Source organism: Dermacentor variabilis, chromosome 9 (genome assembly GCF_050947875.1).
Source record: "Dermacentor variabilis isolate Ectoservices chromosome 9, ASM5094787v1, whole genome shotgun sequence".
In the NCBI taxonomy this organism is placed as follows: Eukaryota; Metazoa; Arthropoda; class Arachnida; order Ixodida; family Ixodidae; genus Dermacentor; species Dermacentor variabilis.
Window position 1 is genome coordinate 60,831,650 of NC_134576.1, and position 72,089 is coordinate 60,903,738.

Sequence of the window (72,089 nt, forward strand, 5' to 3'; positions counted from 1 at the left end):
CTGGAGCATATATTATGGGAATGCAGAGGGATAAATAACAATAAAGAAAACGAGGCCTCTAGCAGCAGCCTTCGCACGCACTGGGAAGCCGCGCTGCTCAGCCCTGCCCTCGAAGATCAACTATGGGCCGTCCAGCGGGCCGAGGATGCCGCCAGGACTCAAGAACTCCTGGCCGTCACCTAGGCGGGGCCTTTGGCCCTCCCCACCAACTCGCAGGGCACACCATAAAGTTATTTCCTCCTCCTCCATAGAAATGTATGGCTTCTTCGCCGCAGTACATTTTAGTCACGCGGTGAAGCATACTAAAAGTGGGAGGGGGCCGCTATCAGCCAGCATAGTATGTCCACTTAGGCGACCTGAGAGGCGGCGAGTGTGCGAGTGTATAATTAAAGAACTCTTTTTACGTCCAGCGACAGTGGCCCCTTTTCACTTTTAGTATGCTTCACCGCAGTACATTGCTTAGGCTTCACCGCGAAATATTAGTGTATTGCGAGAAAGCTAATCGTAAAAAGCCTAATTATGCAACGTTTCTTTTGTAGCTTGCTACACCGCAATACAGGAGTGTAAATAAGCATCGTGCAGTAAAGCATACTAAGAGTGGAAAGGGCGCATAGGTTTACACTGTGCTCATTACTTTCAATTGTGACATAATTTGCAAGTGCATCTGTGCTCGTAGTAAGCTTCATTGACAATTCTTTGTATATTACAAATTCATATTGCAGGGAAACTTACTAAAGCACATTCGCCATTATGGTACGTGAGATTCACCTTCAGTGCAGGAGCACAATGTGGATTCTTGCCCCTGCTTTTGGTTGGAATGCACATGCTCTTTGAGAATTGATTCATTGTTCATAAGTGCACTGGTACTTCACTCTAAACTGGAGGGCTCAAGTTGATATGGAAGCACAATTTTTATTAAGGGGACAAGATGTTGCCGAGATGGTCGCAGCAGTTTTTTTTTTTCTTCCAGGCACCTTTTCTACTTGAAGCTTCCATTGCAGTGTTTCGAGCCTCTTTGAACCAGCACATAGTGTATAAAAAAATTGGACACTGATTGGGAATATCACCTAAGTTCATGCCTATCTATAGTAAAAAGATGTAGCACGACCAGACTAAATAAAGGAAGGGGTGGGCTGCAGCAATATTAAATGTTAAATGGTGCTTTATCCTTTCCCTTGAGTTTTCTGTTTTTGTGCTTTTTATGGATCCTCCGCAATAACCACGCGAGTGCCGAACTTGAGCTTGTTGGTTTCAAGTCTCATGGTTGTTACTAACAGAACAGTGTGATAAACGAACAAGGGCTTGGAGGCATCCGTTCACCTTGCTTGCCTCATGGTGCTGCTTCATAAGCACCGTGAGCATGCAGGCCCACTAGGAAGGGAGGTTTGTTGCAATCGCTTTTGAACTGTATTGTCACCAAACCAACAGTGCTCTCAATGACAGCTTTCGGACAGTAGAATGCTTGCACCCAGCAAAGTCGTAAGAAGGGAGCATTCAGGATGTGCAAAGTGGGCTTTTGAACCTGGCAGCATTACTGAAGGGGCTTTGCCCATCTGCCCTCTTTATGGATACACAAAGATGATTTCCTCTTTAAGAGGGATTGTTTCAGAGGTTGTTACAAGGCAATAGTGTTGGGTGTTTAGTAGCTTGTCTTTGCCCACTGTTAATAATCTGTTCCTTCTCCGGTGCCCCTGTGAAGTGCCTACTTTTCGGACACAATGTGCTCTCCATGCATGCATGAATGTTTAGCTTGTAAAGCCATCTATTACCCCTTGCCTCAAGCTGGTCTTTGCTGATGTCACCCAAGAAGGCATTGGGGAGTATAGCAATGTGCACTTACAGAACACTGTTGATACCAGTGAAACCAAATTATTGGAGCTGCTGTTCTTTTTTTGTCCACTCCATCCTTGTTAGTTACAATGAGCAATGTCCGAACAGAAGGCATATGTAGTTGGTCGTGCATAGCCTGCGCACTAAGACTTGTTGGCATGTTATGACCTTAGCACAGTGTTTATATGTAAAAACCTTCTGATGTGTTGACGACTTCCTTCTCTTTATCATACTTTGCCTGATGGAGCCAGCAAGTGGGCCAACCAGATGTTCAACAGGCTTCCCACTAGTTTTCCCAGAGTCTCCTTTACCAGGGTGCTGCTCATAGACACGTATCTGTTTTCTTGACCTTGCACTGCACTTCAACCATGGCCACACCTGCTAAACCTATAGCATGTGATCAAAAAAGTGCTATACATCATGTTGCTCAAAACTCGTGACGTGCTACAAGGCCTTGAGGAACGCCCTCATTTATTTACGCCCTCATCATACTGTATGAAGCTTCGCATGACTAGTGCGACAATTAATATCTGCTGGTTTTTCAGTGCTATTCCTGTCGAGCTTCCTGAAAGTTATCCCGAGTGTTTCAAAAGCAAATGACCGCTGCTGGACAAGAAGTGCTTAAAACAGGGGTCGCTATAACCACATATGTCACACGAAATGAAGAAGGCCACCGAGTATACAGGCGGTTTACTTCATATCCAGCAAGCTTGGTTTTCCCTTTGCTAGTGAGTAAACTCAACTTGCCTCAAATACATGGCCTGTGACTATGTGCCAGATGTTGTGTCCCCTGCAAAGCTGAAGATGTGTATGAGATCCTGACACCCTGCAGCGGCTTCTACACTGGGCCAACAGGCTACTATAAAAACGACTGCCTTTACTAATATGCTAATAACATGAAAACGGGCAGAAATTTGGCTATTCATTGGACCCAACTACAGGTGCAAGCCACTCTTCCACCAGATGTGTGTTGTTCACAGAAACTGGAGCTATACAAATGCGCATAAAAACAATGATGTTTGAAAGTAGTAGAGTTGAACTATATTCTGCACAAGCAGTGCTACCTGCAGCGGTGGTACCTTATAGCCACAATTCATGGCTGCATCACCATGCAAAGGCACCATTCATGAATTATTAACTTCTATTATATTTATGGTGGCCATATATTGCAATTACATATGATCCACATTGTGTGCAATATGGTTAAATGTCAATTATGATGGCCATTCCTAGTCTGAAATGCAACAAAAGAGCAAATATAGGCAACAAATTGCAATTCAAAGAGAGAACCAGTGCACAGGATATGTGATACACTTCCTTTTATTGAAAAAGAAAGGTCACGTGGTGTCATGCCACCAGCAGTGGGTAGCAATATTTCAAGCTTGGGTGACAGAGGCAAAACTTAGCAAAATGCTACAATCGCGCTGTAAAACGGCCTTGGACAAAAAAAAAAATGACATCATATTGTACAGAATGAAAGGGCAAGACTCCACCTAAGAACAGTCTATGGCACCACATACTTAACATGGTGTAAAAAATGTTAACATGCCCTACCCATAAAGAAAAAGCAAAAAACACAGAAAACACGCCTTAAATGCAATGTACAGAGTCTGAAACCAAGAATAAGCAACACCAAAAAAGGCTTCGCTAAGGCTTTCAATGATTAAGATTGTCAAACTTTCTCATCACTTCTTAATGAACCTGCACAGCTGAAAAGGAAGGAAGGAAAGCCCATTAACAGGGCTGCAGAAAATGTCATAGAATATACTTTGCTTGCCAACGATAATTATGGTTTAGTTGTGGTCTGTGTATAAACTAATTGTGTATAAACTTTTCTTGTTTAGAATGGTTTAGCGGATGGGGAAAAAATGATCATAAGAGCACCAGGTGTATGCATAGTCTATGCACGGACCCGCCATAGTTGCTCAATGGCTATGGTGTTGGGCTGCTGAGCACGAGGTCGCGGGATCGAATCCCGGCCACGGCGGCCGCATTTCGATGGGGGCGAAATGCGAAAAACACCCGTGTGCTTAGATTTAGGTGCACGTTAAAGAACCCCAGGTGGTCAAAATTTCCGGAGTCCTCCACTACGGCGTGCTTCATAATCAGAAAGTGGTTTTGGCACGTAAAACCCCAAATATTATTATTATTATAGTCTATGCATGAAAAGCCACTGCTTTCTTACTTTTATTTTTTTATCTCTACTACTATTCATGAGTATGTAAGTGCCTTAATAGCAAAGCTAACATCCTACTGCAAAACACAAAATTGGGCAAGTTGTGGCATAAAGAAAATTGCAGTTTCACTCAATGTGAAACAATGATGCAGTAGCTGGTGAAATATGTGCAGGAAGCTTACTTCATGCAGTGTTTGTTGAACACTTGCCAATGCAAGTCGGTAATCTCCTAAAAAAGTTAAATAAGTAAGATTCGTATTTATTTGTGGGAATTGTGCCTCCCAGTGTTGAAGTGGAGTGAGTGAGTTAGAACTTTATTTCAATCAATCTGGCGGTGTCCACCCAGGTCGAGGCCAGTAGACAGAGTCCTTCGGCGACGGCCCGGGCCCTCTGGACAGCCTTGAGCTGAGCGATGAGCTCTGTGCTTCTGAGCGCTGAGTCCCAGGAAGACTGGTCGGGAAAGTCCGTGCTCGCGTTGGTATGGCACAGCCAGAGCATGTGTTCGATGTTGTTGTATTCGTGGCCGCAGTGTGGGCATTCAGTAGGAAGGTCAGGATTGATCCTGCTTAGTGTTGTTGGTGTATGTCCTAGTCTGCAACTGTCTGTAAGTGATGGCCTGTGCTTTTTTGAGCTTTGGGTGAGGAGGAGGAAAAATTCTTCGTGATAACCTATGATTTGAAGTGATTTCGTGGTATGATACGAGTGGGTCTTTGTTGTCTAGGTCCCTCCAGGCTGGGTTGAAGCGAGAGGGCGGACCGCAGACGCGGAATGTGAGCTCTCGCACAGTTGGTGTGCCCGCTTGTTCGGATTACAGTCAGGAGGTCCGGAAATGTTGCCCATGTGGGCCGGGAACCATGTGACGTGTGGGGACGTGAGGTTGTCTCCTCCCGTTTCTTGGAAGAAGATAGTGTTGATAACCATAGCTGCTTTCCTAGAGACGAGGGCCGACGAGATGGTTCTAATAGCTGCTCTTGAGTCCGAGTAAATGACTGACGCTCCTTTGCAGCTTCGAAGGGCCACCGCGATGGCCATTTCTTCTGCTTCATGAATGAAGTTGGTAACTACCGTGGAAAGACTCGGCTTTTCTTCCTCCTCATTCATATCCGGACTTGGCCACTGGTCTACACCGAAACAACCCTTTAGCTTCTTACTGCTGAAATCGTTTTGGTTTCCTCAAATATATATTTGGGCTACCCATTGCTAGGTCTCGCGCTTAATCAAAGAATGAATCAATGAAATGAATCATTTCTCAAAGAGCATGTGCAGTCCAGCTAAAAGCAGGGGCAAGAATCCGTATTGTGCTCCTGCACTGAAGGTGAATCTCATGTACCATAATGGCGAATGTGCTTTAGTAAGCTTTCCTGCAATATTACTTTTTAATGTACAAAGAATTGTCAATGGAGCTTACCATGAGCACAGATGCACTTGCAAATTATGTCACAATTGAAAATAATGAGCACAGTGTAAACCTATGTACCCTTTCCACTCTTAGTATGCTTTACTGCACGATGCTTATTTACTCCCCTGTATTGCGGTGTAGCAAGCTACGAAAGGAACGTTGCATAATTAGGATTTTTACGATTATTTTTCTTGCAACACACTAATATTTCGCGGTGAAGCCTAAGCAATGTACTGCGGTGAAGCATACTAAAAGTGAATAGGGGCCACTGTCACTGGACATAATTCTTTAATTATACACTTGCGCACCCGCCGCCTCTCAGGTCGCCTAAGTGGACATACTATGCTGGCTGATAGCGGCTCCCTCCCACTTTTAGTATGCTTCACCGCGTAACTAAAATGTACTGCGGCGAAGAAGCCGTACATTTGTATTGAGTGAGTGAAGAAACTTTGTTGTGAACGCCTGCACAACGGTTAGCCTTCCCCTGTTAGGGAGGCGTTACCGTGACGCGGCCATGACGTCTTCGCGGCGTGTGGCGCTTCTACTTCGGCCGCGGCCGCACTATTCCCTTTGGTCGACCGCGCTTGCTCCTCTTTTCGAGTGGCAGCCTCCCTCCGGTTTCGGTCGTTGCCTTTCGAGGGCCGCCGAGATCTGCTGGACGGCCTGGGTTTGGACATTTTGGTCATAGCATCTCGTTGCGGCCTCGAGCCGCGGCAGGATCGTTGTTATTGTTGCAGCTTCATGCGGATTCTTAGCACAGTCCCAAAGGATGTGAGCTGCAGTGGCTCTCCCATCGGCACACACAACACAGATCACTTTCATAAACACTTGGACACACGTGCCTCATCAGCACCGGGGTGAATAACGACCCCATTTGAAGTTGTAGATATAAAACCGCCTCCTTACGGGTCAAGCCCGGATGAGGTGGCGGCATAGTCCTTCGCTCTAGTCGGTACTATTTCACAATTTCGTTGTAGGAAGTCATTTTGTCCTTGGTTTCCCACCACCACGACGGGTCGACTGTAGTAGCAGCGGCACGGTTGGTTAGTCCTCGCGTCGCCACGTTCGCCGTCTCGTGGTTAGCGTTGTCGCAATCCGACACATCACTGCCCATGTGGGCCGGAAACCACTTTATCACCACACACAGACTTTCACTCGCGAGATCGACCACACGCAACACACGCGCGGCTTCACCACACACCCTTGCTCTGGCGTAATTTTTCACTGCCGTCCTAGAATCACAGAGCACAGTCGTGCACTCGGGGTCGGCGATGGCCAAAGCAATGGCCACCTCCTCGGCTTGATGCGCCCCTCGAGTCCGCACACTCGCCACTGTTCTCGTTGCACCGGTCGATGCCCCGACGACTGCAGCAGCGAATGCCTTTCTGTCATGTGGATACTCTGCCGCGTCCACAAACACGGCACCCCCTGTCTTTGGCATGGAGATCGATGAGCACCTTGGCCCTCACCGCCCGCCGCTCTTTGTGGAACTCAGGGTTCATATTTCTTGGCACCGGACATACCCGTAGCCGTCTACTAATTGCGTCCGGTACAGGCACCTCTGTATTTTCGGGTCCCATTTCCTTTGGTCCCAGGCGTAGGTCATGCAGCACTTGTCTGCCCGTTCTTGTTTCTGACAGCCACGCGAGCTGGGCGGTCCTCTGCGCCTCGGCGATTTCCTCCAGGGTGTTATGCACTCCCAAGGCCAGGAACTTGTCGGTGCTTGTGCAGTCGAGAAGTCTGAGTGCAGCCTTGTACGCTTTACGTATGAGCGCATTGATCTTATTTCGTTCGCACTGCCTCCAGTTGTGGAAAGCAGCAACGTATGTAATGTGGCTTATAGCGAAGGATTCCACTAGCCGGGTGAGGCTTTCTTCCTTCATGCCTGCGGTTCTGTGCGACACCCTCTTAATGAGGCGGATGGCCGTGGTGACTTTGGCCGCCAGACGGTTGACCGTCTCGCCGTTGACTCGTTTGCGCTCAATCAGCATCCCCAGCACTCGGATCTTCTCGACAACCGGGATCATGTGACCACCGCTCGTCTTGATCTTTATTGTGTCTTGCTCTCTCGCAGGTTCGTTGCCTTTCGTCTTCCTAGCTGTCCTTTTCGGAGGAATCACCAACAGCTCAGACTTGCTTGGGGAGCAGACGAGCCCAGACCCGTCCAGCTGCTTCTCGATAGCGTCAACCGCCTCTTGCAATGTATTCTCAATGTGTCCGTCGCTTCCTCCTGGGACCCAGAGCGTTATGTTGTCGGCATAGATGGTGTGTCGGACCCGCGCGACTCGTGAGAGGCGCTCGGCCACCCCTATCATTACAAGGTTGAAAAGCAATGGCGAGATGACTGAGCCCTGGGGGGTCCCAACACTGTCGAGCTTCTTCTTTTGGAGCCGCAGGTCACCGGCGATGATTTCGGTAGTCCGCTCCGTCAAAAAATGCTTGATGTACGCATAAGTTCTCTTGCCCATGTTTAGCCGTGACACCTGGGCCAGAATCGCAGAGTGTCTCACTTTGTCAAAAGCGCTCTGCAGGTCCAAACCCAAGATGGCTCACTTGTCTTTCGTGTTGGTAGTGTCATCGAGGATTTCATTTTTCAGTTGTATCATGGCGTCCTGAGTTCCGAGCTTGTTTCGGAACCCGATGACGGTGTTTGGGTAGAGCCCCGAATCTTCCAGGTACCTCTGCCATCTGTTCACGAGTACATGCTCCAACGCTTTGCCCACACAGAACGTAAGCGAGATCTGCCGGAGGTTCCCAATGTTGGGTGGCTTGCCCGGCTTGGGAATCAAGATGGTCTTGTATTGAGTGAATAAACAAATGGTTTTTACAACAGTACAGCAATAAACGCGCACCATGCATCAGTCTACCACACGGAAGAGCGTCGCAACATACGGTAGCTGATTCACACAGGCCGTGTAGCCCACTTATCAGTAGTAAATGATATTATGGGTAATTCAAAATTTCAGACACACATATGTGTTTATGTTTAAGTTCGCACTCCTTGCGTAGTAAGACTCCCAGAACTTTCACAATAGAAAGTACAACACACAAACGCGAACGCGGACATAAGTCTCGTTTTCAACTCGACCGTCATGCAAATCACATATAGCGCGGAAAAACGTGAACATGCTGTGTGTTAGCGTCGTAAACTTCATACTAGGCAAGGAGCTAGCACACCACAATCCCGCGACAGGCGCTAATGAGACGAAGACGGGAGCACATGTCTGTGAACACGCAAACGGAGCCCCTCAGCCACTCTGCTCCTCCGCCACCCCATCTGCACGGCTGCACCACTCGTTTCAAGCACAGCACACAAAACACACATTCAGCGCTGAACAGTGGGTGGTCGACGCAGTTGCATTTACATGACTTGTAGCGAGCAGCACATCCCTCGATGTCCGTTAAGCAAAGTCGGACACGGCGACGCCACATCGCGGTTCGCTGCCTTCGCTGGCAAAGCGCTAGGCCACTTCATTATTTTAATTGTCACCACTGCCGGGTTCTCAAGAAAGCACGGGTCACACAACGCAGATTCTGTACTGCCAGAGCTCACCGAGGCCAAAGCCGCATTGCCACACCGCCACTACTCACGGCTTTCCGCCATGTAACACAGAACCTACAACCAACACACAAGCAACGCACGCATATTCACATGAGCAATGTTGAACAACGCGCGGTTCAGAGAACGATCACGCCGAAGACGAACACGCCACAGCGTCGCTCGGCGCCAGCATCGCGCCTTCTCTAAAATCCCTGAACGATGCTGTCCCTAGGCACCTAGTACAGGTCATGTGAGGGATTTTTGTACGACAAATAGACGCACGCACTTTCTTCATGCCTTTAGAGGCTGCTCTTGACCAATCATAAAAGGGAAGCTTGTCACATGACAAGAACGGACCAATGTTTACCAACAAAACTGTGTCTCCTTGCAGCGGTGACATAGGGAAATAGAAGTGCTCGGAAGAATCGTCGAGAACATTTGAACCGCTGCAAGTCACGCAAGCTCGAGCATATAAATACGATGGATAACCATCGGCCGCAGTATTGGAATATGTCTTCGACGTCGTCGCAACCTCAGGTAAGCTATGCTCGAAAGACTTCCTTTAAGCACCGCCTCAGCTGTATCATTTTACGGCCTCCGTCTAGTCCTCGGACAATACCTCGGCAATCATCTCCCCTAGTGCTTCGCTGCCATGTCTGTTGTGTTGGGCAGGCGACAGATCGTTCGGGTCGTATCTTTCCGTATCGCCCATTCACCAATGTAATAGCCATTAAATGTTCTTTGAACATCCACTGCAAGGGCATTTAAGCAGTGGTGTCCTGGCAACAAATTTCTGTCACACCAGTCGGAACTCTGCCGTCCGACCATTTGTCCGCGCTTTGCTTATCAGCAGCTGCAGGTCTGTCTCCTGGCTGTTTCGGCTTGTTGGTTCCGCGTCATGACAAATCGTAGCACGGAAACACACAGATGGACAGTAAAAAGAGACGACTTTTCCGGTCTACCTGTTTGTTCGTGCGCTACGATTTGTCAACGTATCGCATATTTGAACGTGTTGTCACTTGCCATCTTTTCAGCGTAAACGCAGCAGGAGGAGTCGCTCTTCTACCAACAGTTGTGTCACGGCCTCATTGCGTTTCCCAACGGCCCAAACGACGTGGTCTCTGGTATTGAGTGCCGCCAGAATACCGCGCCTTGCACAGCTAACCACACGGAGGCTTGACTAGCGTTTCCTGGAGAACTGAATCGAAAACACTTTGGTTACATTTTAACCGTGTATGCAGCCCACGGTAACAGCAATCGTTTTCGTATTTCGTCTCGGGATACAGCGGCCGATCGAGGAATCGGCACCGGGCAGCGCGATACGCTTGGCCGTGTGCTCCTTTGTTTATCAGTTGAAGCTCGCGCTTGGCAAGTGCTGCCGACAGTAGTGCCATATCGCCACACATGTCGGAGTGGGGACTTGGATGCCATAGCACTCGTAAAAAAATTTACACCCTTTGGGGCTTGTCCCACAACAATAATCGTCATCTGTCTTACCCGCGTTTCCCCTCATTAACGCTGCGAGCCCGGTACTTCCCAGTCACGAACGGCATGCGCGTTATCAGTGTGACGCAGCGTTCTCGACAGGAAAGTAGCGAGCGCCGAGTTTTCAAGAAAGGAAACGCAAGCGAGGCAGATGACGATTATTGTTGTGGGACAAATATACATCCCAAAGGGTGCAACCGTTTTAAGAGTATACGGCGCAGGCATGGACTAGGTATACCGCATGCAAGCAAGAGGCAGCAGTGCTCGTGCAGTCCAAGATCCGACATCTCAGTGAGCATGGCAGAGCTTAAGACAGCTGATAGACAGGCACCACAGAAGTTCTGGAGGTGAATCAAGGCTGGGAGCAGGCAGCCACTGCAGCGGTCGCTCAGAGCGGCCGCTGAGGCAGATGCACTTGCTAGGAAAGACTGTGCACCTCTTTTGGACCAGTGGTTACGGGCTCGGCAAGGCCCTCCGTAGCCCAATGAACCTCAAGGAGCCATCAGGTTATATAAACCACCGGAGATTGAAGCCATCAGGATCCCATAGGAAGGTGCGTACCAATTCATACTTAGTGCTGGAGAGCAAGACATTGAGGCGGACCTTCGGAGAGCACCAACAGCCCGGGAATGGGAATGGGCGGCATCACGGGCGAGCGCTACAATGGCATAGAAAATGACCAGAGTGATGCCACTGTACAAAGGGGTGGAAGTCGGAACAGACTTGATTAATTATAGACCAATGGCAGTCACACAGGTCTTTTATAGGATGTGTGCCCAAGTAGTACAACAGACTACAGAGCTGGGCTGAGCGGAAACGGGTCCTGGGAGAGCTCCAGATGGGTTTTTGCACTGGGCGGCGTATAGAAGACAATCTGTTTGTAATAACCTAGCGCACAGAAATCGCTGAGCTGACCCGAAGCCCGTTGTATGTGGCGTTTCTGGACCTCAAAAAGGCATATGATAGCGTGTACACGCCCATCCTGTGGAGGATACTGCGGGAAATGGGCCTCAGCGTAGCAGATACACAGCTGCTTGAAGCCGTGTATACTGGTTTGACGGCAAAGATGGAATGGGGCAGTACGCAACGAATCTCCGTCAGACGTGGACTTCACCAGGGATGTCCACTGTCCCGACTCCTGTTTAGGGTTTACCTGGTGGGTGTTGCCCAAAGGCTCGAGGCATTGCAGTGTGGTTTCACATTGCAGCGCAGGGTACAGTGACAGCAGGTAGTTCAGCAGATACCTGTGTTTGATGTACGCTGATGACATGGCTTTTCTAGCGGGCAGTGCCGAAGACCTGCAGAGATTACTGGATATGTGCGACGACGCGGTGAGTGATCTTGCCTAAAATTTAGCCAGGCAAAGTGTGGAGGGATGGCATGGTGTCTGGAGCAACCCGTCATGCAATGTGGTTTCTGCAAAGCAGCAGTGTGCCTCTGACGGATACAGCGAAATACCTGGGCTTCTACCTTACTGCAGGCCCAAATTACCTCCTCCAGCACGAGAAGCAGATAAAGGTGAAGTCAGTGCGTTGCAGAAGGGTCTTGGGTAAACAGGCTCTTCGGTCATTCAATGGGTACGAAGGAGTGAGGGGCCTTTGGAAGATGGTGGCTGTGCTGGGACTCATGGCAACACGATGCTGTGCTTGTTCTCCGGAACGAGGGAGTTCCTCGAGAGGCGCCAATGTGATGCTGGCAGGCTTGCCCTCGATGTGCAGAAGCACGTAGCAGTGGAGGCCATCCAGGGTGAACTGGTATGGTCCACTTTCGTAGCAAGAGAGGCTGTGGCCAAATGTATATTTGACTGTGGCCAAATGTATATTTGAACTGAGGCTCTCTCGGTTACTGGAGGCCCACCTTGCCCGCCAGGTGTGCACGCATGCCATCTATGCCAGCTGCTCCAACCGCTGGAAGAAAAGAACATGGAGCCTGGGTGATATGGCCTCCTGACTGTTAACCCGACAGCACAGGGATCGCACAGTGGACACTCGGCTCTTAAGGTTTGTGAGATGGTCCAATTCGCCGAGACAGCGGAGTGGATGCCGGCGGCCAAGAAAAAGACGACGCTTGGAGCTATATAGTGCGAAGAAACAGTCCATCGAAGAAGATAATTAAGAAGCAGGCTACTGGCAGCAGTGCGTTGTGGTGGACTCTGGACTCAACTGTGGTGCGCAAGATTCACGGACAATTTACAAATGGTGTGTTCGCAATGTGGGACGGTAGAGGAGACGATGCAGCATGTGGGATGTACCGGTCTCCTACCTGACACCATCATGGACTCCCTATCGGATGCGCTCGGCATCGAACGGAATTGTGACAGGCGGAAGTCTCGTGATTGTGATTGTAGTGGCCCTCCCCTTTGTAACGGGTGGTCACACTCGCTGTGTCCTGGCCGAAAAGTTTGGACATAGAAATAGATAGGGATCCATAGAGAACGAGGTGGGAAGAGGGCAACTGTCACTGGCTGACCAATTTCCACCACATCTGAAGCTGAGCCTTGGTGACAGAAGTAACCCCATCTCCGCGCCCTGCTTCAACTGGCACAAATCCGAGAGCCTATGGGAGCCTCTCTTGGGCGAGGTAGCAACTTCGGGCACTCCAGCACAAGGTGCTCCGTATTTTCCTCTGCATCGGGCAGATTGAGTAGCTGGAGAGCTGTCGAAGCAATGGTGATACACAAGCATGTGCAGCGCTCCCGCCCGCGCTGATGTCTGCCCGCGCCTCAAACATAGTGCACTGCCCAGACTACTTTCAATCGAGACGACGAAACACCGCCTAGAACACTGGTGGCGTTGCGCCGGCGGTGATCATTTAGATCGATATTGGTTGCAGTGGACGAAGTTCTTTTTTTCTGCCTTCTTTTCCTTCTTTATTTGGCTTGGCCACGCATGCACTTCACAACTTGCCCATTTCGAAGGGTGTAGTCGTAATCACCATCACTGTGCGTCGCTTGCTCAAACGGCACGATTTCGGGCATAGCCGTTTCGGGGATCAAGCGGCTGTACTATCATGTATCAGCGGGAACACGTGAACGCGTAGCAAATAGCCTGGAAACCGAGATACGCGGACGGCGCTGTCAAAAACAGAGGGTAAAGGAGGCCGCTTATTCACTAACTGTTGACACTCCCAATGCGCCTGCGTTAGTCGAAAACAGCTTACATAATGGCAATAAGCTTACGGCAGTTCACTGGCCACCTATAGCCAATAAGACCGTTACATTATGAATTCTAGCTACCATAGTTACATGCACAGTAACTTACTGTGAGTCATTTTTCTTTTTCAGTCATGCTTTTTTTTTTCTTTTTTGACATTGCAGCTTGAGGCATAGTTTCTCACTATAACACCTAGAGGGAAGTCTGGTGCCACTATCTATGGGAGTTTTCTAATGGGTGCTGTGCTGTCGAGGGGGAAGAGAGGGGGAAGAAAAGTAGGGAAATGACAAAAGTACTGACACGTACAAAAACAAAGTTGACAATAAAGGGTCAGAAAATCTGGTTATGGGAATTCATGCATTTTTTTTTCCTTTTTTCTTCTTTTTTACATAGTTAGGACATTAGGCAGTATGTATAATATCAAGAGCTTGGTGGCGCAACCAACCCTTATGTTCCAAAAGGGATGCTCATAACATCCATCCATCCACCCATTGTGTTGGCTGGTGTTGTAAGAGGCTTTGTCTAAAACGTGGATATGGCTACACAAATAAAGCTTTCGTGGAGTAAAAACTTCATAAAAGATTTTCACGCACTCATAATATGTCTTCCAATGATGCTTACTCATCTACAACACATAACCATACGAATACAAGCAAGAATAGATGACAAACTGTTCCAAAGCATGTGCAAATCTTGTTGTGTGTCATCCAACTTTAGCGGCCCGCTGATGCTTTTTACATTTCATTATGGTGTACTGGAATGGGGCAGTGTGTCGTTCATACAGCAAAACAATGGGAGAACCGGGGACGCTTCTGCGATGACGACGCCAGCGCAGCGCTGCGATCGACCAGTGTGCCTTGTGCTTGAAATTTAAAGGGACACTAAAGAGAAAAATGATTTCTTCTGCATCATTAAATTACCCTTCTATAACACCAAAAACTTCAATCTTACCACAATAAGACACTTAGTAAGCAAGAAAAAGCGCAAAAGTGAAATACATGTGGCGACGCCTCTTTGAAGTTCCCACGCTAGGTCGCTGTGACGTTATGGATTTTGATAGCGTCTTCTAGGACCCACTTACTTATTCAGTGGTACAGATTGACTGCATTTTGTTCTAAAGAAAACAAATGTTAAACATGGCAAGTTTGGGGCAACTTTACTGAGCCAATGTGGCCCAAATATGAAAATGTACCTTGGAAACCCTGATGTCACACTTGACGTAACGGTGTCCTAGTTTCGGCGTGAAATTCAAATACTGATACTTTCACCTTCATTTTTCTCATGTAATATTCAAACTATTATTTTGAAATGACTGCCTGCAGAGTTCTCAAACAATGCTTTATCAGTTTAAACTGATTTATGGTTTTGCTTTAGTGTCCCTTTAAACATGTGCAAAAATTTCTGCATTCATAAACTAAAATGCTCTGAAAACAATAAAAATAAACACCACAAACTGTTAGGATACATCAATAACGGCGTCTAAGCTTGCACTTTTCCAACCACAGATCATGCAGTGTTCCTGATCATCTGCTCAGCCTTTTGGTTGCATAAAACACACACTCTTCTATTCGTTCCGTTCAGTAAGCACGCATATGTCTTTAGTATTTCGAAACACACAATGCTAAGAAGCCCAGAGAAGCACCAGCACTGTGCCTGGTGGGTTGCATGGTATTCCTTTCATGTTGCATCAGCCAGAAAGGCGGTCGCCAGGTGCACTGGAGGAAACAAACATGCACGACTATTGACGGAGGTCTAATTGTGGGTTCTGTATTCATTGATCTGACGAAGGCATTTGACACGATAAACCATTGCATACTACTTGGTAAACTCGAATCATTTGGTATATCTGGTCCTCCACTAATCTTAGAGACTACTTGTGTCATCATCATCATCATCAGCCTAGTTACGCCCACTGCTGGGCAAAGGCCTCTCCCATACTTCTCCAACTACCCCGGTCATGTACTAATTGTGGCCATGTTGTCCCTGCAAACGTCTTAATTTCATCCGCCCACCTAACTTTCTGCCGCCCCCTGCTACGCTTCCCTTCCCTTGGAATCCAGTCCGTAACCCTTAATGACCATCGGTTATCTTCCCTCCTCATTACATGTCCTGCCCATGCCCATTTCTTTTTCTTGATTTCAACTAAGATGTCGTTTACCCGCGTTTGTTGCCTCACCCAATCTGCTCTTTTCTTATCCCTTAACGTTACACCCATCATTCTTCTTTCCATAGCTCGTTGCGTCGTCCTCAATTTCAGCAGAACCCTTTTCGTAAGCCTCCAGGTTTCTGCCCCGTAGGTGAGTACTGGTAAGACACAGCTATTATATACTTTTCTCTTGAGGGATAATGGCAACCTGCTGTTCATGATTTGGGAATGCCTGCCAAACGCACCCCAGCCCATTCTTATTCTTCTGATTATTTCAGTCTCATGATCCGAATCCGCCGTCACTACCTGCCCTAAGTAGATGTATTCCCTTACCACTTCCAGTGCTTCGCTACCTATCGTAAACTGCTGTTCTCTTCCGAGACTGTTAAACAATACTTTAGTTTCCTGCAAATTAATTTTCAGACCCACCCTTCTGCTTTGCCTCTCCAGGTCAGTGAGCATGCATTGCAATTGGTCTCCTGAGTTACTAAGCAAGGCAATATCATCAGCGAATCGCAAGTTGCTAAGGTATTCTCCATCAACTTTTATCCCGAATTCTTCCCACTCCAGGCCTCTGAATACCTCCTGTAAACATGCTGTGAATAGCATTGGAGATATCGTATCTCCCTGTCTGACGCCTTTCTTTATAGGGATTTTGTTACTTTCTTTGTGGAGGACTACGGTGGCTGTGGAGCCGCTATAGATATCTTCCAGTATTTTTAAATATGGCTCATCTACACCCTGATTCCGTAATGCCTCCATGACTGCTGTGGTTTCGACTGAATCAAACGCTTTCTCGTAATCAATGAAAGCTATATATAAGGGTTGGTTATATTCTGCACATTTCTCTATCAATTGATTGACAGTGTGAATATGGTCTATTGTTGAGTAGCCTTTACGGAATCCTGCCTGGTCCTTTGGTTGACAGAAGTCTAAGGTGTTCCTGATTCTATTTGCGATTACCTCAGTAAATACTTTGTAGGCAACGGACAGTAAGCTGATTGGTCTATAATTTTTCAAGTCTTTGGCGTACCCTTTCTTATGGATTAGGATTATGTTAGCGTTCTTCCAAGATTCCGGTACGCTCGAGGTTATGAGGTATTGCGTATACAGGGTGGCCAGTTTCTCTAGAACAATCTGACCACCATCCTTCAACAAATCTGCTGTTACCTGATCCTCCCCAGCTGCCTTCCCCCTTTGCATAGCTCCTAAGGCTTTCTTTACTTCTTCTGGCGTTACCTGTGGGATATCGAATTCCTCTAGGCTATTCTCTCTTCCACTATCGTCGTGGGTACCACTGGTACTGTATAAATCTCTATAGAACTCCTCAGCCACTTGAACTACCTCATCCATATTAGTAACGATATTGCCGGCTTTGTCTCTTAACGCACACATCTGATTCTTGCCTATTCCTAGTTTCTTCTTCACTGTTTTTAGGCTTCCTCCGTTCCTGAGAGCCTGTTCAATTCTATCCATATTATAGTTTCTGATGTCCGCTGTCTTACGCTTGTTGATTAACTTAGAAAGTTCTTCCAGTTCTATTCTAGCTGCAGGGTTAGAGGCTTTCATACATTGGCGTTTCTTGATCAGATCTTTCGTCTCCTGCGATAGCTTACTGGTTTCCTGTCTAACGGAGTTACCACCGACTTCTATTGCGCACTCCTTAATGATGCCCATGAGATTGTCGTTCATTGCTGCAACACTAAGGTCCTCTTCCTGAGTTAAAGCCGAGTACCTGTTCTGTAGCTTGATCCGGAATTCCTCTAGTTTCCGTCTTACCGCTAACTCATTAATTGGCTTCTTGTGTACCAGTTTCTTCCGTTCCCTCCTCAAGTCTAGGCTAATTCGAGTTCTTACCATTCTATGGTCACTGCAGCGTACCTTGCCGAGCACGTCTACATCTTGTATGATGCCAGGGTTCGCGCAGAGTATAAAGTCTATTTCATTTCTAGTCTCGCCGTTCGGGCGCCTCCACGTCCACTTTCGACTAACGCGCTTGCGGAAAAAGGTCTTCATTATCCGCATATTATTCTGTTCTGCAAACTCTACTAATAATTCTCCTCTGCTATTCCTAGAGCCTATGCCATATTCCCCCACTGACTTGTCTCCAGCCTGCTTCTTGCCTACCCTGGCATTGAAGTCGCCCATCAGTATAGTGTATTTTGTTTTGACTTTACCCATCGCCGATTCCATGTCTTCATAAAAGCTTTCGACTTCCTGGTCATCATAACTGCATGTAGGGGCATAGACTTGTACCACCTTCAATGTGTACCTCTTATTAAGCTTCACAACAAGACCTGCCACCCTCTCGTTAATGCTATAGAATTCCTGTATGTTACCAGCTATTTCCTTATTAATCAGGAATCCGACTACTAGTTCTCGTCTCTCTGCTAAGCCCTGGTAACACAGTACATGCCCGCTTTTTAGCACTGTATATGCTTCTTTTGTCCTCCTAACCTCACTGAGCCCTATTATATCCCATTTACTACCCTCTAATTCCTCCAATAACACTGCTAGACTCGCCTCACTAGATAGCGTTCTAACGTTAAACGTTGCCAGGTTCAGATTCCAATGGCGGCCTGTCCGGAGCCAGGTATTCTTAGCACCCTCTGCAGCATCACAGATCTGACCGCCGCCGTGGTCAGTTGCTTCGCGGCTGCTGGGGACTGAGGGCCGGGGTTTGATTGTTGTATTCATATAGGAGGTTGTGGCCAAGTACTGCACCAGGGTGGCCAATCCTGCTCTGGTGAGAGAGTGCGTTACCGGTTCTGGTCACCGGGATCAGGCCGCACTCCAGGCCTGTTTGTGCAATTTTCTCAACACACGTTTTTTTTTTTGTATTTTCCGGTGGAGAATTGCGCGGCACCGGGATTTGAATCGCGGTCCTTTTGCACTGGAGACGGATACTCTACCGTCCCCGCAGGAGTTAAATTAAAAATTGGATTATGGGGTTTTGCGTGACAAAACCACTTTCTGATTATGCACGCCGTAGTGGAGGACTCCGAAAATTTCGACCACCTGGGGTTCTTTAACGTGCACCAAATTCTAAGTACACGGGTGTGTTCACATTTCGCCCCCATCGAAATGCGGCCGCCGTGGCCGGGGACCGATCCCGCGACCTCGTGCTCAGCAGTCTAACACCATAACCACTGAGCAAACACGGCGGGTCCCGCAGGTGTTGTACGCCTCGTTTAACCTACAGTGGTGCCCAATTTGATCAGTCAAGGTGGGCCAATCTGAGCTCGGTTATACCGCATGGATGGCACTCGGCTAGAGAACCTGGTATTTATGACCTGCACATGTGTGGCCACACATAATTGAGGATATATAATTTTCTTTTTTTAGGAGGGTTTCCGTACAGTGATAAAATGAAGGAAAAGACATTAAAAAGAAAGAAAAAAAAAGAAAAAAAAGGGGGGGGCGGAAAAAAGGAACATAACTTGCGATTTGAACTCGTGATCCTTAAAGGTTGCCCGGAAAGGTAGCTCAGTCGGTTGTCAAGCCAGCGGTTACTTTCAAGCGCCATAGCTCCTGCTCCGAGCCTCATACTTATGTGGAAAGGGGCTGGTGTTGTCCGCGACAGTCGATTTTTGCTGATTCTGAGTGGTTGGAAGGCATAATTTCTTGGAAAAATGGCCGCCAGAGGAGCAGCGTGAACTCGAGCGGCTTTAGAGACTAGGAAAACTGCCTTACAATATTTAGACTTCAGGGGAAGCTTCGTTAACAAACTATAACACTGCAATCAGCACTCGAATACGACGAGAGAAATTATTGAGACGTGGAAAATTCCCTTGAAATAAATCTGGTTTGCGAGACAAATGCTTGTATGTATTGAATCTCTTAAAAGATGAGGGGGGAAATATGCGCTCACCGAGAGGGCATCGTCAGCACGAGACCACCACCAGGCACCTTACGGGGATGTGGAGAGCTTCGCGGCCGGAACGAAGCCTCCCCTCTCCGCCGGCCAAGCGTGGAAAACACGCTTTCCGATCGCTCAAGGTTGCGCAGGAATAGTATAGCTCTAGCGTCTAGGAAAAGCTTTAACAGGTGCGAGGGCGGCACGCATAGCGTGGGAAGCTAGCCGCCGGAATAGCTATCTCAAGTACTGCTGCTGGCGAGGGCGAAATACCTTCGTGTAATTATAATAACCCTAATAGGACTTCTTTCAAAGAAAAAAAAAAGAAAAAAAAAAAGGAAACGGCTCAGAAGGCAATACTTCGAGAGCTATGACTGATGCTTTTCTATATATATGTATTCATCTCATCTATGGGATCACATGCGCGCGCGGTTTCTTTGTCTCTGCGTGTAGTAGTTAAGAGAGCCAGTTTAAGGGCGGAGAAGAGGGAAGGAAAGGAAAGCAAACTTGCAGCGCCGTGGTTTTAAAGCGCAACCGTGGTAGAGAAACGGAAAGGCGATATAAGCATGCGTGTCCATGATACGCACACGACAAACTGCCTTACAATATTTAGACTTGAGGGGAAGCTTCGTTAACAAACTATAACACGGCAATCAGCACTCGAATATAATTATAACCCTAATAATAATTGTAAATATTCATCTCATCTAGAGGATCTAAAGCACGCGCTGTTTCTTGTCTCTGCGTGTAGTAGTTAAGAGAGCCAGTTTAAGGGCTGAGAAGAGGGAGGGAACTACTTGTGTAACTGGTCTCAAATGGTGCAGGTTAACGGCCATCTCTCATCATCCAAGCTAATTAACGTAGGAGTCCAACAGGATTACACACAGTCCCACAGTCCCTGTGTTCCCACTCGTATTGCCCACGAAAGTACATCGCAGCCAAAACACCACAGCTTGCACAACCATATGGAACCACATCAGCACTTCCTGGGACACCTAAACAAAAAAGTTTTGGTAGTGTGTTAACTGCTCATACAACCCACTGACCACAACATATTCTTGGTTTGCAGCACGAAGTGACACAGACGAAGTCTCTGTCACTTCGGCAAGGTAGATTGGCAGATTTGGTCGTCTGACTGGGGCATAAAAAGAGGTTGGAAGGACACTACAGAAGTGCCACAGGACATATTCAAAGAAATTTACGGCACAAACTAGATGAGGACTTATGACCGGACAGGTGCCAACTTCCGACTGTTTTTATTTGGAATGAGAAATCTCCTTTTAAGCACCGCCAAGTCTCGTGATCACATTGAACATGTTACAAACAGAACGAAGAATGAATGCTCTGCGATCAGCTGCACATACTAATAAAATTATATGTTCAGAGCGTTACCCAGAAAAAGCAGTTCCTTATCGAGAAGGGAGGATAAATTTCTTTGTCTGATCCACCAACTAGCTCAAAGCAAGGTTCTGCACAAAATATACTTGCAGAAAGAAAATGCACTTGAGTTGCATGCAGTTCCTTTCAAGGCAGCATGACCTTTTAGAGGGAGGCCAGGTCTTGAATCCTGTTTGTCTCAATGCCAGCCCAGTGCCCAACAGTAATAAAGGTGCAGTCGCATACAGCTTGTGTGCGCTGATAGAAGTTTCATCAGGGCAAATGCATGAATGCAGACATCTGTGTGCTCCAAGTCAATGCGCTCTTCACTGTCTCTTTTGTTGTGATGATCAATTTTTTCTCTTCTGTGTGTTGTAGCATTAGTATACTTGCTGTTCTACCAGAATGGTAATAACTTAGTTGCACTATAAACAGTGTACAGTCGCATGCAATATGAGCTGCAATATGGTGACTGAGGTTGAAGGTGCCCCAAGACTACATTGGGGCACGAACATCCGCGCAGCTCTCCACAACCTTAATGGCAAATCAGCACCTGGTCCCGACAAGGTTACGAACAAGACTCTAAGAAACCTCGATGATGCCTCGATAACCGCTCTTACGGCATACATCAACAAATGCTGGCGAGCAGGTTGCATCCCAGAGGCGTGGAAACGCTCTAAAGCAGTCCTGATACCGAAGCCAGGCAAGCCGTCCAGCCTCGATCACTTGCGGCCCATTTCCCTCACATCCTGCGTTGGCAAAGTGATGGAGCACGCGTTCCTCTCCCGCATCAACCACCACCTCGAGGACACTGGAGCCTGCCCACCCACTATGGTGGGCTTCCGGTCACACCTCTCCACTCAAGATGTCATGCTCCAGCTCTACCACGAGATTATCAATGACCCAACTAGCGGCAACCGGGCCATCCTCGGCCTGGACTTGGAAAAGGCATTTGACAATGTAGCACATGCAGCAATCCTGAGCCGCATAAACAAGCTCAACTTGGGTGCGCGAAGCTACAACTACGTCGGAGACTTCCTGTCGCGCCGCACAGTCACCCTCGCGGTCGGCAGCATGACATCCGACGAACATACACTAGGAAGCACCGGCACTCCTCAAGGATCGGTCATATCCCCGCTCCTTTTCAACCTCGTGATGCTGGGTCTCCCGGCCTACCTCGACGAGATCGATGGCCTCCATCACGCCTTGTACGCAGATGACATCACCCTGTGGGTCAACAAGGGCAGTGACGGTCAGATAGAATGCACCTTACAAGCAGCGGTCTCTGCAGTCGAAACCTACCTACAAGACACAGGTCTCCGACTATCTCCACTGAAATCGGAGCTGCTCTTCTACCGCTCGCGCCGCCGGCCCAAGCCTACAGCCGAATGGCGCCAATGTGACGACATAATCCTCTATACGCAAGACGGCTCCTGCATTCCCCGAGTCCCGAAGATACGCATCCTAGGCATGCATATAACAGCCAACGGGTCAAACATAGAAGCTATTCGCAAAATCGAAGGCAAGGTTACAGCGGCTACCCGCCTGATCAAACGCATTACAAACAAGCACACGGGCATGAAGGAGGACAGTGTCATGCGCCTCATACACTCTTTCGCAATCAGTCACATCACTTATGTGGCTGCCTTCCACAACTGGAATGTCACTGAAAGGGAGAAAATCAACACCCTTATACGCAAGACTTACAAGATCGCCCTTGGCCTACCGGAGTCCACAAGCACTGCTCGTCTGCTACAGCTGGGGGTATACAACACGCTTGAGGAAATCGTGGATGCGCAAAGAACCTCTCAACTCGAACGCATGTCTCTGACAGCCACGGGCCGGTACATCCTGCGGAAACTCGGCTTCAACTACCACGTCCAACACGGTCAGAAACAGGTCATTCCACCTGACCTCAGCGACACACTGATTGTCGCCCCTATACCTCGAAACATGCACCCCGAATTTAATCGGGGCCGACGCCAGGCCCGTGCCAAGGCACTGCTGCGCTCCTTGGGTGGAAAGAGGACTACGCGCTTTGTAGACGCCGCAGAATACACGCGCGAACGCCGGTTCACGGCGGTAGTCGTAGACGTTAGCTCCAGGCTTACGCACGCGTGTAGTGTCGCAACGGAATACCCCGAAACAGCAGAAGAGGTAGCGATTGCGCTTGCGCTTACCGACCCCCTCTGCGAGGTAGTGTTTAGCGACTCACAATCCGCAGTTCGCAACTACGCGCGGGGGCGCATTTCCTCCGAAGCTCTCCAGATTCTAAGGAAAGCTGGTCGACAGCACTTCGATAACACCGCCATCATATGGTTTCCAGCGCACGTCGCCACCCCCACCGATGAGGGCCTCATTAACTTGAACGAGGTAGCACACCGCTCTGCGCGAGAACTGACCCGCCGCGCAGAATCGGGGACCGCCTCTTCGAGTTCGGAACTGCTGGCTCAAAGCACGCGAGAACGCCTGGTCAGGTATAATGACATCACCAAGCACTACCAGCTAGGCAGGCGGTTGCTGCCCCCACCTCACCCCATGCTGAAACGTCGCCAGGCAGTCATCTGGCGACAATTGCAAACACAAACATTCCCCAGTCCGGTGCGATTGCAGCACATTTTCCCCGCGCAATACCCGAATGCTCTTTGCAAATTATGTCAGGACACTAGAGCGACGCTGTCACACATGTTGTGGGAGTGTCGGGTTACATCAGCTACAATGGCAGTAGCTCCGGAGGCTCTTGCGTCGAAGTGGGCCGCCGCTCTGCGCAGCTCCAACCTCAAGACACAAGAGTGGGCTGTCCAGCAAGCCCGAGAGGCGGCGACGAGGCAAGGCCTCGAAGTCCCCTCATGGGAGACCTGAGCCCGGGTCATCAAATTTGCCGGATTCAGAATAAAGTTGTTTCCATCCATCCATAGTTCTCCAATTTTCAGTATGTCTGCGCCAGCATGCAGTCTTCAGGACCCTACCACAAGCACTGTGTTGCAGCTCATATTGCACACGACTGTACATATGTGTTTTTCTGCTCTGTGCATGACCCTTATTTTGCGCATCGGTGTGGTTAGCATGATGCCCACTTGCTGCATGTGTGCAAGTTTGACTTGTGAGGAATGGTGACGGCAATTTTTTTTGTACAGCATTCTGAGCAGCATCAGTGAGTGTTAAAGGCAGCTGAAGGCTATATCATGCAGCAATTGGTTGCTGTGCCCTTAAGTAAGCTTGGTGGACTTAGGCCCTCCAGTATTAAAGAGGATGCAACAAACTGGTAACAGATGTTTGGTACAGCCTTTCTTGGGATGATACTGTTTACAGAAACGATAGGAAGGTACAAAAATGTGTAGCAGGCAAGTAATCCAGACAGCTGCATATGACTGCCTATAGGTAGATATACACTCCATTGAAAATGGTGTGAAAGCATCAATTAGGCCGGCATTGGTTGCATAGGAGGGTATGGTTCACTTAATGTATAATCAGTCTTATGACAGTTGGGGCCTTTTTTGCAGGGTGATCAAAAGTGAGATAAGCATTGCAATATCGTATAGGTGACACTGCAGACAAATCTGCCAAGACGAGTTGCATTCATCACCAATGTATAAAGATGCCTTTTGATTGCCAATGTGGAAAATGAAAGCCTAAGTTTCTGGGCAATACATGATCTGTTTCTTCAGTGAGTTATCCCCATTTTTCCATCTCAGATTTGTGGGTTTCTGGCCTCTTTTTGTGGGCTAATACCGGAGATAGTGCAGTCTAAAAATTTGGGTCAATCCAAAAGGTAGTGTAGTCTAAAACCTGATGCTCCTTCTACTCTCTTCATGCAGAGCATTGAAGAGCGGAAGAAACTTGCAGAGGCTGGCAGACGCCTTATGCGGTGAAGAAAGCTGTTGAAGCTCCTAAAGAACAGGAAGCTCAATTTCTGGAAGTTAGGGACGCTCAATGGGTGCAAAGAACTGCTGAGATGCCCCCAGAGTGGAAAGCTCAACTCCGCAATAATTTATGTGGTTCATATTCTCCATCATCACCTACAACTCACCCAGGAAGGCTGTTGTTGATTGACATCAACTAGAAATAACTCTATGGTTACCATGGAACATCATTAACAGGGTATCGCTGAAGCCAGACATGGCTTTTGGGATATGATTTGGATGTTCCATAGACGAAGTGTCTCTGTGGGGTGGGGATGAAACGCAGCTTTAATTACCACAATTCGATTACCTTTATGGGCAGGTGTTCAGCTTCCTTGTTATCCACTTGTGTAAAGCTAGCTTTTATGACTAAGAATAGGTGTTGAAAAAAGTGATTCTGAAAAGCTGGGTTTACACACGAAGGTTTGATCTCTGCTTTTTTATTGTAAGGGCAGTTCGTTGTGTACTTGCTGTAAGGTAAAAGCTGATTGGCACTTCAGCCAAGCACCCAGTAATCGCATGCATGCATGTTCTGCAGATGGACCCCGTGAAGGTGACAGTCAAGGCTTACCTGGGAGATGAAGAGATTCGTCGATTTGTCATTGAGGACCTACGGAACTTTAAAACCCTCCATGATAGAATCCGGGCAGCCTTTCCAGCATTGGCTACCATGGAGTTCATCCTTTCATGGAAGGGTGCGTGGACAAAGTCGCTTCACAAGTGCAGTATGTTTGTAAAAGAATAATTATTCTTGGTTTTAGTATTACATACTAAAACCACAATCATATTATGAAGCACACTGTGGTTGGGGGGGGGGGGTGAGATTCCAGATTAATTTTGACTTGCTAGGATTTTTTAACATTACAAGATTTCTTTCATCGAAAGGTGGCCACTGCAAGCAGGATCGAACCTGCAACCTTGAGCTCAGCAGTGCAGTGACATAGCCAACGGACTACCATGGTGGGGCAGTATGGTTGTAAATTGATCAGTCAATGTAGGTTTTCTGTAATGAGAATTTCTTTGCAAATATAATAAAATTTACAAAACTTATTTTTATATTTGAAATAACCAGCATGCAAGGCTACAGTGAAAGTGTAGGCATGAGCAAAGTGCCTCTAAAGTTTGGTGAATATGAATAGGCCACCAGTGTGGTATTTGCTGTTGCCTGAAGTGAGAAATCATTGCTGCAGTTGCCGATGGGCAACAGTGCATTAAAAAAACTTTTGGGAAGTAGCAACACCTCTTCAGTAGTGCTAGGTAGCAGTTTTTGTTTGAAAAAGGCACATTCTTTCAAACCTCATCAAAGGGTTAAATTTGTTGGCTCAACTTCTGAAGGCTAGGTCTACAAAAAAAGCTGCCCAAGATTTCTGTTTCCCCCATGTTCGAGGTAAAAGGCGTAGTTTCAACTCCATGCTTTTGTGACACAATAGTGCACACTGAATGCAATTAACTACTTTTGATATGTTTGTGGCAAGCTGTGCACTTGCTCTTTCATTGCTGCTACCACAGTGTACAGGATAAGATATGCACTAATGATAAGGGCAAACTGAATGCAAGAGAGGAGCTGCTCACTGAATAAATTATTTTTCACTCTTTATCATTATTTCACACACACAGTTGCCAGTCTGCTGTTTTGTATGTTGTGAAACAGGCATTGAGGGCTGTAGTAGTTTCGGCACCAAACCAGCCTTTCTAATCATTGAGCCTGTGGGAGACTAAATGGAGTCAAGAACCATGTTTCGTTCATCCAGCAGTTCAATCGGAGGCCATAGTCAAAATGAAATTGCTGAGTTACTTTTTCAGAAATGCTAATGAAAGCAATGACATTGCCGTGATGTGCCTCTACAATGAAGCAACCTGTGTAACAGAGGTTTCCACGTGTGCCTGCTGAACTATCTTTCGTGTGCATAGTAAATTCAACAACAAAGTGTGCTCTCTATCGCACGATGTTCCACTGGGGGTTCACCTAGAACACAGTGGGGGTCCAAGCGCTCAATGGGACGATTATCTCTCCTGTGTGCGTTTCGTGCGTCTGAAGCAGATGCTCGTTTGGTCTCTAATGGGAGCGAGACAGGGCCGCTAGGGAAAGGCCCAGAGTAGCAGGAAGGCGTTTGTTATCTTGGCATTAGCTGTTGCACACTATTCTCACGGTGCACCTGATCCAGGGCTCGCACAATTCAAGGGCAACACAACCATATTATAACACGCTGTAACGTGCCACTATATGGCAGGATGGCTCCCAGTGACTGTGCTACCAGGGCAATGTTCCAGCAAGTGTTATACGGTCCCTCTGCTGTACGGCACCCTTGAAGGGCATAGAGAGGAAAAGCCTTTTTGCCCAAGAGGTACTGTGCTATGGTACTGCAATGAAAAAAAATAAATAAAAGAAGTAGGAAGAGATTGATACGATCGGATCCATTACAGGCATAGGTAGTGGTACACGGTAGATAGAGAAGCTTTGAGGAAGAGAAATGAAGGTTAGGGAGATGTATACAAAAATGCTAGAATGAAAAGCATCTATAGCATACCTGAGTAACTCAAGCAAACTAGGTGACTATTTGTAATGGCCCTGTTTCAAAGGGTATGCCAATAAATCGTGCGAATGCAATCTTCACAAAAGTTATAGTGAAAGAATTCGGGTGACACCGCCGGCCGATTTGTTACTTGACAATGAAAGGACGTAGTGGCACTGTCAGTGGCCCTCTGCAGCTGCCCTTTAGCTGCAGTGTGCACATGGAGCTCTGACTGATGCAACAACAAAGATCACAACGGAGGGTCTGGATTTCACAGCAACTGTGGCAGCCTCACCCGCGATGGGGAAAAAAAAAAAGAAGCCCGCTCAGTCATACAACCGAAGACTTTGACAAGCAACACTAGCATTCGGTGAACATGAATGCCATAAAGTCGGCTGCAGTCACACATTCCATCGGACTAAGGGCACAGAATAAAACTAGTGGCTTCTCTTACTCTTCATCACTTGGACTCGTGTTAAATGAGAGGCTTTTCTGCTGGACACGCTTAGCCTGCTCAATTGTGAGCTGTATGGTTCGCTCTTTACAATGAAGTGACCTGTATAACGAAGGATTTTTCAAGTCTCAAGTGCTTCTTTATAAAGGCGCTTGACTATATGTTTTCGCATGAAGCATGCAATGCTAGTTAGCAGTACACTGATTGGTTCTTTTACTGTAAGGCATAATGACTGTTTTTGTTGCATTGGTGTGCAGATCCTGAGGGAGACTACATCGTGATGTCCAGTGATGCAGAGCTGGCACAAGCTCTGCAGTACATGACTGATGGCCTGTTGAGAATTTATGTGAACATCCTCGCCCTGAGAAAGCCAGCTGTAGCTGGTCCCAGTACAGCAAATCCAGCCGCAGCTGGCCTTGGCACATTGCACGGAGCTCCAGCGCAGGGTGTTCATGCTGGAGTTCTCTGCGATGCTTGTGACCAGGAGATTCGTGGAGTGCGTTACAAGTGCTTGCAGTGTGAAGACTATGATCTCTGTGGGTCATGCCATGGAAGGAAAATGCACGAGGAGCATGACATGCTGAAGCTTGTCAACCCTGGCACTGTGAGTTTGCCTTTTAGTGCTGCTGGTCTTGTGATGGGAATAGAAATAGCTTCAGCTATAGTATCTTGTTCTATCGGCACCATTATATCAAGCCTTGTTTTTATACAGTTAAGGCTCGGTTTAACAAAGTAATAGTGGAAATTTGCTTTGTTATATGGAAATTTTGTTGCATTGAAATTTGATCTTTTATACACATAAGTACAGTCACTGATAGATATTTCTTACACAAAAGGGGCCACGAAGTGCTCTGAATTATCGGGCATCTGGAAAAAGCAGATTGGAATGAGAAAAAAATAATTTTGTTGAATTTGAGAGTCGCCCTGACGAATGATACAGTTTCATGCCTTGTCAACAATATCTTCACATTGGTGGTACGAAGTGAAGCCAGCCGTGCTTTTGTGTCCTCTGCACCTCTGTGGCTGATAGCACCGCCCGCAATGGGACGATGCCATCATGAAAAGCACCGGCAGCAGGGACCAAATGCTTAGTCTGCCTCTTACTTTAATGCATCTCTGGAACTCAAGATTATGCAACCTCCAGCACTAAACGGGCAGGAATACAGCGCATGATGCCATGCCATTTCGGCTTGCCTAGTATTTGCACACACAGCAAATTACCTCTCAAACGGGGCGTGCAAGCTGCGTATGTGCGCAGATTGTGTATGTGCTTGGCCTGTGCAGCCATGGCCGCACCGCAAGCTCTCTCCCCCTTTTTTTCCTTGCTAGATAGAATTTGCTGCACCAGACTGAGAAAAATCGAGCAAAATTGCACCAAACTGCACCAAAATGAATCTCGGAATTTGGTGGTATGTACCACTGCCAGTTGCACTACTGCCGAGGCATATATGTGCACAGCCTGACCAGCAATGTGCCAGGCACTTTTGTAATTCTCCCCATGCACCCAAAATTCTAGGTAGCGTACAGTCAGTTCTCGCTTTCAGTGGCTGATGCGACGGATTTCTCTGTACTGCACAGAACTGGCAGTATTCCTGCCCAACGTTGCCACAACACATAATTCGATCCTGGTGTTTTTCCTTCCTCGTATGTTTCTGTAGGTGTGGCACAGCTGAAATGCTCAAAGGAGTAGCAGCACGACTGTTTGCTTTGAGACAAGCATGCACGTTCCCCGCTGTCTACAAGTATGGTGAACTCTTTATGTGTGTCACACGATACCAGGCACGTTTAGTTAGTTCTGGACACACCTATTTGAACATCACTTGCCAAATAAAAGCACTTTTCAAATACTTAAAAGTGCGCTTGTTTGGCCAGTGCAAGAGTGCATCTCTGTTCAAATAGTATATGGTTCACAGAGCTCTGACATAATACTTGCTGGGTAGGCGCAAGGTGTGTACAGATCCACGTCTCATCTTTCATCACTCTCTTCACAGACATGTAGAAGGATGCCTGAAATATAGTGTAGACCGCTTATAACGTAAGTCGCGGGAGTTGTAAAAAAATCCAAGCTATAAGCGGTACCGCGTTGTAACCAAAGCATGCTTGTTGGCTTTTGCCTATGCCAAATGGACCACTCACCTTTGAAACACAGTTTATTACATATTTCACTCACACACACATGCAACACAATCTCATCACAGCACAGAAACCAAGTTCTCCTGAGAAGTGCGGCATCAGCGGAAGAACACTGTTATTTTCGTCTGGAGATATTTTTAAACAGCGCTTCGAACAGTTTCGTCCTCTACAAGGCTTAAGCACTGAAGCGCTTTCTCACTCAAACTGTTCTTCATGCAGTACATTTTCACTTTGCTGAGGTATTCCAAAGCATCTTTGCACGGGACATCTGGGTCTGGCGTTGGGTCGACATCGTCGTCCAACTCGTCTTCGGTTGCAAGCTCTGCACACCGGTGCGACGATCGCATTATCCGTGCTCGCTTCCTTGCAGACAGGAAGCTCCGACTCACCGGCATCGACATATTCTTGAAAGGTGTCTGTGCCGGAAACAAACTTGCTTTCAACGAGGCCAGACCACACATCGTCGTTGTTGACCGTTTCATCGGCAACATTGTCGCTCGGCTCACCGGCGTCAAGAGCCTCTGCATTGTACACGAAGTCTGCTTTGTTGAAGCACTTGCTCATTGTAGTGGCTTTTACCTGCCACCACGAAGTGGCAACCATATCAATTGCGCCCCTTAAATTCACTTTGATGCTGCTGCTGCATGCTCAGCAAAACTCTTTCGCAGATGCATTTTTTGTAAAGTGCCTTCACGGTTACGATGACACCCTGTTTGAGCAGCTGACATATTGCAGTCGTGTTGGCAGGCAGACACTTTAACTTGACTTCAGTCAACTTTGGCTTGATGTTGTGGGCTGTGCAATTGTCGAGAATGTGCACGACCTGTCACTTCTCTGCCACCATGTCTTCATAGAACTTGCAAAGCCAGCTTGTGAACATGTCTTGCATTACCCACACCTTTTTGTTGGATTTGTATGTCACTGGCAGGCACTCTCACTTTTTAAAGCAACGCGGCCTTGCTTATTTTCCAATAACAAACAGGCGGCACTCGTCCCTTCCATCTATGTTAGCGCAGAACAACAAAGTTATGCTTTGTTGAGGCCTTGCGGCCAGAGCAGGCTTTGTCTCTCAGCGCAAGAGTGCGGTTGGGTAGAAGGTTATAAAATATGCCAGCTTCGTCAGCATTGTATACGTCTGTCCATATACGTGGACGGCATGGTTTCCAAATTTAAGCGAAGCCAGACTTCGATGGACTCGTCGTTGACATCGCCGCTTTCACCGCACACCACTTTGCAGCTGATGCCACGGTGATCCTTGAATCACTGGATACATCCATTAAGTGGGTTGAAGTCGTCGTGGCCTAAAAGAGCACCAAGGGACGACTTTTTGTTGGAGCATGGGGCCACTCAGTGGGATGCTCTGAACCCTAACTTCACAGAACCATCTGAAGAGTGCTGCGTCCATGTCTTCGTACTTCAATGTGCGTATTCTCTTCTGTGACAGGGAAGATGAAGCTTGCTGCAGTTGCTGCCGCAGTTCGTCCTTGTTCTTGTATATAGTCGACACGGTTGTGTCGGAAATGCCGTATTTGGCTGCCACCGACACCTTCTTGAGCCCACTTTCTATGGTCCTTATAATGCATTCCTTTGTCTCCAGCGATAAGGCATGCCTCTTTCTCACACCGCTTGAAGACTCCACCGACACCATGGGGACAAAAGCCCCACAACACACGCGCACAGAGGACAACTACGACACCACGAGATCACGACGTGCACACACCAAATGCAGCAAAGAGACTGAAAAAAAGAAAAGAATGCCCTGTTGCCGCTATCGCTTCTACCCCGCACTCCACGCAGCGCGCACCCTGATTGGACGCTGCTATTGGCGGCAAGGAGTTACAGAGTCACCATCTGTCGGAAGCGCCTCCCTTGCGTAGTATGAGGGATCACTCTGCGCGCTCCTCATAGGTTTTGCTAACGGCGCTCAATAAAAACACCACGCGGCAGCCCTCCTGGACATATATGTAAGTACTCTCAAAACGAGGGAAGCTTTTAACTGTCGATGTAATAATCTAAACTGAAAGCACAGAATCGTTTACAGACGCTATCTATTTACTGAATACGCACAGTAAACGCCACTGCACGCTGTCGCCGCGATGGAATCTCCTGAACCGGCTTGCATGAAATATATGCAGACTTTGAGAGTAAACCATGTTAAATATATTCTTATATGGGGTTGTCTGTATGACCAAATGGAGCATAACAGAATGAAGCGTCACTGCAGCGATCGCACAGGTCCGCAGCGACCGACTGCGCATCTGCATGCATGTCCGTACACAATGTTTTGCTTTCGCTGTGAGCACATTTTCACACCGTGCCGCGAGCTTTAGGGCGCAGCATATCAGCATTTGACAGTTCACTAGCAACCATTGTTGCGTGGACGCCATCAGAACTGTTAAAAAATAATTTCGTTATAGAGACTTGGACGGCTACGGCGACTGTGATGTGCCGTTATGACGATTCAATCTATTTTGTCTTCTAAGTTCTTGGACATGTCAATATTATTTCTCAAGTTGCGTTGCACTGTATGTTTATTGGTCTTCTCAGCGTGCAATTTCCCTCTGCTTCTTTTTCGTAATCCAGTGCATTAATTCATAACAGAAACATGACCATACAGTAGAACCCCGCTGTTACGTTCCTCACTGCTGCGTTTTCCCGGCTGCTACGTTGTTTTCATCCGGTCCCGGCATAGCTTCCATAGGATCCAATGTATAAGGAACCCCGCTGTTACGTCGTAGCTGTGAAAACGTTCCCGCATGATACGTCGCAACTTAGCACTCCGAGCTCGCCTGGGCTGAATTAGGCAACGCGCTCCAGCCGCCATTTTGGCTTTTGACAAGTTTTGGCTGGGCTTGGCCGGGCTTGGCTATGGAACTGGCTGCAAGAAGCCGCACGCCAGTTCGAGAGGCCGCCACTAAGTGGCCATTCGTGAAAAATGCTCTCACTATCATCACTGTGATTAGGGTCACCGCACGGTTGTTGGACGGGTCGACTCACGGAGGAAGGAAACTCGGGAGAGGCCCTCACGTCACTCTTTGTGAAGCAAAAGTGAAACCGGAAGTTGGCGTTGCTCGTGGCGTTGCTCCGCCTATCGGGCCAGCTCTCCTCTCTTGTTTACATTTCTCCCACGGCGCGCCGCGCGCAACCGGGCTGCTCGGACGCGCGCGCTCCGCAGCAATACTAAACAATCGTTAGCAGGTTAGCATGGTTACGCCAAAGAGGGCAAAATTTCCCGCGGATATTCCTTTGTCCGTTGCCATTGCCGTGGCGCGGTGACGACGAGGAGCACGAGCCGCATGATGCCGGGGAGTGGCCAAATCCTAGCTTTGGAGAAGCCGTCGCGGCTCTAGACCTCCTCCGCAGGTACGTCGCACCTCACAGCGACGCTGACAGCAATGCGGCCTTCCAGGCTATTGAGAAACGTGTGGCGATTTCTAGCGAGCGAAAGAAACGGCAAGCCATCATTCTAGACTTTTTTAAGTCCTAAGCGCACTCTGTGGAAATAAATTGTCTATAGTTGAAGCTGCCCTTTTTTTCATTCATTTTCGGAGCTTTCCTCACTGTTGCGTTTTCCCGGCTGTTACGTTTTTTTTCCCCGGTCCGGTGAAAAACGTATGAACGGGGTTCCACTGTATATGCCATGCCTTTTCTTTATGTGCGTCTTGCCTCTCCTTTTCCGTTCTAGTGAACTTGCCAGTGTCTAGCATCAAGTTCAAGGACCAAACCGTCGTGGTATTAACCGGGCAGCGGGCGCGGGCGAGTGTCTCGGTGCGCATTTTCTGCTACTCGCCGAACATGGCAGTCCCGGCGCCGTAGTAGAAATCTTCCTTGCCTCTGTGCTTGCTGCATACCCGAGTTGCAGCCAATGGCTGTCTGCCGGTTATAAGTTTCACGAGCCAAGCTTTACGCAGCTCCTTGTCCTGCGGCTACGTGTGAATAAGGCTGACACCGGGCTCTGTTGCGTACACGTCGGGCACTGCGGCACTGAGCAGTAGCCTACCATGCTGCACACCTCCAAAGGCAGCCACTACCTATTATAGTGCTTTCAAATGTTTTCAAGCAGACACCAAGGCGGTAAAACCTAACCACTTCAGTTTTCAGTTCGCTTTGGCGCCTCCGAAGCAGCCGACGCGGCCGCTGTGTCCACGTGATCCCTCGTGCCACGTCACGCCGACGGTGGCGCCAGCTCTTCCAGTGGTGGAGTTTGAGGCCAATAGTGACGAAAATACTCGCCCTCCTTCCTTTAAAGTCTCTTGCCCTTCTCCTCCTTTTTGTCTTGCTTTTCGCCGCTGGTCACTACGCACGCGCCCACGCTCCCCCTTCTCTGCATTTGCTTGCCTGGCAACCGTGCAGCCGTGCGGGCCGTGCTCAATGCCTCCGAGAAAAGGCCATGCTCTGTGCGCCGATTTCATGGTCATGCGCTTAAAGGAACCGCGTTATAACCACTATTCTGCTTCACGCGCCTATGCAATAAATGTTTTGCCTATACATTGAGTTCTATGGGAGATATATTGGTGGTAAAAAAACCCACATTATAACCAGTCCCGCGCTAAAAGTGGTTATGTTATAAGTGGTCTGCACTGTATGTTACAATGCGCTCTTCAATATTAGGCATGCCTGTGAGACAAGCAGAAAGAGCAATCGTTTTAGTCGGTACTATTTCGAAACTTAAATGAAAGGATGCTACTATTTGTCAATCCATTTATAACCGACCACACCAAACACACAGGACAAGCCAAGCTAAAGCTTTCAAGCTTATGTTCACTGTGTAGGGGCAACTGTTTTTTCTTCCTTTATAAATGTCTGGTGCTCAGTCGTAAGGCAGCTTTGAATGGCACATCCTCCTCCCCACCCACTCCCTCGCTGTCTGTGCCGACTAGGGCAATGACGAAGCGAGGAAAATGCCTACAAAGACAGCTCTCTATAAACTTGCAGTCATGTAACTGGCAGAGCACATTTGACCTCTGTTTAGGTTGCAGATTGTTACAGGAGGATGCAGATTTGTTCCATTCATTGACTGTATTTTCATGTCGTTGTGTGTGTCTGCAGCAATACGTGGAATAAGGACACTTCTGGGTGACCTCTGTAGAGTGCAAATTGATGCGTCTTTCAGCGTCCCTTGTGGGCATTCCCTGGCTGGAAACGCCTGTTGCACCACTGTGGCTACCCCCGAAGGGGGGGAGGAGGCGCCAGGGGCTGCCCTGCCCAAAGTGCCCGTCGCTCGGCACCTCACCACAGGCCAGACGAGAAGCAGCAGTACCAGGAGATCTTGCGTGGCATCGGAGACGCCGTGGCCAACTTTCTTGAACCGTTTGGTGAGTCCCTTTATCAATGTCTCTCGTTCCATAGAAGACTGGAATTCCTTACCTGGGTCTATTCGCTTGTGCTCACCCCGATGAATGAATGGTCCTAGCATCACCTTCATCGTTGTATCATACTTTTCTGTGTATAATTTTCCTCTGTTAATCCACTCCTGCTATGGCGCTCATTGTGCTGCAGTGTGGACAAATAAATTGCCACAGTGCAAATTGGGTCACCAGTAAGTGCAGACTATGGTGCACACTTTGATTGGAGAAAGCCTTAGCTCCTGTCTAAATACATGGGAAAGAAGAAATTGTTTTTACTTGACAAGGACTGCAACAAATTTGATAAGATTTGCTACATTCGGGGGTTGGACTCCTGTGCCAGTTGGGCCATTTTGATGCAAATGCAAATTCCTGCGCCAAGCACACAAAATTGTCGTAAATTGTGCCACTTGGCGCCAGGACGGCTTGGGTATGTGTGCTGCCGTGAACAGCGAGCGGATTTTTCTCCGAAAAAGAGTGCAGCCATTCACATTTCGCGCAATGGTGCATCCCACACAGTTTCTCACAATTTTCGCACTGGACCTTTCGGTGCTTCCTGCAAGTAGCCGACATGTGCGTGGCCACTCCCGGCTGTTGTCCCTGCTGTCGCAGCGACCAGTGCACCTGTATTTAGAGTGTAATGGAATACGGTTGAGTGGGTCCAGTGGCGCGGGGCTCCCCAGCTGAGGTGCAAATCAACGAAAGGTAGGGTTATAAAATAGATATTATGGAGGTGCGCGCTGCAGCGGGTTCTTCGGGCGGGCGTCCCTGTTCCTAGGGATGGCGTAGCGTAAAACTGTTCCAGTCTGTTCTTATGCCCATATGGGCAAGCCCAGAGCCATTCTGACCTATCATGAAGGGCCACTGGAGGACTTGGAATAAAAACAGATTGGAATAGTTTTACATTATACCAGAAAGTTAAGCAGTAGGTCTTTGGAATCTCCCTGGTCTATTGTGTAGATATGGCTTTCAATAAACAACAGTAGTTCATAATAACTCCGTATGGTGTATTGGCAAAGCGCATCTCTGGGCCCCTCACCCACACTGTCGAGACAGTAAAGGAAAGTGTGTGTGTGTGTGTGTGTGTGTGTGTGTGTGTGTGTGTGTGTGTGTGTGTGTGTGTGTGTGTGTGTGTGTGTGTGTGTTTCCACTAATCAAAAATCTACACACACTATTCCCAAAATTTGCATGCACTGGATGGTTTCTGTATCAGGTTAATCTGCTTTAAAACTCAGCTTAAGAAGTAGCTTAAGACAGTTACAGTACAGCACTGCTTTTGGTTTATTCTGTGTTTTGTCATAGTTTCAAAGTGCTCTGCCATATTCAATTTTCCACTAAAATTCAGATTATTCTGCTCCATACTGCTCCGAAATAAAATTTATTCTGCTCCATACTGCTCCGAAATAAAATTTATTCTGCTCCATACTGCTCCATAATGCAATTTTACTTGCTCCAATATGACTTTGGGTACTCTGTACATTCAAAAGGAAGAAGTTGAAATCGGGTGGCTGAGGAAGATGTATTTTGTGTGAACTTGTGCCCACAAAAGCAAGTTGCACTCGAAGTACAGCGACCTGCGAAATCTCATCTGTGGGGCAAGTGCATTGGCTTTTATACATGAGTCGTCAACGGTTCCAGAAAGTTCTACACAATTACCATCGCTCATACAATCTGATTTCATAAACTTCAGTGACAACAGACAGTGGATTGAACTCTCAATAACATTCGGGAAATTTCTTATACATGCAGGCGCGCCCTGTGCTGAGCAATAACATTTCTTAAAACACTTTCGTGTAGCATCAGCATTTGTCTGAATTAAGCGGTGCAGGGCCGAATTCCGACGAACTAACAAAGGTTTGGTCCCATAGACTAACATGCACTTTGGCCGGGACCAATAGTGCCGTCCGAATTTCTGAATTAATGGGTGTTGAAGTAACGAGCTTTTACTGTAATAAAAATGCTTCGATAAGTGTGGGAGAAAGTTTGCAAGCTAAAATTGCGCTTATTCGGCGCCTCTAGTGGGATATGTTAAACTCGCGCAAGCAGCCTTCAAGTGGCTATATACTATGCTTGTTTTATTAGCAGTGCCGCGCAGTCGATTTTTTTCGCCCTCTGTGTCCATTTGTTGAACTTGAGAATGTGCCACCCCTGGAGGGGTCAACGAGCAATCTTGGAGCTGCATGTGCTGCGCAGTGCAGTCGCCATGGTCCAGTCGTGTCTCGGAGGGGGAAGCGGTGTAGAGCTATAGGCGCAGCCTATTCTTGTGCGGAGGGGTGGAAGGGTAATGTGAGAGGTGCATGAGGCTGGCGATGCGAAGAAGGCTGGAAAATGAGCGCGCAACAGCTGTTGGGGTAGTGGGCAATTGCGCAGCGGCTCGAATTTTTCTTTCTTTTTCTGTTTTGAAGGATTTAGCGTTACCGTTTGGCACGGGACACACAGCAGGCAGACTTCATCATTCTAATCGATAATGCGGCATGGGGGCATTGCAGCATGCAGGTTATTTCACCGTGGAAAACAAACGAAAGTTTATGGTACAGCAGCTTCACATTGTTTTAACTGATATATTGTTAAAACTGGCATCGTTATAACTGGGTTAGACTGTAAAACCTCGTTGATACTGTTATGGAGGGATGAAAAAAGAGAGAAAGAAGAAGGTCGCAGGACGCTGGCTGCTGCGTGTTGTTGGTGGTCAGCCATCTTAACTACTCTGACTCGTTTTGTATATATATTGTAAATACAATCTTCTATACCCCCAATATCCCCGCAACGTATTGGTGGAGGTTGCATGTTAATTCTCTCCGCGTTATAGCAACCTGACCGAGTGTAGAACTGCGGGACGTTTCTACCGAACAATCGCAGAGATACAGTCGAAGTAAATATCCAACAATCACCGCGACTGGGACGCCACGCTGGCCTACGTGACGTTCGCATATAACTTGTCCCGACATGGCATCGCAGGATATTCACCCTTTTACCTTTTGTATGGTCGCGACCCCACATTGCCGTTTGACACCATCCTTCTTTCTGTGCCACATGTTACCAACTGAGTACGCACGTAAAGTCATCGATTGCACTCACATGGCACGTCAAGTTGCCCGATCTCGTTTGTTAGCCTCGCAGCATATACAAAAAGAGTGTTATGACCGCTGCCATCACAATGTTAAGTTTGCGCCAGGTGCTTGGGTGCTCCGCCTGCAATGTGTCGAGACTGCGCTTCACCACCCGGGGTCCTGTTAGGGAGGGATGAAAGAAGAGTGGAAGAAGATCGCGGCACGCTGGCTACTGTGTGTTGTTGGTGGTCAGCCATCTTCACTACTCTGACTTGTTTTGTATATATATATATATATTGTAAATACAATCTCCTATACTCCCAACATCCCCGTAACAATATGATCCTGTTATGCATGATTTCCTGGCACCAGTGTTCGCTGTGGAGAACACAAAAAAAATTACCCGACACAGTTACATTTGTTTTTGCAACGTGATGTTTTGGCAATAATGTTCAGCACATTGCCGAACTGCAATCGTATGATAGGTTTTCCGGCCGCTAGATCCCACGTAAACAAGAAAAGGCGCGAGGCATGTGCATTGAAAACTGAAGGTGCCGTGAGAACCGTAGCCGCCTGCCACAGCAACTTCCCCGCAATACTGGCCTGCCCATCTCGCCTGAAAACGCAGACGCGCACTCAATTATTCAGGTACCAGCAAATCTCCTGCACTGTTGCATGCCACATTCATGGCTATTGCCACCAACCCTAAGGCATGTTCACCTATTATGTTTCACAGCACATAGAGCATAGTGTTGGAAGTGTACTGCACGCTTTTAATTAATAGGCGATAACCAAAATGCGCCGCCATTTCCTGCTGCAGGTGGCACGAAGTGAGCTTCCTGTTTCGCTCTGGTGTCATTGTAGGTTCAGTGGTTATCATTCTGGCGTTACCAACCAGCTCTGCCACTGTCTTAAAACATTAGGCAATAGGAAAATAACAATGTGAGTCTTGGCTCACTTGGGCCCGACAAAGGTGTTTCATGCTGCAGCGATTTGTGCCACTGTGCAGTTCAAAACTTCCAGACAAAATGCCCCTTCGGCCCCCTTGAAGAAGCTTCTGGCACAGGCCAAATTTAAGTGATGCAAACGTAAGTTTGCCTAAACAGCAAAAACGACAGCACTCCTCTCAGGTCCAACCAGCACAGAGGCCCTAAATCAAAATTTAACTTCCAGCGGTCACTGGAATTTAACAGTCTCTCAACGATGCAACAAACTTTATTAAAGTTGGTCCATGGGTTACCTCAGAAAAGCATTTCCGTGTTTTACATGTATTTGAATAGGCAGCATTGGAGTTGGGCTCCAGCTAAAGCTTCCTCTTAATAAATGGCCTTGGATGCCCTAATGCCAAAGGACTGATCAAGTGCCAGAAATTTTGTTATTCTTTTCTTCAACCAGAGGTGCTCATGTGTTAAAAAAAAAAAAAAAGCGGAGAAAAAGCATGCAAAAGTATGGAACTAAAATTGCAACTGAAAGAAGAGGACACACAGTCGTGCTGTTTGAGCATAGTTATAAAGATAATCCAACTAACCCTCACCAAGATGTTACTAGTGCCAAAGTATAATGAGGAAATTCTGGTCTCATTTGCAAATTCAGCCCGGTCCCTTCGTGTGTGCAGCATACCTGTCAGTTCCAGCAACAAGTTCCTGTATTTTCGTTTAATGCCTTAGTATTCTTCGGGTACCGCATGCACTTTCCAGAGGCTGTGTACCTACCTATCCATAGTGGGATACAACTTTAGAAGGCAGTGGCATTTGCCCCTCAAAGGCGGATGCACACGAGCCTCGACCAATGGGCGCGCACTCTAGACTGATGTGATGAGCTGGATGGCCGGTGGCCTCGAGGACAGAGAACATGGCAACTTACGCTTCAAACTGGGCTATTTCATGTCAGTGGCACATTTATTTTGTTGTGGAGGCAATCGGCTGCCGCACTTGTCATCTGGAAGGAGCCTCTCCTGCCTTAGGTTCTACCCGACTGTATTTATCTGTTTCTTTGTTTCTATCTATCTATCCACCTACATGGCTCACTATGTAGTTTGTGGTTGAATGGGCAGTGCCTCAGGCTGCTGTGCTGAGGTAGCAGAGTTTGAAGCCAACCATCGGACCAACTTGGGTCACTTAGTGTGTGGCAGTGTGTACATACGTGCAGCTCGTCAACAAACCTCTTTCACGCCTACATGGGTCACTGTAAGGTGCGGAACTGGGTAGGTACCGCTGTTCGGAGAAACTCTTTGACACCGACTTAGAGCACTGGGTATGGGCCACTTGGTCTGTGTTGCCTCTCCAGTGAAGCTCTTTGATGCTCAACTTAGGTCACAGAAATGATCCCTTATATTACGATGCCGAGCGGAATCGAACCCACGTCATGAGGGTTCCTCAAGCACAGCAACCCGATGCATTAGCTGGCTGTGCCACAAATGTACTGGGTACCTGCTGCTTCTTAAGGAATTCCTTTCGCGCTAACGTTTTGGAGAGCTGCACTATGAATGCACTGGGTATGTGTCACTCTTCAGTGAACCTCTTGCCAACTTGAGTCGCTGAGAATGTGTCACTGAATGTGTGGCAATTGAGGGAACAATTCTCAGCGTTCGCAGACACCGGTGAGCCACACCTTTGTCTTGGAGGGCACTTGCGGACTTCTCGGCAGTGCTACTAGATGGCGCAGCGTGTCTGAAAGAACTGCTAGAGAGGAGGCAGGTTACCATGTGACGCACATCTCGGAGTTTATGCGCATCAGTGCGCCTACAGGGAAGCGCGAAAAGGGAGTCCCATTGCTGTGCAATGCATAACTCGTTTCGAAGGTGGCAATATGTTGTGTCGCTATAGTGATTCAGTGCTAATGCACTACTGTCGACAGTGATTACGAGGTGTGTTCTGCCGCAATTTTTGAACATTGAAATTTCACACAAATTTATTAACTTCTTTTGTTTTTGCCTTTTGTGGTTTTCCATAATGGGTCCTCACAGTGCCTGCCCTTGTGCGTTATGAAGTGCAAGTTGTATTGCTGGTAGGCCCTGAACTTGTATTTGCTCCTCATATAATGGGCGAGTCACCTGACTAGTGCCGGAACTGCTGCAGGGATCACAGTCGATGTGCTGAACGACATGGCCAGCAACACTTCTCCACCAGAGCAGCCAAAGAAGGACAGTGCCACAGAACCCATGGACACCTCGGCGGGGCATAGTGCTGGAGAGTCGAGTGTTGCAGAGCCGCCAAAGCCTGTTCAAGCGGCAGCCGCAGCAGCCGGCAACAGCAGTGCAACGTCTGCTGTGCCGGGAGGGCCATGCAAGGCATCCGAGACCAACAGCGAGGGAGCTGTGACCCAGGAGACGCCCAGGGCCTCTGAGCCTGCAGTGGTGAGTGGTCCCCAGCGAAACCATGTCGTAGGAGCTGGCTCTGTGGAAAAGGCTGCTGATTTGTCTCAAGAATTGCTCACTTGGTGAAAAATAAAATTACCATTTTAGCAATTTTGTTGCTATATTTAGCAATATTGCTGTGTGTTTATTGACAAATTTTTCTATTTAGAAATTGGCCTTTTTCTTTAGTGACATGACAATGCAATTAGCAACATATTAGCGACTTTAAGAAAGTTGCTTTGAAAATGGCTTTTTTAAAGGCACTTCATTGTTCAATGGCTGCAAGTATAGTATAACTTGTTGCTGGGCAAGTTGGTTGGGATCTAATGAATACATTATTGTGCCAAAAAAGGAAAATAAAGACTGCGGAGGGAGAGTACAAAACGACAGATTGAGCGCTGAACTTCAACTGATTTTATTCTTACAGCAGGGCAGGGAGAATGAACAAATGTGCATGCGTACATCAGCGTTGCCTACAGCGATTACAGTGACGTTTTTAACTGTTGCAACTCGTTTTCAAACAGAAAAACAGACGTATCACTAATACAACTCGTACCTCTCTCTTTTATGTAATATGCCTCCAAAAATTCTCTTGCTAACGTATCGCCACTCCTGCCATGTATCTTTATCTTGCGCAGTAGTGTCTGGCATCTGCCTTCCAGGCAAACCGTCCAATGCGCAGGCAAATGCGCATTACCTTTGCTGATTGCAGACAATTCATGCTCCCGGGCCCGGTGCCATTGCCATTGGCGGAAATCATATGTGAATGACAGCAATGCCGGAATGCATTGTCTCTATTGGTGCCTTTAAAGAGTGCATTCTTGCATTTGCCGCCATCATGTGCCTTCATAACTCTGTAGTCACCATCCACGATTGCCTCGGTGGCAACCGCAGTTTCATTTGCAGCGGTTGTAGCAAACAGTAGTTTCGTTTTAACTCTGTGTGCATGTCGACTGCGTGCCTTTAAAGTTGCGTAGTTGCCATCCATAATCGCATTAATAGCGACCGTGGTCTTGTCCGCAGTTGTTGCAGCGAATGGTAGTTTTTACTCGATGCATGCGTTGGCCATGTGCCTTCAGAACTGCAGCAGCCGCGGTTTCGTCCGCAGTGGCTATGGAAAACAGTAGTTTCATTTTGACACAGCGGAAAGCTGCCGAGGACGATCAGCACTGGCTATATCGTGACAGACAGACAGTCTGTTGGCAACCAGTTCATTGGTGAAAATATAATTGGGATGAGCTTGGCAGTAGGGGAAAGCATGTCAGATAAAGCTGCCTGGCGCGGCCACACTAATCAGTCACGAGATGACGAGAACTGCAGCTTCTGCACTGCTTTTGTGCAAAATAGAAACAGGATTTGCCAATCCATTCAGTAAACAAAAGTGTGTTGGTGTAGTAAGCATTTGTTTATTGTTTTCTTGATATCCTCGAGAATCCGGCCATTTTTTTTTTTTTTCGGTCCCATGAAATCCGAATTAACGAGGTTTTACTGCATTTCTAGCAGCTTGCAGAATTTGCAAAAGTGCACTGTTTAAAGATTGAATACACTAGCGGCAAGCTTCCCGCAACGGTGTGCACGCAGCGTCCTGCCGGCCACATGTGTGGACCACATAAGCAGGCCACCGCTGCTGGCTCGATGCCGATCAAGTGGCAAAGGTGTAATCCGTGCCACTAGGCCTAACCAGGCTGGTGTCACTGCACGAGGGCACGTAATTGTGTGGCTATTTTCATATTTCTGGCGTAACCATTATGATGCGGAAAAAATATTTACGCAAGTCGTAGCACACTGAAATTTTCACGGACAGCAACTGAATTGGGTGTTTTAAAACAGAATTATTACTTTTCTATCAAAATTTATGTCCTCGATTTGGTAATTAAAAAGTTACTTATTCTTATCTAATTGCACGGCAGCGGTTATGGACAAATGGGATAAATTTAAGTTCAAGGCACGATACGGTAGGACTATTTCAGACTATTTGTCTGAAATACACCATGCAAATTTGTCAAGCAGACAATATACGCTGGGTGTGCAGAAGCAGAGCCGCATTAAAGCACACTGTAGGGTCTAGGCGACACTATGGAAGCGGTTACACATCAAATCAACACTCCTGTGCCTGCTGCAGTAGCTTTGCGGCTATCGAATTTGCATGTGGCCACGGGTTTGATCTCGACCGTGGTAGCCACATTTCGAAGGGGGTGAAATAGAAGGCGCACATGCACTTAGATTTTGGGACATGTTACAGAACATCACGGTGTCAAAATTAATCCGTAGTCTGCCACTACGGCGTGCCTCATAATCCGATTGTGGTTTTGGCACGTACAGCCCCATAATCCAATTCGTTTAATACTCCTGCCATGATGCGATGTGCCATGTGAGGCAATGAATATGCTCAGACCTCTTGGAGGTTATGAAGTACAGTGCACAACAATGCTTCAAGCAAGTGCCTCCCCATGTGTGTTATGTGTCCTATGCAGACAAACAGCAGTGGTGCATGCAAGGTAACGTTTAAAATCAACTCGCCACTCTCGTGTTGGACTAAACATTGGAGAAACTGAACATTTGCCGTCAACATTACCGCTAATTATCATCAATCAAAGCAGACAGCACAGAAAGCTTCGCTTACATAGATTCCTACAGTGTGTGGGATCCACGTAATTTTTCTCTTGATGTCAGCTAGAATATCTGCTAAAAAATCCCATTACTATTCTCTACACATACTGGTTACAAAGAATCCCACAAGTAGAAACATCGCAATTTGCGGCTGTTCAAAACGTGCTACCTACATAAATGAGATGTTATATTGAGAACAAGCCGGAAAGCATAGAAAGAGGAAAGTGTTGATATGATTGCCTCGGCTGATGCCTGAAAGCGGACAACCAGTGACTCACTTCCGCCTGCATGCAAAAGCTCCTTGGCATCATCCAAGCGAATTAACAAAAAGTTACCCGTTGGAATAATGTTCGGCCATTTGCAAGATAGATTCTGTAAGATCATTAAAGGTGGCATGTAAAAGACGATAATTTCATTATGATTTAGAATAAGCACATGCAGAACCTTGTGACATCCTCCAAAATATTTTCAAAATATTTTGGCGGGGCCTTGAATTTTTAAAATTTTGTTTCACAAAACTTTGTAAAACACTTGCACTGAGCCAGGTATATTCCTGCTGTGTTGCAGGAAGTTGAAGTGCCCCCTGGCTGGACATTGCTGAACGCGCTGCGGGACTCTCTCGTGGGTGATGGCAACGGCCTACCCCGTCCCATGAGCCCAGAAGTGGTACCAGCTGTGCCGATTCTGCCAGCTGCTCAGGCTGGAGACAACCCTGGTGAGACTCCGCCCAAAGCCAAGCGATATCTTTTCTTTCATAGATGGTGCAATCATTGATTTTCCAAGGGAACCCATTGACCCATGAACAAGTGTTTTCGAGCCAACATTTCAGTTCTTTACCACTTCGAGCTAACATTTCAGGGCAAGGGTTTGTGAACAGCGAGGATGCACTCTTTTGCTGGTTACACCCCGAGTCCTGAGCTTGTTGCTTGACAGCAAATGTGACAAGTGATGGCTGGTACAGGGTGAAATGGCTCCGAGTTTTTGGGAAAATGATGTGGTATAATAAGGCACAAATTGGCAAGAACAGACAACTAGCGGAAATTACTCAATTTTCCAAAGCTTTTTACTAATCGCAATGTAATTGCAATGTTCCAACATGTTAGAATAAACCAACTTGCTAATAAATGCATGTGCATGTCATTATTCGATATTTGATTCGTATTAGAAAATTATGATAGTCGCATGCCCCTAATAATTCCACCAAATAAGTATAAAATCAGTTCTTGAAAAAACATTTCACCAGATTAAACTAACTTAGCTTTGCTTTTTAGTGTCCTTTCAGCAGAAGCCTTGGCAGAGGGAAATTAGTACAATGAAGAAAGAAAGCACCGTCGGTGTGGCTACACTTTTCTCATGACCAGTTAAACCAAAGCATGTGGCTAGAGGTCTGTTGTGGAGAGAAAAATAACAACATGCACCTAGGGCCTGGAAACTGATGATATTCGCAGTGTTTATTACACCACCTGGTCAGTTGTTTCCTGTGAAGCCATTTGGATCCATGGTAGGATGTTTCCACCATTGCTGGTCAAAGTGTTTGTTTGGGCTATTCACTTCCATTGACTATCGTCGTCAGTGGCCCCTGCATTATTTCTTCCTTGTTAAACTGCTCCAAATTTGGAATTTGGCAAACGACATCGTCACTTGGCCACTGATGCACTGCTGATGCTGGTGTGAGCATGTTAGACGGTGCTGTTCACCCTATGGAATTTTCTCTAGTACGGTCAAACCATGGTAAAACGAACACAGATGTAAATCGGTAAATAAAAGAAATAGTCTCACGACTTTTAGAGCGCGATGGGTATATGTTAATAATGAATGTAGGATGTGATGAGGCTATTTTTGTGTTGGATGTGACTTTATTATAATAAGGTTCATCTGTACATAGAGTCGCCGGCCGTTAATTCTGACAGCTTCGCAGCACTGCCACTGGCCCCATGGACTTTAATATATCAATCGCACTTCCCGTCTTGAAATGGTACAAAATGACACAGCACATTTTATATTGTCTAACTACCATTGCACTCTGCAATGCAAGAGGCACTGCAAGAGGCCCATAGACGGCTTCTAAAGAAGCTCGCGTCTCTTTTCGCCTCTAGGCATTCAAGCAGAAAGGCCGCAGCCCTTGCAGAGCTTGGGGTACTTACCTTTTAATTGAAGAAACATGACCAAACAAAACTACGTACACGCTAGCTCAGAGTTATAAAGAAGGGGGGAAAAGAAGTGCCTACATGCACTGTGAACAAAAAGTATGGTCTGTCGTTTCATCACGTCTGTCTGAACCATATGTGGTCACCATCGGGGCAAAAAAAAAGGGCAACAACAAAACAGCACGTGGGGACGAGTTGGCTCCATAGAATGGAACTTGAAAACGACAGATGGTAACAAGTGGTAATTCTGAGGCACCAACGGACATGGCTGATTTGAGCGGTGCAGGCATTTTTTTTTTTTTTTTTTTAATGGAAATACGCGTCACTTGCGGCGATGAATACCCTCGGCTTCAATCCATAGTTTCTTCCCAAAGAACCCTCCTCTTTGTCGTGAAAATCCTTCATTTTAGCATCCCAAACAAGTGGACACTGCACAACTTGAGTGATGAACAGCTCATTGAAAACCGTGCGAGACATTGCGAACTGCCAGCGGACGTCGTCTGCTACAAAATGTCGTCTGCTAGAACCGTCTGCTTGAGCAGGCGAGTTCCCCGATTCCCCGCACCCCCCGCACTTCGGCCACGCCCCTGCCACATGATCTTAACGTCACTGCTCAAGGCACTCCGCCACTGGTTGCTGCTCTCGCTGCTCACAAATTTTCCCAAATATTGCAATTGTGATCGCAGCAGCGCATACCACTCGAAAAACTGGTATTGGGAAAGGAGGCCTGCTCATGCGACGGGCACCACGCCGTTTTTAGCCCAAAATCGATTGCATGTGAAACAGGCTTTATTTAGCTTGTGCCTTGAGCCTTTCCACACGCTTCTTCAGATCGGACATATGGGCATCTTGTTTTTTTTTATTTGAACAATAACTTCATCGTACCATTCTGACAACACCTGCATTGAATTTTCAGTGCAATCCACAGTACGTTTGATGCTGTCAGTGGTGTCTATTTATGATTTCATTGTCATCAGCAAACCTAGTTTTAGATTAATATAATGTCTGCAATTTCATCTGCTAAGTTGAACTCTGTTTTCTCAGATTCATTTGAGGCATCAGAATTGCTTCGAGCCTTGGTAGTTCAGCAATAGGGCATCTCCACATTTTCTTTTTTTTTTTTTGGCAGCATCTGACTTCTTGTTGTGCATAGATTCATTTACTCCTACGCACGTGCCCAAGTGTTGACTAAAATTGCACTCGCAGCAAGTGATATGCATCCCTACATAGGGAAGGCTATCATGGCAAGCAGTGCACATGCATTGCTTGTGCTTAACCCTTTTCTGAGAAAGCTGCATGAATTTACATTCAGAAACATTTAAATTTAGACATGTGTCATAAAGTGCACCAATTCTCAATTTTATGCAAGTCATCCTGAAGTTTAGACTGATCACTGCTGGAAGCAATTCTTCGATAAAGGACGCAGTCATCTGCAACAAGTCGTATAGTAGAGGAGAGATTATTTGGAAGATCATTTATAAATATCAAAAACAAGAGGACCTAGAACCGACCCTTGGGGAACGCCTGAACTGTCATATCAACACTTCTGTCTGCAGACCCTTACGCATATGTTGAGTAAGGGGAAGTCTCGCGAAAGTGATCGCATTATCACTGTCGCTCATGGACGCCAATGTGTCCGGTCATCGGAAGTGATTGTATCCGTGAAAGCAATCTACTGAAAATACAGCACTGTAGGGCAAATCGTTGTCCGGAATGCTGTTGTTCGTAGACAACTGACATGTCCTATGCTCAGTTAGGCGAAATCTGGCAAATGCGTGCCAGAAAGTCATTGTCAACTCATGCAGCACACTTCATGGTGTCGGCCTACTTTGGTGAGCCTTGCTTGACTGCATTGCTAATGGAATTTTGCCAATAAAATTTTCGTTCTGCGAAAGTATTTTTCTGCTTTCCTCCCCGATTTCGTTATTGCGGAATTTAACTGTAATGGTATCCATTCCTCCGCAGTGGACATTGCCTTGGGCCAGATGCTGGCCATGGGATTCAACAACGAGGGTGGCTGGCTGCGTCAGCTGCTCGAAGTCAAGCAAGGAGACATTGGAGCAGTCCTCGAGTCGCTCCACCCTTCCCCCAAATGAAGCATTCTCTGGTTCACTAAAATTTCCGGGAATCAATGAGTGGTTGGAGTGTGATGTCCGAGCATATTTTATTACAATTACAATCATTATTGGTGCAGAGCAGCAGTTATGCCCAAGTTCTTACACTATTCATGTGTGCATTGTTTGTTCAACAAAGTAGCTTATGTCACCGCTCGATGATAACTTTGAGCACATGTACCAGCGTTGGCTTCATGTAGCATCAGAGGACCAGATCCTTATTTTCCTTGGACAACTTATTTACGTAGGCAGCAGTAATTTGCAACAACGTGACCAAGTATTAAGTGTTGGTTTCAACTATTTTTTGCGGAGCATCTTTTACATTCCTAAAAACACGGAAGCTTGTAAGACATGATGAATAACTGCACAGCACAGAAGGATTAGGGCAGATAAAAAGAACAGACGGGACAAGTGCTGTTCCTGTCTCTTCTTTTATAACGTAGCTCTTAGGCAAGCGCTGCATTGTCCCTTGTAAGTGAGCAAACGAGCACAGCAAAAGATGAAAGCGAATGCGGAATACAGCGGGGAATGAAAGACGTCAGGAGAAAGGCAGAGGAGATGATCTCCAGATAAGTGAGGCAGTGGCACCACACTTCGTTCCGTTCGCAATGTACCACACAAGACAGGCTGTCCGCACCAGCCAATATATTGAAAAATGAAAACTCGTATAGAGCTGTGCTCAAATTTCGCATTATGGAGTATCGTAACCATCAGTTAATTTGTTTGCCTGTCCTCGTTCTTTGGCGCTGTACAGCTGTTTCGTCTTTTATAACTTCGCTGTGATTCTCTTAAGGGGGGAGGCTACCCTGGAGACCGAACTTTCTTATTTTTTAAGATATCCAGATGAAACTTTCAGGGTACGTTCACACCACTGAACTATGAGGAACTGCAAAGTTTCATGAAGATATGTTTATTAGTTCCAGAGTTATTGAGGTCTAACTAGGTGATTCATGTATATGCCTGAGGAAGAGCCTGGAGAAATGCCAGGACATCGTAGGAAGCTGAAATTCACTGTGATGATCCCTTGATAGATATCCCAGGGGGCTAAAGAGCCCTTTTCTTTAATTTCCCCTCCAAAAATTTTTAAGACAACTTTGAATTTGATGTAGCCAGTAATGACCACATCCATCAAAAATTAATTGCTTATTATAAATTAACTGCACCAGCTTTCAAAAAAAGAAGCCTGCTACCCCCTGGCAAAGTCATTCAGGAACAGAATAAAAAAAACGGCATACAAATCTGAAGAGCGGTTCTTGAGATATCGCCTTCCCCAGCACCACTACTAGCGAAAAAATCCATTCCGAGAAAACAGGCCTTAAAGTTGAACACATGTGTTTCTTTATTAGAAAGCTCCTGCGGAGCTTCTAATTAGCTCTTGCGGCTCCAGGCACACTCAGTGTGTCGGATTTTCGACTGGCGACAGCCGAAAGCACAGTTCCGCCGCTGAAAAGCGTCTACGCAGTCGGCACTCGCTGCGAGAGATAGGAAGTTCGATGCTCGTACAAGACGCATATCGCGCTCCCGTGCACCGAACATCTGCACTGTCTTGGGCTTTGCCGGCATCGCGTGCAGCGAAGAACTAGCGAAAAAAGAAAAGCTGAACAAATAATCTAAAAGATAGCGCAAGGCGATGAGCAGCGCGCAAGCTCATGTTGAGGCCGACAGAGCAAGGGGCAACAACGACGCGAGCGCGGCAACAAAGGGAGCAGCCGCCGCCGCCCGCGCAGCAGCCAATGGCAGGCGCGCTTTAGCCCGCGAGATTTGAGCAGCAGCCGCTGCCCGCGCAGCAGCCAATGGCAGGCGTGCCTTAGCCCGCGAGATTTGAATGCACTGCTCCGGCCAATCAGCGCTCCGCATCACATCGCAGGAAAATGCCAATAGCGTCTCAACCGCGCCGACGATGCCATTTTGCAAGGCGGCAAAATATAGACAAAGAATCCACGGTCAAAACGACACCAAGATGGCGCGGGCAGGCCGCATGGGCTGGGAATGGCGCGCCCGCGAAGTTTGACTTCATTTCGGCATTTGCGCGTTTTTTGGGCCGCGGTGGCCTCAAAAGTAGCGTTATTTTTGGTACTTTACGGTTGAATTAGGTGCTGATAATTACAGAACAGGTAGTTTATGAGACATACAAACCAAAAATATGGTTTTTCAAAAATCGACTTTTTCGCTATTTTTCGGTTTTCAAGGGCCGCGTCCCCCCTTAAGTTGTAGTGGAACTTTGGCCAGTACTTTCCCAAGCCTTTATCAGCAAGGTTGCTACAGCAGTGCTTGCAGCATAGTATGTCATTATGTAGGGACTGCTCTGAACTGCACATGTAATGATTAAGTGCAAATAAAAGTGTTTTCCATTCAAATAGTGGGCATGCATGTGATATTCAGAAAACCTATTTACTCAAAGCTCTCGCTCGGCGCGATGTCAGGGACACCACCATGCCTAGACAGACCTCGCACTTCAATATAGCTCCGAAACACGTCACAAACTGCAATTTCCTTATTTGGCACATTCAATGTCTGGATGTGGAGGTGCATTTGTCTCGCATTTTGTCACTGAAACAGTTGAAGTGCAGTGATTACATCAGTCTACACCTGGCGACAACTTCGTGTGGCAGCACGGATAAGGCTATGTGGGTGGAGCCTACGCACATGTGTTACTACGCCAAGTAGTCCGACTGTTTCACCTGGGGTATTGGTTTCGATTTCACCAGCACATTCCACAAAAGCATATTGTTCATAACGTTGCCATGTTAGCATGAGGTGAATATGTGTTTGTGTGATTTGTAACAGTGCTATAATTTGTGAGTAATCATAAAATTTAAGGATTAGGCTATGACCTTGTCTGCAAAAGGTGCTATGTATGTCATCTTTTTTCACTAATGCCTTCGATTATGCGCTTTGCAGGTGCGTGTGTATGTGTACGTGCATACGTGTGTGTGTTTGTTGTAAAGGAGAGAACAGAGACAACACCCGTTCACTGGGCCAGCTGTTCTATTCTCTGCCTTGTTGTCTTCCCTTTCCCTGCCCCCACAGTTCGAGCAACCGAAGCCAAGTTCACTTCTTCACACTCGGCCACGCTGCAAATTTCCGGCGCGCTTGCAATCGCGCAACTTAATATCGATGCAACTTGTCTAGGGAGTGCGGTCGTTGTTGGTGAGCCATGCAAAAATCTGCTTCTCTGGTGGGCAGCACCAACTGTTGTGCGCTAGGGCTGTGCGAATATTCGAAACTTTCGAATACCGAAGCGAATAATATCATATTCGATTCGACCTTCGATTCGAATAGGGCTATTCAAAAACTTCGAATATTTTCGAAGTCTTTCGAAGTTTAAGAATACCGGTACGCGAACATTTTTTGCAAGTTTGTCTTTCTATATCTCTGTGTAGAGCATTTTCATGCCACTTTGCTGACGGCGCCACGACCGCTCGGAAGAAACAAGGCCGTGACCGAGCTTTGGACCTAGCATACCAATTCACGAACGTAAACAATATTGATAACGATAGCGATGGCTCTTCGGAAGTTTCAAAGAAAGCGTTTACTATTGCATTTTTAGGCACTAAATGTAACGTAACTGTAACGTCATCATAATATCCGTAGGTATTTATCTACCTAAAAGTACATATTATACCTTGTAATTGTAAGATATAATATAAATCGCCTTAACACAGACAAATTTAACAAAAAAGTTCTTAGCGGTAGTAGGTATTTGGTGAAGCAACCATGTGCTTTCTATAGCTTTTTTTTTTTAGGCTTGCGCTTGCAAATGTGGTCGCCGGATGTGGATGTCGCTTCAAGTTATCAAGTCTCGCTTTAGATGTTCATTTTGGTTGATTGCGCGCACAGCCGGAGTAGCCAAACCATGAACGAATCGGCGCAGAGGGTGTTCCGGAGTGCCATCTGGGAGTTCTTCGATCGCGGAGCCAGTGACGCGACGTGCCGCACGTGAAAGATGCGCCTTAAGACGCCCACGGGCACTACAACCACCCTCGTCAGTCACCTAAAGCGTCGCCCTGATCCATTCAAGCAGTTCGAGAAGCTCCGGGCTACCGAAAGCTCAAAAAAGAGGAGTTCAAGACTACAGAGGAGTTCAAGACTACAGAGGAGTTCAAGACTACAGAGGAGTTCAGACTACAAGAGGAGTTCCCAAGCCTGAAGTCTCCTCAAAGAGGTTCAGGTTAGCATGGGCTTAGAGCCCCTTGAAGTGATCCAGGATGTTGCGACGAGATGGAACAGTGAATATGAAATGATGTCGCGCCTTTTAAACCTCCCTGTACCAATTTCCTTGAATTTCGGAACAGGACACATTGGAAAACCTGACTACAAGTGAATGGCATCTGATGGCATCCATCACATCAGTACTAAAATGTGTTGACGATGCAACAAGAGTCTTGCTCCAAAAAGCACCCAACTCTTTCGCAAGTGGTGCCACTAGTGCATTGCATGCAATTTCTGCGCACTCAGCAACAGCAGCGTTGTGGGGAGGAGTCTGCATTTGCAGGAAGCCTCCTTCACAGCATGAAGTCCAGGTTTGTCGATATAAAATTTCAGGTGACATATGGCTTGAGCACAGCATTGGACCCCTGATTTAAAGCCGTTTGTTACGACACCACAAGTGAGAAACGGTGGCTCAAAAATCTACTCTGCTCAGCTGTGGAGAAGAGCCTGCCTCAGGAGAGAGACAGCGAAGAGTCCAATGCACCTGCACAAGCTGTCTCTAGTGATGTGTGGGATGTCTTTGGAGTTTTGGCCTCTACCACCACTTCAAGCACTGGTTCCCAGAGACTTATGGAAGAGGTGGAGGAGTACCTCCATGCACCTGTTCGGCCCAGCTTGGAGAATCCTTTCCTGTGGTGGAAAAATTTCGGCGAAGTCAAGTACCCGTCACTGTCCAAGCTAGCTCGGCTGTACCTGTCGGTGCCAGCAACCCAAGTATCAAGTGAGAGGTTGTTCTCGTCAACAGGAAATGTTGTCACCACTAGAAGAGAGCACCTTCTCCCTGAGCATGTTGAGCAGTTAGTGTTTATACACAGCAACATGCACTAGGATGAAAGGCTGGGTGAGCAGTGCACAGTGGTCTGAATAAATTGAAAAATGAAAAGGTCTCGTGCCTCATGTCTGTTTCTCATTGCCTCACATTTATAATGGTTCAGAAAATATAACTGATAAAACAGCCAGCAGAGATCATTGTAACAAGATTATGTACTTCACTCCAACAATTTTTCTGTTCTATACTAGGAGTCCCAAATATTCGCTTCGATTCGAAAATATTCGCTTCGCTTCGAAATTATTCGAATTCGGTGTCTATTCGCTTCGTATTCACTTCGAAGTGAAAAAGCACTACTATTCGCACATGCCTATTGTGCGCTGGTCGCATGCCTCACCGACAAATATCCTGTCGCAGATGTGCATGTATGGTAGGGAGTTCTGTACAATAAACAGCTGCTCTGGTCAGCTGTCGCGCGAGTCTTTTCAGTGTTGCTGCTGACTGATCAAGTCTCACAGATGTGCTCAAATACACTGAGCTCTACGAAATACCGGCTGCTGCTGATTTGTTCTTATGTGAAGGAACAAGGGTTGTCTGCTTGGAAACCGATGGTTGCTTGCATGCCTCTTGCTGTCTCTTGTGATGGTTTCTTGGACATCTTGAGGCCTCTTGCACATTTTTTGCAGACAGCCCGGTCTTCGATGATGGTGGCCTCAGCCGTGTTGGTCTCCCTGGCTCCCTTCAGCAAGACTGCACTAGGCGAGGCATGAATGTCTCCTATTCGGCCAATGACTGCTGTAAATTCCGGAGGTGTGGGTTCAACAGGACCCAAAGTATCTCTTTCTTAGTATCTGTGGGCATATCGGTGTGGTCCAGGAGTGTTAGTGCTCCATCATCGAAGTTCGACGACCGTTTGCCTGCAGTTCAGCTGTCCAAGGTTGAGAGTGGGATACTAGGTAATGTGCGGTCAGAAGCAGCGACCTCAAAAAATGTTGACAGGCCCACAATATCCATGGGTAAAGCCAGCTCGGGCTCGTGATCTCGAACATCGTTTCCGGCGGTCGTCATTCTGGGTTGAACAAAGCTTTCAGAAATCCTGAGCCTAGAGGCCGCCTGGAGGGAGGTCACAGCGGAGCGGTGCTTCATCGGGCATTTTCAACAAGCCCGAATGGAGCCGACGGTGCCGGTTTGTGATGCGCGCCGCCCGCTGATGGTTGCCATGTGCTTGCCACCATCTGGAGTGGAGCCAACGGCGATGGCCGGTGAGCTGGTCTCTGCGGCGGAGCAGCCTGCAGGCCTCTCTGTCAAGGTGTTCCTGGGCATGACTGTTTTGTGAAGATGGTGTATCGCAAGCTTCTGTCGCTGAGCAGTGCGGGCTCGTCGCAGGCATAAGGAAGCCGGTCGAAAGCAGCTATCAGAGCTGCGCTCCATTCAGGCCAGGACTGCTGCTTGACACCTTTGTAGCTGTCCCATGCCTTGGCCAGTGAAACATCGATATTTCTACGAAAGCTGGCTGCTGGAAGTTGCAGCGCCTCACCTCCGCCAGGCCGCCTGTCCAGATGCCTGAGGAACCAAGGCCGATGTCCACGGACAGTGCGGTCATTGTGATAGTCATGGCTGCCGTTAAAGGAGCATCCACGGCATACCTTTGTGGCTTGGAGGTGAATGTAGTGCTTGAGATGATATTCTTGCCAAGGGAAGCTTGGACGGCGTTCCCAAGCAGGGCAGCACAACCGCTTACGGATGTGAAGGCGTTCGTCATAACCTCAGGCTGTTGTCTCAACTTGGCGATGGCTTGGACGAGATCATCGGTAAAGTCCTGGCCTAGAGCCGCCAAGGAAGCTTGGACGCCATCCCCGCAGGGTGCAGTGGGTGCTTGCGACGGTGGTAGGGTGGCCGGCTCCATAACGAAGGAAGCATGTACGGCATTAGTGGGCAGGAGAGACCTGGCACGCCGAAGAACTGTGAGGACACATTGAAGGCAGGAACCCCTTAAGAGGAAGCTTTAGCTCGGGCCCAACTCCGACGCGGCCTATTAAAATGCATGTAAAATGCAAAAACTTTTTCTGAGATAACCTCTGGACCGATTTTAATGAAATTTATTGCATTTGAGAGACAAAGTTAAATTCTAGTGACTGTTGGAAGCATAATTAGATTTAGGTCCTGACATTTTTTGCAAGAATTTTCAAAAATTCTAAAGTTAAAAAAAAATAGAAGCACGAAGTTTACAAATTCATAGCGCTGCATCAAGAAAAGGTATCGCGGTTCTGTAAACGTTGTCCAATAGATCATTGAAAGTGGACAAATTCTATGTCATCTTATATCTTACACGAGTTCGTTACGTCGTTTACAAGGGTTCTGCAAAAGCTATTTCCATATTTATTTATTTTATTTATTTGATACTGTCAACCCCGTTCTTGGGGTCATTGCAGGTTACAATATTACTAAATTTTTTGAACTTCATGTGTAACATATCAATTTTGTCCGCTTTAGATGTGCTATTAGATGCAATTCACATAATTTCTTGTTGCTGAGTTAGAGTTCTAAACTTCATAGTTTTGTTCTATGAAAATTTTAATTTTTGGCAATTTTTAATAATTTCATGACCTAAATAAAAAATTCGAGACCAACAGTCGCTAGATTATAAATTTTTCTTTTAAATGCAACAAACCTTGTCAAATTTGCAGTGGTTGCCGAGAAAAACGAATTCTCCTTTTACATATGTATTTAGATAGGAGCACCCGAGCTAAAGCTTCCTCCTAAGGTAGGTTCGTTGTAGACTGTGCCATTATAAAGGAGAGAACAGAGACAACACCTGTTCACTGGGCCATCTGCTCTGTTGTCTTCCCTTTCCCCGTGCCTGCAGTTCAAGCGCCCGAAGCCAAGTTCACTTCATCTTCACTATATATGTATTGTAAGGAAGATAATGAACATGAGCGCAGAGGCTCGAGCTAAGGGACTGTGCTCGGTGCATCCTGGAACCGGCGGTTGCTACGAACTTCAATAAATCTCCTTTATAATATATATACAGTCTATCTCGGATATATCGAACTCGAAGGGGATCGCGAAATGGTTCGATATATCGATAATTTGAAATATAAAATATGCATGTCAAAGGCTTCTATAACAACCCCACACATCTCAAGGCAGTTTCCCGATGTCATGACTAACGGGAACTTACCGATCTGTGCCTCCAAGGCGCATAAAAAAACAAAAACACAGTGCGGTGACAAGAGCACTTTATTTCGGAAGAAAAAATCTGTGACCTTTGCTTGCTTTTTCTTCAGCACTATCAAGTTCATTAAGCTGTCCTCAATTTGTTGACAGTATCCAAATGAGAAAGGCCAGCTCCTTCCATTGTGCCACTACAGCGGCGGATGACACTGAAAGCTGGTGCAAGTTCAGTTGCAGTGCATGGTGGTTGGTCCTCTTTGTCGGAACCTTCGCCGCTGCTCGAGTCTGCGTCCTCGTTACCCACGATGTCGGGCACAATCTCCGCATCAGCGCGATCCGCTACAGCTTGCACACGATTGTCAGCTCTGACGAAATCGCATGCTGCAACGCTGCCTGGGATGGCACCTGGGAATGCCGAGAGCTCGCGAGCTCGCTTTGTTCTTGAGGATCGTACTCTGGGTGTTCCAAGGAATTCTGAACGCCGTGGCGACCAACGACTTTTTCTCGCCAACTTCCACCAGTCGAATGATGTCTGCCTTTGTTGAAAAATCCAAATTCTTGTGTTTTTTCGCGGCCATGGCTTCGGAACGCGTGCCAAAAGTGGAAAGAAAAACGCACTGCATTACACAAGTCTCAAGCCTTCGCGTTGCCCTCGTGAATAAAAGGAACAGCGAATCAAAAGACGCACCGCTCCGCGTCTCCGCACTACCACAAGCCCAAGCTGCACTGACCTCGTTCATCTCGCTGCGCCAGGGGTGTCTGCCAACCAAAACGGGAAACGGGCGCCTGCGGTCACCGTGGTTTCTCCCTCCCGCTTCCTTTTTACACCCAATCGCACTCCAAGTGCTCCTCGTCACGTGCTTTTTACCCACACACCCCTTTCTCAGAGTGCGGGGCAGCGCGTGTGAGATCACGGGAACATTGCGAGAGCTTCGTGAGGAGAAGCGCACTTGCTGGGGCGCAGCTCAGCACGGAGTTCAATAAATCGATATGCCGGTGCACGAGAGTTCTATATACGCGAACAATAGTGCTACACTTTTTCATGCGATTCCCATGGGGATTTTTCAACTGTTTGATATAGGCAATAATTCAATATATTCGGGATCGACTGTGTGTGTGTGTGTTGTGTGTGTGTGTGTATCCACACACACACTGTTGCAATGCAGTGCAATGACATGCCATGTGATGTTTCACTGCAAAGAACTATAGTAAACCCCTCTACTAAACTAGACTTTATTTCCAAAGGATTTCGGCACATGTTAAAGGGACTCTGAAACAATTTTGACTATTTTGTACAAACGTACAGAGTCGTTGGAGTAGGTCCTTCTGCTTACTATTTGACGCATCTAAGTTATGCGTAAAGCGTGTAATGTATTATAAGGTTTTAAATATGTACATCGCTGCCGATCGCAGCACATCGCTCGGTTGAATTTTAAGCCCCCCCCCCCCCCTACCCATTTGACGTCATTTGCCCCAATGATGTTAGTAGGGCAAACTATCCGATTAGCTGCTCAGGGCATGTCATCAATAATTTTTCCAACTTTATGGTGAACAAATGTTCGTAATAGTTGGAATGTTAGTTAATTTGTTTCTATAAAAAGAAAGTAACAGAAAGAGAATGCACAGGAACTATTTCTCACTACACTTAAGCACTTCTGGTACACAGCAAGCGTCCTTCGTTTGTGTTACAACGCGCTCCATTTTGACAAGAGCTCTGCGGTCAGAGTCGGTCTCAGTATTTTTGTGTGCACCATGATTCAACTTTGTTGTGTTGTGAGCTGCAAACATAGCGATTGGCAATATGTGAAGCTGCGACATTGTGTCCCTCTGCAAGGCAGCAGATGAGCGGACTGACTGCAGTGCAATGGACTGCCGCTATCTGATCGGCGCCAGGATTTGCGCGTTTGCAGCCATAACTTCACACCGTGGAATTACTACTGCATTAGCGTTTCGCGAGTCCAGCATTCGGGTAAATGCAAGCACAAGGGCATAGGGCCTGGCCATTTGACTGTGCCATTTCACTGGATGAGCAGAAGCGCAAATGTGAATGGTCTGCATGGTGCAGCCACCTGGTGGCATAGAGCTCAACCACACAGTAGCAATAACGAATTGTATTCTTCTTTGCTGCTGGTGTAAATTTTTCGCAGGAGTGTAATTGTTAACACATTGTTTTTGTAAATATTTAAAATGTTTTACACTTGGTTAGAGCAATATTAGTGCTTTGTTTGGCTGGTTAAGCTCTGTGCCAACAGGTGGCTGGACCGTGCAGACCGATCAGGCCGCTCACGTACGTCTACGCTAAAGTTCCTTCATCAGCTTGAGTTTACGCCTTTAGCCATCCGTCGAAACACCCAGCTAGTCTGCGGTTACCGGAAAACCAGACACATTCTGCACTGCGACAGAATGCTCGCAACGCATGCTGCTTCGATAGCTTTCGCTTGGGGTCGACTGCCAAGCAGCTGGTGGAGAGTTTGTAGAGGCGTCGAGTGCTCTCTCCAAAGAACCTGAAGTCCACACGACATGCCATCATGACGCAGAGCCAGTGATGGCGGAGCTTAGCCCCGATCACTCGGCGCCGAGCGACGCCATGGCGTGTTCGTCCTCAACGTGATCATTCTCTGGCTCACACGGACCGCGCATTGTTCAATGTTGCTTATGTGATTGTGCTTGCGTTGCTTGTGTGTTGGTTGTAGGTTCTGTGTTACTTGGCGGAAAGCCGTGAGTAGTGGTGATGGGGTAGTGTGGCTTTGGCCTCGGTGAGCTCTGGCAGTACAGAATCTGCGTTGTGACCCATACTTGAGAACTCTGCGATGGTGACAGTTGAAATGTCGAAGTGGCCTAGTGGCACGCCTCGGCTGCGAGGTTTTGTGAACTGTGATGTGGTGTCGCCATGTCCAACTTTGCTTAACGGACATTGAGGGATGTGCTGCTCGCTACAAGTCTTGTAAATGCGACTGCGTCGACTGCCCACTGTTCAGCTTTGAATGTGTGGTTGGTGTGCTGTGCTTGTAACGAGTGGTGCAGCCGTGCAGATGGGGTGGCGGAGGAGCAGAGTGGCTTAGGGGCTCCATTTGTGCGTTCACAGACGTGCTCCCGTTTTTGTCTCATTAGCGGCTGTCTAGGGATTGTGGTGTGCTCCTTGCCTAGTATGAAGTATACGATGCTAACACACAGCATGTTCATGTTTTTCCGTGCTATGTGTCATTTGCTTGACGACATAGTTGAAAACGAGGAATATGTCTGTGTTCTTTGCGTTTGTGTGTTGTAAATTACTTTCTATTGCAGAAATTCTGGTAGTCTTATTAAGCAAGGAGTACGAACGTAAACATATAAACATATTTCTGTGTCTGAAATTTTGAATTACCCATAATACCCTTTACGACTGATAACTGGGATAGACTGCCGGTGTGCATCGGCTACCTCTTGTTGCGACGCTCTTCCGTGTGGTACACCGATGCATGGTGTGCGTTTATTTATGTACTGTTGTAAAAACCATTTGTTTATTCACTTAATACAAATGTACTACTTCTTTGCCGCAGTAAATTTTAGTTACGCGGTGAAGCATCCTAAAAGTGGGAGGGGCTGCTATCACCCTGCATAGTATATCCACTTAGACAACCTAAGAGGTGGCGGGTGTGCGAGTGTCTAATTAAAGAACTATTACAGTGAAAGTAACCCCTTTAGCTTACTAAAAAGCTACTAAAAGCTTACTAAAGCACATTCACCATTGTGGAATGCGTTTTGCACTTTCAATGCAGGAGCACAATGCGGATTCAATGCGGACTGCACATGCTCTTTGAAAATTGATTCGTTATTCGTAAGTGCACTCGTACTTTAAACTGGAGGGCTGAAGTTGATATGGAAGCACAATTTTTATTAAAGGGACAAGATGTTGCCAAGATAGTTGCAGCACAGCTTCTTTTTTTTTTTTTCTTTCAGGCACCTTTTCTACTACAAGCTTCCATTGCAGTGTTTCGAGCCTCTCTGAGCCACCACATAGTGTATATAAAAATCTGACACTGATTGGGAACATCACCTATGCTCTCTGCAGTAAGCTGTGCACAGGAGAAGTTCATGCCTATATATAGCTGAAGAATGTAGCATGGGACCAGACAAAATAAAAGAGTGTGAGCAGCAGCAATGATAAGTGTTAAATGGTGCTTTATCCTTTCCCTTGATTTTCTGTTTTATATATATAAAGCTTTTCATTGTGGATCCTCCACAGTAACCACACGAATGCTGAACTTGAGCTTATTGGTTTCAGGTCTCTTGGTTACTAACAGAACAAACAGTGTGATAAACGAACAAGAGCTTGGAGGCATCCACTCACCTTGCTTGTCTCATGGTGTCGCTTCATGAGCACCGTGAGCCTACAGACCAACTAGGAAGGGAGGTTTGTTGCAATCACTTCTGAACTGTATCACCACCAAACCAACAGTGCTCTCAATAACAACTTTTAGACAGCAGAATGCTTGCACCCAGTAAAGTCTAAGAAAGAAGCATTCAGGATGTGCAAAGTGGGCCTTATGAAGCTGGCAGCATTGCTGAAGGGGCTTTGCTTGTCTGCCCTCTTTATGGATATACAAAGATGATTTCCTCTTTGAGAGGGATTGTTTCAGAGGTCGTTACATGGCAACAGTGCTGGGTGTTTAGTAGCAGAGAAGCTTCTCTTTGCCCACTGTCAATAGTAATCTGTTCCTTATTCAGCACCCCTGTGAAGTGCCTACTTTTTGGATGCAATGTGCTCTTCATGCATGCATGTTTAGCTTGTAAAAACTTCGATTACCCCTTGCCTCAAGCTGGTGTTTGCTGGTGTCACCCAAGAAGGCATTGGGGAGTATGGCGATGCACACTTGCAAAACACTGTTGATACCAGTGAGACCAGATTAATGGAGCTCCTGTTTTTTATCCACTCGATCCTCATTAGTTACAATGAGCAGTTCTTTGTCTGAACAGAAGGCATATGTAGTTGGTCGTACATAGCCTGCGCACTAAGACTTGTTGGGGTGTTATGACAGAGACTTGCGTGAGAACCTTAGCACAGTGTCTATATGTTAAAACCATCTGATGTGTTGATGACTTCCTTCTCTTGTTTCATACTTTGCCTGATGAAGCTAGCAAGTGGGTCAACCAGATGTTCAACAGGCTTCCCACTAGTTTTCCCAGAGTCTCCTTTACCAGGGTGCTGCTCATAGATATCAGTTTTCTTGACCTTGCGCTGCACTTCAACCATGGCCACACCTGCTGAACCTATAGTATGCGGTCAGAAAAGTTCTATACATCGTGTTGCTCCAAACTCATGACATGTGCTACAAGGCCTTGAGGAACACCCTCATTAATTTCCACCCTCATCACACTGTACGAAGCTTCGCATGACTAGTGCGACAATGAACATCTGCTGGTCTTTCAGTGCTATTCCTGTCGAGCTTCCTGAAAGCTATCCTGAGTATTTCAAAACCAAAAGACTGCTGCCAGACAAGAAGTGCATAAAGCAAGGGCAGCTAAAACCACATATGTCATACAAGATGAAAGCCACAGAGTGTACAGGCAGTTTACATCATATCCAACAAGCTTTGTTCTCCCTCTACAAGTGAGTAAACAACTTGCCCCGAAGACGTGGCCTGTGACAACCTATGTGCCAGGTGCTGTGTCCCCTGCAAAGCTGAAGATGTCTGCGAGATCCTGACACCCCGCAGCGGCTTCTACACTGGGCAAACAGGCTACTATAAAACCGACTGCTTTTACTAATATGCTAATAACGTGAAAACTGGATGAAATTTGGCTATTCATTCGCCCCAACTGCAGGTGCAAGCCACTCTTCCACCAGATGTGTGTTGTTCACAGAAACGGGAGCAACACAAATGCAGATAAAAACAATGATGTTTGAAAGTAGTAGAGTTGAAGTATATTCTGTACAAGCAGTGCTACCTGCAGTGCTGGTACCTTATGTCCACAATTCATGGCTGCACCACTATGCAAAGGTAGTATTCTTGAATTAACTTCTATTTATTATATTTATGGCAGCCATATATTGCAAGTACATATCATCCACATTGTGTGCAATATGGTTAAATGATGTCAACTATGATAGCCATTCCTAATCTGAAATGCAACAGCGCAAATATAGGCAGCAGATTGCAATTCAAGAAGACAACCAGTGCACAGCATAAGTGACAGACTTCCTTTTATTGATAAAAGACTGTCACATGGGTGTTATGCCACCAACAGTGGGTAGCAATCTTTCAAGCTTGGGTGACAGAGGCATAACTTGGCAAACTGCTACAATCGCACTCAAATATAAAATGGCCTTGGACACAAAAAAACCAACATCATATTGTACAGAATGAAAGGGCAAGACTCCATCCAAGAACACCATGGCACCACATACTTGACATGGTGCAAAAAATGTTAACTCGCCCTACCCATAAAAAACAAAAGCAAAAAACACTGAAAATGCACCTTAAAATGCAATGTACAGAGTCTGAAACAAAAAAAAAACCCCCCAAAAAGGTTTTGCAAAGTGTCTCAATGATTAAAATTGTCAAACTGTCTCGTCACTTAATGAACCTGCACAGTTTTTTTTTTTGAAAAGGAAGGAAAGAAAGCCCAATAGCGGTGCCATAGAAAATGTCACCAAATTAATACACTTTTCTTACCAAGCATACCTCTGGTTTAGTTGTCTGATTTTGCACAATAATTGTTTATAAGCTCTTCTTGTTTAGAATGGTTTAGCAGATAGGGAAAAAATGACCATAAGAGCGCCATGTGTATGCATAGTCTACGCACAAAAAGCCACTGCTTTCTTACTTTTTTTTTCTCAACTACTATTGACGAGTATTTAAGTGCCTTAATAGCACTGCTAACATCCTACTGCAAGACATAAAATTGGGCAAGTTGTGGTGTAAAGAAAATTAGTTTCACTCGTAATGCAAAACAATGACGGAGTAGCTGGTGAAATATGTGCAGGAAGCTTGCTTCATGCGGTGTTTGTTGAAGTGAACACTTGCCAATGCAAGTCAGTAATCTCCTTTAGAATGTCAAATAAGTATGAGTCTTATTTATTTGTGGGAGTTGTGCCTCCCAGTGTTGAAGTGGAAAGACTCGACTTTTTTTCCTCCTGTTTCATATCCGGACTTGGCCACTGGTCTCTACCAAAACAACCCTTTAGCTTCTTACTGCTGAATTCGTTTTGGTTTTCTCAATCTATATTTGGGCAACCCATTGCTCGGTCTCGTGCTGTGCTTGAGGAAAACAAGACGCCAACAGCCCCATCCAGTAAATCTGAGAAGCCATGCAAGCACTTGAAGAAGGTTAATGAAACAGATGCACCCAATCACTGTCAATACGTGCAAGAAGAAAATACACTTCACAAGTGGGAAGGTGAACTTGAAGGCGTGGACGCCAGTTCTATATACATAATAATAATAATAATATTTGGGGTTTTACGTGCCAGAACCACTTTCTGATTATGAGGCACGCTGTAGTGGAGGACTCCGGAAATTTTTACCACCTGGGGTTCTTTAGCGTGCACCTAAATCTAAGCACACGGGTGTTTTCGCATTTTGCCCCCATCGAAATGCGGCCGCCGTGGCCGGGATTCGATCCCGCGACCTCGTGCTCAGCAGCCTAACGCCATAGCCACTGAGCAACCATGGCGCAATACGCAGACATTGAGCAGGTGCTAGCCAATCGTGGCACCTGTTGGCTAGATCGCGCTCTCCAGGATCAGTATTCACCACGACTGTACTTTCAGCAGAGTGGCTGAAATGTAGAATTGTGGACTGCCAATCTTTTGATTGTATGTTTGTATGTTTGCAATATTCTAGCAAGAAATTTGGGAATTCCAGTGACAACACCAGTAGATGTCAGAACAACCAGGGGAGTTAGCCCATAGCGGCTATTGCTGTAAAAAAGAAGACTAGCATAAGCACAAGAATTCAGGTGGGCACACTACATGCCTTTCTGGTAGTGGTCCACTACTTTGGTGCTACAGTTCATGATCTCGAACGAGTTCAAGGAGCAAGAATTTAGCCCAGAAAAAATATTGCGCTGAACAGCTGTATCTAGTTGTATCATTCTGCCTATGCAACTTTATATAACACTGTCCACACTTACCTAAAGCACAAGAGTGGCATCCTGAAAAAAAAAAAAAGCTTTTATTGCTTTGGAGAAAATTCACCTGTTTCCGTCTAACAGTATATATGCATACTGCACATACTTGCATTTGGTATAACTTATCACCAACTGTAAGTCACCTTCTTACCTCATCAGCAAATCACTCCTGCAACCAAGTGCGCTGGTCCGGGTTTTACCTGCATTTCCACCTGTGCAGCTGGTAAAAATCTTTGGCTGTTTACCGTAACTTCATATTCAAACATTTGGTTGCATAAGAGGCTTTGGCAACAACGTGAAGCCTGCCTGGGCAGGCTTCACGAAAGGCCACCAGTACCTCCTTGTTGCAGAATATGCTCAACATCCTTGGTTTGACTGACTAATAAACCATGTATCTTTCCTCCGAAGTGGCTGGTATTCGCGATGCTTTGATGCAGAAAGAGGCTATTGTTGCACATGTCAACCTTAGGCCAGAAACCAATCTGGCACAGGTGGAAATAGTCTGGTCTTTCCCAGATGTTGGTTAAGCCTCGGGAGGCACATTCCTTCAGTCAATTTGCACATTGTCGATGTGAGTGAGACTGATCAAAGGTTGGCTATGGTGCCGGGTTTCTTGCCTGGTTTCGGTAGTGGCATCATGACCAATTTTTCCACTCTGTGGGGAATTCCAATATTCCAGATTTAATTGATTACAAGCAATAATGCTTGCTTACTCGTTTCGGCGAGATTCCTCAACATCTGCAATATGACTCCCATCTTTGCCACGTGTGCTTTAAGTGTTCGCATGCTCAAGAGCAACAACAGGTTCTGTCATTATAAAGAGGCTTTCCATTGCTTCCATGCAATTCCATGCAATGCAATGTGCATTCAGCTCACCTCGACTGAGTATTCTGTGCCCAGGAAAGCGAATTTGAATATGTCAAAGCCAAGTGAAGTCGCCTCGGCTGCGGTGCCTGGTTTTGGGACAGAGGTAGACCAATGCCAAAACGGCTTGCTTTCACTGCTTTAGCCTGCAGCCCACCACCACAACTTTCTGATCAGACATATGTTTATTCAAGCTGTTCTTTCCCTGCACTCATTTGATAATGGCCAATTTTAGGAGCTGCTAATCATGTTGACTTCAGAAGACTGCCGATTTTTTAGCTACTTCTAGTAGCTTATTGCGTGGTTAATTTTCTAGTTGGGCACGGTATGCTTCAGGCTTAAAAATTGAACTGTTTAAAGAATTCTTGGAGTAATATTGGGACAGGCAACCCTGAGTGATCACTGCTTTTGTTGCAAAATGTGGCAATGAGCTAAGTACATGCTCTCACGACAGCATAGTGTTCAGGTTGTATGAGTATAGAAGGAACAAAATTGGAGTTGTGAAGTTCAAAGCCCTATTTTTAGAGCCTCTCTTTATACTGCTGACATTAGACAGCCTTAGAATGGTAAACGCAAGCAGCATGTGTAAACAAGAACCCTGTTCGCGTATTTCTGGGACCCATGTGGTTTGCTTAATGAAGCAGCACATGAGTCGCTTGCATCCTCTTTTCCAATACCATTATTTTCATTGTAAAGCAATTAATGTCACAGTAAGTCTGATAAACCTGCATCAATATGCTCGAAAATATTTAAGCACTTAAGGTGTGTCGGTTGACTGTCCTTGGTGCGGTGGCATACCTACCTTAATACATATAACCTGGGAGTGCACTAAGCACACTCATAGGCCACATACCAGTAACACAATGGAGCAGTGGGAGGCACAGCTCGCCCACTCCGACCTGGCAGGACAAAAGCCCTTAATTAGCCAGGTCAGGCAGGCGGCGGAGGCCAGTGGGGGCCCTGGACTGAGAGGATACGACCATCCCTCCTTCAAATCTTTTCCAGTGCAATAAAGGTTCTATCTATCACCACACCCTTGGCCACTAGACTTGTACTTTCCAGTATTACTTGCTAATCAACTCTTGAGGTGTTTACATTGTTTTTCTGTGCGGTAAGATTAGTCTTACAGTCCTAATAAAATTGTTATAGCGAAGTTCTGGGCTGTTGTATTGGCCATGTCATTCTAAAACTGTTAGGTCCGACACTGTCAAAGCATTTGGCAACTTTAATGAGCTTCACGTCACTACATATATGTATAGCGGTGGGACCATTCAGCATGTGAAAATAAAGATACCGGCAAATAGAGAGTTCAAGAGCACCCGAGATTACAGCAAAGCAGGCGGGGCAGTAGCTTCAGGGTAATGGGGACATCAAAGCTGGAACTAGGGCTGCCATACATACCGTCACCGCAATACACTGTTTGCTTCATCGCATTACGCAAAAGTGTTGCGGTGAAGTTATTGAAGACGCACATATACAGATTCATTCGTCCCAACTTTACACAGAACCTTGCATCCCATTGCTAAAACTAAGAGCGCGAAAAATGGGCAGAGGTGCAGCTGAACATAATGGCACAGTATTAAGCTCCACCTCACCGTGTTTATCGCGCCCTTGGTACGAATAATATTAAACATCTACTCTGCATTTTAGTTCGTGGAATTCTGGCAGACCATGTGATGTCACCAAAGCTCCGTTAAGTTCACAGCACTACGCGATAACTGTCGTAAAGCCCACAATAAAAGTAAATCACATGAAGTCGCGGATGGCGCACTAGCGCTGAACACGATTGAAAACATGCGCTGCCCGATTTCAAGGACGCATGAACGGTTGTGATATTACTTACGTAACCTAAGTAGTGGCGAAGAACACGTACAATACTTCCGCCTACGACGCCCGTCAAGTAAAGGTGCACGTGCGATGTGATGACGCTGCTGCACAGCGCCGGTTCGCAAATTGCATTGCCGAGGCGCTACGCCACTTCAATATTTCAGTCGTCAGCACCACTGAATTCTTCAGAAATATGGGTCTCACACCACCAGATTTCACCGAGACCAAAAGCCGACATGCCACACCACTACTACTGCACGACTTTTCGCCAACAAATACTAAACCCATTGCGGAGACAGCATGCGACCAGCGGTCAGTGTGGGCCGAATATTCAACGTGCCGCAAACCAACTTTGGCGCCACGGCATCACTTGGCGCCATATCATCGCGCCTTCGCAAAAGTCCCTAAACAATCCTGTCCCTAGGCACCTAGGATCAGGTCACGTGAGGGATTTTTGTACAACATTTAGACTCACGCCAATATTACTAAGAAAGACGTCTACCCACTCCCACGTATAGACGGCGCCCTTGACTGCCTGCACGGTTCCAGCTATTTCTCTTCTATTTATCTTCGTTCTGGATACTGGCAGACTGCTATTGACGATATGGACAGAGAATTAAAGAACAACCGCGTTCATCACACCACAACACAATAGCCGAGATAATTGAAGCTCAGCAAATTGCCCACAGAGAGAGGCTGTCTGGAACAAGGCCAGGTAGAGCAATACTAGAAGAGGTAGGGTGGTGCCCAACCAAATCCAAAATTTCAGGTCAAGGCACAGTAGAACTAAAAGATAGCATAAGAGAGATAATCAAGACGACTCCTTTCCCCAGAAATATGCACCCGGTGCACAACCTGGAAAGACGAAAGGCAAGGGCCAAAGCTCTCCTGCAAGAGATAGAACACAACAGAGAACATGCGGCTTTTGTAGATGCTGCATGGGTCAGAGGAAAGAAAGCCTTTACGGCAGTAGTAGTAGATGCAGATGGTCTCACTCGGGATGCTATTACAATCATGACTAAAGACACGACAGTCGCAGAACAAGTAGCGATAGCATTGGCTTTAAGGAATAATAAGTGGACTATTTACAATTATTATTAGGGTTATAATTATATTCGAGTGCTGATTGCCGTGTTATAGTTTGTTAACGAAACTACCCCTCAAGTCTAAATATTGTAAGGCAGTTTGTCGTGTGCGTATCATGGCCACGCATGCTTATATCGCCTTTCCGTTTCTCTACCACGGTTGCGCTTTAAAACCACGGCGCTGCAAGTTTGCTTCAGAGATTTTCCTTTTTTTTCCCTCTTCTCCGCCCTTAAACTGGCTCTCTTAACTACTACACGCAGAGACAAAGAAACAGCGCGCGCTTTAGATCCTATAGATGAGATGAATATTTACAATTATTATTAGGGTTATAATTATATTCGAGTGCTGATTGCCGTGTTATAGTTTGTTAACGAAGCTTCACCTCAAGTCTAAATATTGTAAGGCAGTTTGTCGTGTGCGTATCATGGACACGCATGCTTATATCGCCTTCCGGTTCCCTACCACGGTTGCGCTTTAAAACCACGGCGCTGCAATATTGCTTTCCTCTCCTTCCTTCTTCTCCGCCCTTAAACTGGCTCTCTTAACTACTACACGCCGGGACAAAGCAACAGCGCGCGCATGCGATCCCATAGATGAGATGAATACATATATATAGAAAAGCATCAGTCATAGCTCTCGAAGTATAGCCTTCTGAGCCGTTTCCTTTTTTTTTTCTTTGAAAGAAGTCCTATTAGGGTTATTATAATTACACAAAGGTATTTCGCCCTCGCCGGCAGCAGTACTTGAGATAGCTATTCCAGCGGCTAGCTTCCCACACTATGCGTGCCGCCCTCGCACCTGTTTAAGCTTTTCCTAGACGCTAGAGCTATACTATGCCTGCACAACCTTGAGCGATCTGAAAGCGCGTTTTCCGCGCTTGGCCGGCGGAGAGGGGAGGCTTCGTTCCGGCCGCGAAGCTCTCCACATCTCCGTAAGGTGCCTGGTGGTGGTCTCGTGCTGACGATGCCCTCTCGGTGAGTGCATATTTCCCCCCTCATCTTTTAAGAGATTCAATACATACAAACATTTGTCTCGCAAACCAGATTTATTTCAAGAGAATGTTCCACGTCTCAATAATTTCTCTCGTCGTATTCGAGTGCTGATTGCCGTGTTATAGTTTGTTAACGAAGCTTCCCCTCAAGTCTAAATATTTTAAGGCAGTTTTCCTAGTCTCTAAAGCCGCTCGAGTTCACGCTGCTCCTCTGGCGGCCATTTTTCCAAGAAATTATGCCTTCCAACCACTCAAAATCGACTGTCGCGGACAACAGCAGTACCTTTCCACATAAGTATGAGACTCGGAGCAGGAGCTATGGCGCTTGAAAGTAACCGCTGGCTTGACAAACCAACCGACTGAGCTACCTTTCCGGGCAACATTGAAGGATCGCAAGTTCAAATCACAAGTTATGTTCCTCTTTTTCCTTTTTTTTCTTTCTTTTTAATGTCTTTTCCTTCATTTTATCACTGTACGGAAACCCTCCTAAAAAAGAATTATATATCCTCAATTATGTGTGGCCACACATGTGCAGGTCATAAATACCAGGTTCTCTAGCCGAGTGCCATCCATGCGGTATAACCGAGCTCAGATTGGCCCACCTTGACTGATCAAATAGGGCACCACTGTAGGTTAAATGAGGCGTACAACTCCTGCGGGACCCGCCGTGGTTGCTCAGTGGTTATGGTGTCAGACTGCTGAGCACGAGGTCGCGGAATCGGACCCCGGCCACGGCGGCCGCATTTCGATGGGGGCGAAATGCGAAAACACCCGTGTACTTATAATTTGGTGCACGTTAAAGAACCCCAGGTGGTCGAAATTTTCGGAGTCCTCCACTACGGCATGCATAATCACAAAGTGGTTTTGTCACGCAAAACCCCATAATCCAATTTTTAATTTAACTCCTGCGGGGACGGTAGAGTATCCGTCTCCAGTGCAAGAGGACCGTGATTCAAATCCCGGTGCCGCGCACTTCTCCACCGGAAAATACAAAAAAAAACGTGTGTTGAGAAAATTGCACAAACAGGCCTGGAGTGCGGCCTGATCCCGGTGACCAGAACCGGTAACGCACTCTCTCACCAGAGCAGGATTGGCCACCCTGGTGCAGTACTTGGCCACAACCTCCTATATGAATACAACAATCAAACCCCGGCCCTCAATCCCCAGCAGCCGCGAAGCAACTGACCAGGGCGGCGGTCAGATCTGTGACGCTGCAGAGGGTGCTAAGAATACCTGGCTCCGGACAGGCCGCCATTGGAATCTGAACCTGGCAACGTTTAACGTTAGAACGCTATCTAGTGAGGCGAGTCTAGCAGTGTTATTGGAGGAATTAGAGGGTAGTAAATGGGATATAATAGGGCTCAGTGAGGTTAGGAGGACAAAAGAAGCATATACAGTGCTAAAAAGCGGGCATGTACTGTGTTACCGGGGCTTAGCAGAGAGACGAGAACTAGGAGTCGGATTCCTGATTAATAAGGAAATAGCTGGTAACATAAAGGAATTCTATAGCATTAACGAGAGGGTGGCAGGTCTTGCTGTGAAACTTAATAAGAGGTACAAATTGAAGGTGGTACAAGTCTATGCCCCTACATGCAGTCATGATGACCAGGAAGTCGAAAGCTTTTATGAAGACGTGGAATCGGCGATGGGTAAAGTCAAAACAAAATACACTATACTGATGGGCGACTTCAATGCCAGGGTAGGCAAGAAGCAGGCTGGAGACAAGTCAGTGGGGGAATATGGCATAGGCTCTAGGAATAGCAGAGGAGAATTATTAGTAGAGTTTGCAGAACAGAATAATATGCGGATAATGAACACCTTTTTCCGCAAGCGGGTTAGTCGAAAGTGGACGTGGAGGAGCCCGAATGGTGAGACTAGAAATGAAATCGACTTCATACTCTGCGCGAACCCTGGCATCATACAAGATGTAGACGTGCTCGGCAAGGTACGCTGCAGTGACCATAGAATGGTAAGAACTCGAATTAGCCTAGACTTGAGGAGGGAACGGAAGAAACTGGTACACAAGAAGCCAATCAATGAGTTAGCGGTAAGAGGGAAACTAGAAGAATTCCGGATCAAGCTACAGAACAGGTACTCGGCTTTAACTCAGGAAGAGGACCTTAGTGTTGCAGCAATGAACGACAATCTCATGGGCATCATTAAGGAGTGCGCAATAGAAGTCGGTGGTAACGCCGTTATACAGGAAACCAGTAAGCTATCGCAGGAGACGAAAGATCTGATCAAGAAACGCCAATGTATGAAAGCCTCTAACCCTACAGCTAGAATAGAACTGGCAGAACTTTCTAAGTTAATCAACAAGCGTAAGACAGCGGACATCAGAAACTATAATATGGATAGAATTGAACAGGCTCTCAGGAACGGAGGAAGCCTAAAAACAGTGAAGAAGAAACTAGGAATAGGCAAGAATCAGATGTGTGCGTTAAGAGACAAAGCCGGCAATATTGTTAC

General features: G+C 46.8%; 1 protein-coding gene across 3 annotated transcripts; it reads left to right on the forward strand.

Annotated features, from left to right (window-relative positions):
- Positions 1-9,248: 9,248 nt before the first annotated feature.
- On the forward strand, positions 9,249-49,375 carry LOC142592727 (sequestosome-1-like). 3 transcript variants are annotated; one of them, XM_075704328.1, is made up of 8 exons: positions 9,249-9,483; positions 15,816-15,880; positions 25,403-25,589; positions 28,089-28,435; positions 35,078-35,279; positions 41,437-41,714; positions 44,892-45,039; positions 48,437-49,375. In XM_075704328.1, the coding sequence occupies exons 3-8, from the start codon at positions 25,403-25,405 to the stop codon at positions 48,565-48,567; spliced, it is 1,293 nt and encodes a 430-aa protein (XP_075560443.1). In that variant the 5' UTR covers positions 9,249-9,483; positions 15,816-15,880; the 3' UTR covers positions 48,568-49,375. The 3 variants fall into 3 exon arrangements, with proteins under 3 accessions (XP_075560443.1, XP_075560441.1, XP_075560442.1); XM_075704326.1 differs by lacking the exon at positions 15,816-15,880 and having other exon boundaries at positions 9,251-9,483; XM_075704327.1 differs by lacking the exon at positions 15,816-15,880 and having other exon boundaries at positions 9,262-9,483; positions 25,403-25,559.
- Positions 49,376-72,089: the final 22,714 nt, after the last annotated feature.

Excerpts from the sequence above, each read along its gene's own strand:
- LOC142592727 (XM_075704326.1), top strand. The coding sequence starts at position 9,427 with ATGGATAACCATCGGCCGCAGTATTGGAATATGTCTTCGACGTCGTCG. Across the intron at positions 25,590-28,088 it reads AAAGTCGCTTCACAAGTGCA|ATCCTGAGGGAGACTACATC; the intron begins GTATGTTTGTAA and ends ATTGGTGTGCAG. Across the intron at positions 41,715-44,891 it reads GGGCCTCTGAGCCTGCAGTG|GAAGTTGAAGTGCCCCCTGG; the intron begins GTGAGTGGTCCC and ends GCTGTGTTGCAG.